At 42.8% G+C, this 62251-nt stretch overlaps 1 protein-coding gene and 2 long non-coding RNA genes across 3 annotated transcripts; 2 read left to right on the forward strand and 1 right to left on the reverse strand.

Annotated features, from left to right (window-relative positions):
- The first annotated feature begins 12823 nt into the window (after positions 1-12823).
- On the forward strand, positions 12824-13922 carry LOC146980233 (uncharacterized). The gene is made up of 3 exons (XR_015036812.1): positions 12824-12958; positions 13070-13449; positions 13533-13922. It is a non-coding gene; the product is annotated as an uncharacterized LOC146980233 (long non-coding RNA).
- Positions 13923-33876: 19954 nt separating this feature from the next.
- On the reverse strand, positions 33877-36006 carry LOC146980234 (uncharacterized). The gene is made up of 4 exons (XR_015036813.1): positions 35757-36006; positions 35026-35080; positions 34642-34693; positions 33877-34147 (listed from the first exon to the last, which is right to left on the reverse strand). It is a non-coding gene; the product is annotated as an uncharacterized LOC146980234 (long non-coding RNA).
- Positions 36007-40022: 4016 nt separating this feature from the next.
- Positions 40023-47376, forward strand: LOC146980235 (homeodomain-interacting protein kinase 2-like). The gene is made up of 3 exons (XM_085788867.1): positions 40023-41451; positions 46744-46813; positions 47006-47376. Exons 1-3 carry the CDS (start codon positions 40075-40077, stop codon positions 47374-47376), a joined length of 1818 nt encoding a protein of 605 aa, XP_085644993.1. The 5' UTR covers positions 40023-40074.
- Positions 47377-62251: the final 14875 nt, after the last annotated feature.

A 62251-nucleotide genomic window follows, 5' to 3' on the forward strand; every position in this document is an offset into this window, starting at 1 on the left:
TGTTGGTGTCTGTATGTTTAACTGAGCCCAAACTGATGACAATTGTCTGTCCTTGTGACAGACAACAAAGTTTTTTGAATTTGAATTGAATTGATGTCTTAAGAGGATTGGAGCTTTCACACACACACACACACACACACACACACACACACACACACACACACACACACACACACACACACACACACACACACACACACACACACACACACACACACACACACACACACACACACACACACAGCATTATAACTTTGTTTTCTGCCAATGCCATTTTTCCAATATAGTGTATTTTTTATATAGAAAATTGCTTCCTGCTATGTGTTAGTTGTGTTAATATCTAAACAGAACCTTTAATTAATAGAAAATAGTGGAATATCCATTTATTTACTGTGTTTATTTCCTACGACTAACAACAATCTGCCCCTGTGTAATTCTGCCTTTCAGCTCCGAGCTTGAGACCATGATAAAGGATGCATTGCAGTCAGTTACCTTGAATATAGCCGCAAATGGAGGCAACAGCAAAGACAAGAGAAGAATGAGGAGGACAGGGAGCCATGAAAAACTGCATGGGAAGTTTGTTAGAAGTCAAAGATCGATGGGAAAGAACATTTGATCCATCACACAGGGAGATGGAGTTTGGCGAGAGAGCAAGGCGAATGGTTATGAGTCGAGATAACTCCAGTAAAGAGCCGCGCTGCATTAAATTTAGAGGGGCTCAGAGCATCAGCAGCTAAAGACCACAGAGGAGAAACAGAGCGAGCTATTGGAGAAAATTAGTTATGGGTCAAGATCAGTGGTAAAGACTATGTTCCATTAACTTGACAGAGGAGAGAGCAAGCAGAGTGCATTCGGGGCAAGTCTGGCAAGAGGCCAGGTTATTTGAGATTTAGAGCGAGGGTATGGAGAGTGCCAAGAGGTGATGATTGGGTCACAAATTACTTTAATAAAACACCATGCATCATTGATTTCTATGTTCGGTGGCAACGTGATATTCACTCATGTGTTATAATGTACTTTTCAGGAGCAAGTGGCTCAGGAGTGAGTTCAATTTCAGTAATAATATTACAATTATGATGACAAATAAACCTTCACATATTAGACTGAACGTGAAATTAAAAAATTAAAGGAGGTGAAGTGTGCAGGGAAAAGGGCATCAGAGATGAGAGTGACTGAAGAAGAGGGGAGTGGAAGTGGAGGCATTCCAAAGGTCACTTAGTCAGAGAGTGTCTGACACAGAAATGAAGAATTACTGTAAAAGAAGAAGGAAAGGAGGGGGTGGAGGCAAGTGCAGAACGTTACCAAGGTCACTATCAACCACGTTGGAGAACCTCAGGGATCAATACCTTGCACTTACTCTGGTCGATATGTAAAATCTTGCAACAGACTGCCGATCATCAATCAATAAGACCAGTCAAACCAGCGCATGGCTCAGCACATGAGCTCTTTTTACTCATCACATTTATTTTCTGTGATCATCATACGGAAACCTCACAGCAGCAGGATCTCTCTCTGTCACAGCAAATGCAAGGATTTATAGGAACCATGGTCTTGTCTGAGGTTCAGTGTTTGACTTGCATCATCTCAGTGACGTCCGTTACAGGAACATTACTGTGTCACTGGAAAGATCTTACTATTATCATAATCAGTGCCTTTTTCACTATTTCTGTGGTGGTTCCATCTGATAGTGGGCAAGACTGTGGGCAGTCTACCCATCTCACTCACACAAACAGTCCACTTAATGCCGCAAACCTGCTGCCAAATTGTCCTGAAAATAGAGTCTAACAGGTATGTGCACATAGTGCTGGGGAGAAAATGAAGTCAATATAATCAGACAAACATGGTTACAATACTGAGGACTTATCTAGACTTAAATTATTAAAGGAATAGTTCACCAAAAAATGTAATTCAGTCATTAGTGACCACCCCTCATGCTCAGAGTAGTTTTTTATTCCTCAAAGTGCATCTGGAGACCCGGGAGGCCGGTTCTTAGTCCAACGAAAACTTTATATGAGAGTCAATACCGCCAGACACAAGAAGTCCATAAAATTACGCAAAAACCTTGTCATCTTTCACTTTAAGGAATAAAAAACTACTCCGGAGTATTCATCAGCATGAAGGTGAGTCAATAATGATTGAATTTCTTTTTTTTGGTGAACTACTCCCTTAAAGATTAAAAGTGATTTATTCATATATCACACAGTTAGGATCAAATAAGACTTTGTAGACATTTTTTTTTGTGAATTAAGTTTTAAAAGTTTGTCAGTTAGAGCCTACTGTGCTGCGTTCTTTCAGTCTTCATTATACCCACTCCTCTGAACAGATGAGTGTGTGATCCATAGACAGTAACTCACCAAATGCAGCACAAGAAGCCAAAAAAAAAAAAGTAAGGCCAATTAGGTCAGCTGAGTGGAAAACCACCCAAACTAGCAATCCATCACTGTACAGCTCACAGACTCTGTTTTCTGAAAATTAAGCTGCGTTTAGTACTCAGTATCAGTAAAATCTAAAATGTCAGTGAAACATCAGGTCATGAAGACTATCACTCTACAGCACTACTTCAGATTTATTTTTAGTGTGCCAGATGTCCTGTGGGTGTGGAGGAGAGTTCAGAGTTGGTGCGGAGACAGGAGGCACTTTGTGAGGTCAGAAAGACAGGTGTCTAAATTTGAGCCATTTCTCTGAGTCATAACTCAAAAAATGCTGAACCCTCTCAATGAGACTTGCACTCTCAGTTAAGATCATAACCTCCATCATCCATCTGCTTGGAAAGAAGTGGAAAACTGTCTCAAGAGCTTGTCTGAGCATCATCATCTTTGAGTTTCCTTTAATTTAACGCAACAATACATGTTATGCACATTACAAGGCCAGTTTATCATTCCAAATTCTGCTTGTAAAGTTAGTGTGTCGTGAACTCTGCCATGGTCACGGGCACGGCCAAGGACCAGTGACTTTGGATATTGTGAAGTAGCTGCACACAGACCCAACAAGTGATGTGGAAAAAAAAAAATCTAGTTCTGCCTGTTAAACTTGTAGTGTACTGTAAATTAGTTACCCATGCTGTTCACCTTCTGCACAAATAAAGTGAAAATTAATGGCTTAACATTTTGGGACTTTGAGGCTTTATTGCCTCTTTTTATATTGTTCTGGTTTTCAATCAAACAAAATAACAAACAAAACACAACACCCTATCTAACTTTCCTTTCTCTCAGGCTCTAACTGAAGCAGCTGGCTGATGTACAGATTGTTCAGACTGGTATCTATACACTGATTCGGCGACGTCACCGGAAATCGAACGGCCGCCATTACTGCGGTGACAACTCACAGTCAGTCAGCTGTTGGCTCTGTGCGCGAAGCGGGCATTTGAATGCAAGTGGACCTTTTCTCTTCCCTTTCTCTTCTGCGAACATGTCCAGGAAGGTTGGGAGGACATGTGCCGTCCTTGGCTGTTGTAATACCAGCGGAAAACTCCAACTTTGGAAAACAACTAAATGCGAAATACACAGTCCCTTACTACACGACGACTGTCCATGTTTAAGACCGTATGGGTTACACAGGTTTCCTGGGCGTGCCGAGGACCAAGGTGTTCGCCACAGGTGGATAAAGAACATAAACAGAAAAGACTTCGTTCCTAACAAAAACAGTACGGTAAGTGTTCTCGTCATGCCACAATTACTAGCATTCAGGATAGCATAGCCTAACAGCTAACTTAAACTAGGGCACAGGTTTAACGTTAACTTACAGCAGTGTTAAAGGTTAACAGTTGTTAACGTTAACACTGCTGTAATCCTGTGCAACTCCTAAATCAGCCGGTTAACGATAGCTAACGTTAGCAACTGTTAACCGTTAACACTGCTGTAACGTTAATCCTGTGCAATTCATAAATCAGTTAGTTTACTAGCCGGTGTTTACAACTTTCAACGCAAGTTGGTCCCAGTGCATGGAAAATACTGCTGCCTGTTACAGGCAGGTGTCTTAATAACAGTCTATGAACCACATAGATTCAGTGTTAAAACTGATAAAAATAACAGCTGTTAGTCAGGGCGTTTAGCTAAACATTAACGTTAGCCATGGGGAGTCGGTGTTCACGTTACATGAACAAATACTGCTTTATTATTATTATTATTAAGTAAAAGTAAAATATTGTTACACATGTCAACATGCTGTCTAATTACTGCAAGTCCACCGATTATCAGCCGACTATCTGATATCTGATCTGACATTTTTTAATTATTATTATTAATAATGAAGTGATTGGGACAGTCCCAGCCTGGTCAGATGCAGCCTCTTGGATGAGAGGTGAAATGTCTTCCTAGACAAATAACCAAGTCCAGTTGTGTTTGATTAAATTTCTTTGGGATAATATTTTACATAATAATTGCTTCTCTCATCATTTTCCCCGACTCTCAAGGTGTGTGGAATACACTTCCCTGATGGCAGACCAACAAAGGAACACCCATACCCTGTACTGAATATGGGATATGAACATCATGTAAGTTTGTTTTTCTATGAATAACTATCAGTTTTATTAATTCGTCCCCTTGGAATTATAAGGTTCTATCTGACATTTTTGTCAAAATTGAGTTATTGACATATTCCAGTTCTGGTACTACTTATTAACATACTATGAGGTGTTTTTTCAAGTTTCATGCATTTTTGGTCATTTAATCTGGAAAACAAAAAGGTTCTATCTGCAAACTCAAACTCTATCTTGGTCTTATAAGGTTCTATCTGCGTGAACCAATCAACACTCGGAATACAAACACAAGGACCAATCATGTTCTGATTCTTTATTATGCCAATGCTGCCCAGTAAAGGCAGGGAAGCATAGAGTACTGTACATAACTGTACTGCCTACTGTACAATGAATAAAAACTAAAAAATAAGTTTATGTTTTTCTTTACCCTCTCTGTCTTTGTAGATTTTGCCAAAGAGAAGCCTACTGGTAATCAATGGGTACGTTTACATGGACAGTTTCAAACGGTTTCAGAAAGGTTTGGTTTAAATCAATCTGTTTGAAGATTTCAGCTTGAGCGTATACATGGGTTACAAAGTAAACTGGTTGGGTGTTTACATGCGCCGACGAAACAAACGCTTCGAATGTGCCCGCAGCCGTGAGTGATTGCGTTACTATGGTTACAACAGTATTGATTATGGAAGTGCTACAGCTGTGCCGAAATACATTGTTTGTTGAGCGCAGTCTTTGCTGTTATAATATTTCTCTGTATTAAACAGCAGCGTGGCATGTTCCTCATTTTAGCAGGAAGAGAAGAGAGAGTCTCTCCACTTGTTGTCCGAAAATTCATGCAGAGAGAGGAGGAGGAGGAGGAGGAGGAAGCGGTGCGCCGCCGGTGTTGTGCCGAAAAGAGGCTACCTGCAGAAAAACGACTGCCCGGGCAGGTAGTCTCTTTTCGGCACAACACCGGCGGCGCACCGCTTCCTCCTCCTCCTCCTCCTCCTCTCTCTGCATGAATTTTCGGACACCAAGTGGAAACAGAACTTCCTCATGACCCGCCAGTCTGTTATGAAATTTCTTGCTCGACATTTTCCCATATTACACGGACATTTTCACGTGAGTGACAGCCAGGCAGGCACGGCTCGTACGTGCTCAAGCGTGCGTGCGTGCGTACGTACGTCAAGTCCCGAACGAACGCAGCCAGGGATCAACCCGTTTCAAGTGTATACATGACAGACAGATCTCTTTAGAAAAGGTTTAAACCACCCCCTTCAATCTGGTTGGAATTTCAACCGGTTTGGGGTAATTGAAACGGTTTGAGGTGTTTACATGAAGTATTTTCAATCGGTTTGGTCTCCCAAACCTTTCTGAAACCGATTGAAACTGTCCATGTAAACGTACCCATTGAATCATTGTTAGCTAATTTACCTTGCTAGCTAGCTTGCTATCATTACTTTAGTCTTTTGTAAACATTCGCAGGTAAACACTGTATGAAAGGGTTATGATTTTCAACAAGCTAGCTAGCTAGCTAGCTACAGTAGCTAGAAGGGTATAGTAGGACACAGTCATCGAGCTAGCTAGCTAGCTGATGAGACTGTCACCAGTAAACTAAAAATAATAGGCCTACAGGATGATGTTTAATGTTAGTAATTTTAAAAATAGCCTGTGCATAATGTGTCTACACCAGTGATATTGTTTGATTTACTACTGTCTCTTTAATGCTGTGTTGTTGTTGTTTTTTTCCTGAAATGCTAGAGAGGCAAAAACTAAGCTAAAAGAGGAGAAAAACACACAGCACCAGGCAAAGCGACAGAGGCAAGTTGATAGTAGAGCTTTACAGAAAGAAGCATTATGACAGAGGACAGAAGTTAAAAACAAGAGAGAAACTAAACATTAATGTAACATTGAGCTACAGAGAGAGATTAGCCTAGCCTACTGCATTTTATGTCCACGCTATCAAATAAGGGAAATGGGGGAAAATAATAATAATAGACACAATTTCACTGCACCAGACAATTTATCTACACTACACAAGTGTTGTCTACAAGTAAATTATTAGTAATCTGTTAGTATTCTCTAGAAATCATTGTTTCCTTTCATGTTTTGTAAGATAGAACCTTATAATTCCAAGCCGATTTTGAGTTCTTTAGAGTTATAAGGTTCTATCTGCATTTAACCTGTTTGAAAAAACACCATTTCCAAATTTTCTAGGATTTTAATATTTTACATTTAGAATACACTTCAGGTGTCTATAATTCCAGTATATAAAACAAACTTGTTCCACATATCAGTTTTGCTATTTAGTATGCAAAAACTTTAAACCTCTATATCTCAAATCTGGTCAGAGTGCAGATAGAACCTTATAATTCCAAGGGGACGAATTGCCTTCACGATATGAAATTTAAGAGATTCAAATTAATGTGCTCTCCAATATGTTGGCTTTATAATTTACTGTTTTGAAAGATGTTGGTGCTTTTTTTCCTCTGTTCTCATGTACTACCTCAGGAAACGCTGTCATCTGGAAGACCACCCCCAAAGAGAAGATGTCTCCAGCCCGTAACAGACAACAAATCATGTGGTGAACCTCAAGTAATGAATCATGAAGCTGAAGTAATGGATCATGAAGCTGAAGTAGTAACCGATTTGGAAGATCATGTGCCTCCGCAGAGATGTGATGTTGGCATCCAGTGGCCAGATACTACTAGTCTAGTAGCCAGGGGGGGTTCCCATGCACCCGAAAGATATATTTTTCTAACTTACCTTTTTGTAATCCTTAGGGTGTCTAGTAAATGATTTTTGATGATCCCCGCGCCAATTATTGTCCCATGCATGTTTTTTTTGACCATCTTTTGTGGCCATCCTGGATTTCCGACTGTGAAAAATGAAAAATTTAAATCTATATAGCTCCTGAACTATACGTCCTACAGAGACAGCTGACCCCATTTTATCTTTGTCTTGGTATGAGGAATTGATAGAGATGAAGGTTGCCATGATTAAATCATGTGTGGTACATAAAAAATCAGAAAAACACAAAAAAAAGTTAAAACAACGGCGGAATTCTATCACAGGAACTCCTCCCCAATGCGTCCCATTGACATTTTTTTCCTAACTTTTATAATTTTACAATCTTCAAGTTGTCTTGTAAACAAATGTTGATGATCCCAACCTGAATTATATTCCCATGTATGTTTATTTTGGCTATTTTGGCTGCCACCACCTGGATTTCCTAACATGATTTTTGAACATTCCGAAGTGTTTAATTTGGCCTTAAGTAGCTTGTGAGGGGTCAAACTAGGGGTTTTTCACTATTCTGAGTTGATTGCATTCGTTTTTCAACCAAAACACTCCTTGGTGGTAAAACAACAGCCACGCCCACATTTCCCACTCAGCGGAACCCCCGCACAAACACCCCCCACCACCAACAGAATGTATTACAGAGAACCTATTCCTTCGCATGGCAGAGGTTATCTTTTTGGTTGTCACATAAATATGTAAGGTATATTACTACTAAATACTCAACTTCTGTACAATGTGTGTCAAGTGAGTCAAAATATCAAGGGCAACAATGTGAGAGACATGACGGGAATGTGTATTGTACCTTTATGCTCAAATAAAAAATGTAAACATTAAGCTGAATTCGGAAGGAGAACCTCAAACTGGAATCTGTTGCTAAGCCAGACCTATCTTCATAGCAACCATTTCAGAACCGGAGAAGTTGCTATGGAGATAGCAACTTCTCCAGTTCTCGACTACAAACTGTCAAATTTTACCACAGACATCGTCAAGACAAATGGGACACACGTTCTGATAATTTTTCCAGTTTTTGTTTCTGTCAGCATCCAGTTTTTGTTTCTGTCGGCATGAGGATTTGGTTGAGATGGGTTTTTTTTTTATGACACCGAAGGCCTGCAGCAGCTGATCTGTGAAACTTGTGGTTTCCTCATCTGCAAAAAAAAGAGAAGGGAGACATTGATGGTGAGTCCAAAGAATATAGGATTATTCCTGTAACAAGTCAAGAAGTTTGAAGCTTGAAGACAGAAGGTAGAAGGAAAGCCAATACTGTAATTCAGTATAATCAGTGGTCACTGCAAGTCATGCCCAAGTCAAAGAAACATGGGAAAGAAAATGATGGTGAGCCTGAAGAGTTTGCTCCTGTAACAAAGACATCAAAGAGACATGATGGTGGAAGATCAGAAAAACATTGTCCTGTAATGTGCATTTTACATACAAATGAATTTGAGCATGTAGGTTTCACTCCACTCAGTCAGGTTAAAGGGTCTGCAACTGACAAGCTAACACAGCTACACGACATTCGGAATAGACGTCTCCAAGAACCTCCTGATTCACCTTTTCGCATGGAGGATGTGTGTAATCACATTCCAGAGAGTCTTGCTGGTGCCAATTTAGAAACAACTGGTTATCATCGAGCCTGCTTCCTGAAGTTTACCAAGAATCAGGACCGCTTAAAAGGTAGGCCTACTGTGACATTGGAGGAAACTTCAACATTACGCTCACCTCGTAAATCACCAACATCTACCACACAGCAGTTCCCTCCAGAGTGTATCTTTTGTGGAAAGCTTGAAGTGAAAGTGTTGGGAAAGACTGAACGATGTGTCAAGTTCCCTGTATTTAAGGACAAGGATGGAACATTGAAGGAGCCTACATGGAAACAGGTTGAGCCTCAAGCCTTGGAACTTGGGCTTTACCGTCTACATCGCATGGTGCAAGGTGAAGACCTTTTTGCGAGGAGAGCTAATTACCATCTGTCATGCCGTAAATCATTCAACCTGAAATATGCAAATCATCTGCGAGTCACTTCTCCAGGTAAAGTCCTTGTTACCAACCCTGTCAATGATACAGAGCAGGATCCCAAGGCTGCTGCACATCAGATGGCCTTCACTGCCGTGCTTGATGTCATTCAAGATCTAGTGATACAGCAGAAAAAGATTGTGCAACTTTCATCATTGCGTCTTGTCTACATTCAAGAGCTGGAGAGAAATGGCTTCCCTAATCCCAAGTACAGAAGTGAAAGCCTCAAGACCAAGCTTGAGAAGCATGAGGGGATTGCCTTTGCTAAGCTCCCAGCAGATGACAAGGGTTGTATCACCTATAACTTGGTATACAGTGCTAGCTTGTCTGTCTCAGATGCCGTGGTATATGCATATAAACTGGGTAGAAAGGACAAGTATGAAGATGTGGCACTACTTCTTCGGAGTACAATTCAGAAGACATTCAGTGAGTCAAAGTCACTTGCTTGGCCTCCTACAGCTGATAATCTGGAGGTCACATCCTTGGATGACCTCCTCCCACCTGATCTCATTAAGTTCCTGACCCTCGTCATTTCTGGTGATGCAGACATAGAGAAGTGTGAGAAGACCAGACGCCTTGTGCTGTCTATAAGCCAGGTACGCCATAACTCCACTTTGATGTGTACCCTGTTTGTTAGCCTTATAATATTGTGTACTTTTTGTTTTGTGTACAGTATAGTTTCTTGAACACTCCAATGTTAATTGCTTTCTTTATATTCCAGGACATCTGCCGTGCAACTACAAAGGGAGAATGGAAGTTGCCTAAGCATATCCTCCTCTGCACCACCATACGTCATCTTTATCGCAGTAGACAACTGACTACTCTTCTCAATAGGTTAGGTCACTGTGAAAACTATGACTTCGGGTTGGAACTAGAGACCGCTCTAACCAAGGCTCTCGATGAGGTTTCCGTCTCTCTCAGTCCTCAAATTATAACTGGTGAGGGCAACAGTGTCTTTCATCTAGAGTGGGACAATCTCAACAAAATAACAACAAACATCCATGGTTCCAATGTGGTGAACTGGACCGGTGGGATCATGATCCAGGAGGTGAGACCTGGAATTGATGCTACCAACTGTTCAGATAAACGAGTGCTTGCTCTCTACAATCGCAACAAGACACGCTCTCTGAAGGTAGACATACCCGAGACCCTGGACCCCATCCATATCTACAGTCGAATCGGACCCAAATTTCCTGAGGGAGCAGTTTTCAGTCCACCCCCAACAAACAACAAAGTCTATTCCAACTGCATCAGAGAGTATCGTGTCTGGTTACTTGTCCGGATGGTGGGGAGCAGTGGATCAAAGCAACTTGTTGCCGGGTTTGGTGGCTTTGTATCAGCTACTGGTGACAAGCCCCCCCAAAAATCTACCATTGACTACCTCACCCCTATCAACCAGCCTTTCACTGAGTACTCAGTCATTAAGGAGCTGCTGAAACAGTCTGAGAATGCCACCATGGAGGTAGGTCAGGAGTATGTCCTCAACACATTTGACCTTGGTGGTTGTATGAAAGCCTTACCTGTCATTTGGAAATTCCCAGACGAGTACAAAAAGCATGTTGTCACCCCAGGGCCCTTCCATACCGGGATGAACTACATGGGCATGGTGACGGGGCACAAATGCAAGGGTTCAGGCTACGCCGAAATCCTCATTGAGGCAGAACTTGTCACTAGTGGCTGTCTGGATAGTGTTCTGAAGGGGAAAGCATATGCAAAAGCCCTGTTCTGTCTCAAAACAGTCAGTGAGGCCATGGAACGATTGTTACTTGAGAGATTCATTGAGGAGGAGAACATTGAGATAACAAATCCCAAAGCCCTCTTTGATCTAGTCCAGACCTGTAGTCGTGAGAACCTAGACCTTGCATTGAAGGATCCCTCCACTCTCAACATCCTCAAGAAGCATGAGGCATATGAAAACAAGGTGCGTGCCGGCCACCTTGGGAAGACCGCCACATTCTGGCTCAGTGTGATAGATCATACCCGTCTGATCCTAATGTTGCAGTTTTCTGTGAAGACTAACAACTTGGCCCTATTCCACAAGTGCAATGGGGATATGGCAGATCTATTCTTTGCATATGATGGACCAAACTACTCAAGGTAATTCACATTTTTAGCCAAAACTGACATGCAATATGATGAGTAATCTAGTAGACAATGTCATAGTGGTGTTGAAGTAACTATCAATAATATTTTACTCCTTTGCAGGTACTTGGTGTGGCTGGAGGTATTCCTGACAAATATTGATCTGTCTCATCCTGGTGCCAAAGAGCTGTTGAAGAAAGGTGGCATTGCAGTGGCACGATCGCTCATTCCTGGTTCACTTTGTGCAGTGGACAAGACAATGGAGGAGACATTCATGAAATTTGCCAAGTCAGCAGGTAGGCCACATAAACAAACTATTAGTACCACTGCTTCTATGATTATAACACAATTTAAGTATTGCTAAAAACTGTTGGCATCACTAAAAATATAATTACAGTATTTTATCTTTTCAGGTGGGTTCACAGGGCTCTTCTCCATGTTTGGTGCCTACCAGCGATGGTGTCGCACTACATCATTGCGGGTTCAATACTTCCAAAAGATGCTGGAGATGTGCGACCTCGTCAATGACCCTGACTGTCCAAAGGCCGGAAAACATCGAGAACTAGAGAGAGCTGAAATAAAAAAATCAGAAGAGGCAGTTCAGCGTACCATCTCTGCTGTTCAAAGCTTCAACAATCCATTCTCCTTGGTTGACAAGGAACATCTGTACAACCTAGCATCTGGTGCCCCTGCTTCTCCAGAGGTTGAGTTTGATGTCCTTCGTGCTGAGGCAGCTGGTAAAGAGTCCAAGGAAGCTTTCATCCAAGGTCGCTTTGTGAATGGTTCTTCTGAGAAGCTGTTCTTTGAGCCAATCAAGAAGTTGAAGCTGAAGACTATGGAGGCCTCCAGCAAGACAGTCAAGCTCACTGCCTCCCAGGGAAAGGTGTGAGACCACACACTCCTAATATAGATAGATATTAGATAGATATTATTGTTGCCATTTTTGACATGCAGGGCAGACTGTGGTAAATTGTATCGTTTACCTTTTCATCTTTGCAGGTAGTGCAGTACTGTCAACAAAGTGACCTTGCATTCTTGCTGCTCATCAAGTCGCAGAACGTGGATGAACCCCTTAACCTTGACGAGCTTATGCAGTACTCACTCTTCCCAGTTCCTCCCAGCCTAGGCACATCTGATGGGTTCTTCAACAAAACCAACAAGGCTGCAATGCTTCATTTCATGATGGAAGACGCTCTTGAAGATGTGCCTTATCCGAAAGATGCTTTTTACATTCAGGATGGCAATGCCCTTTTCCATGCCCTGAAGAACCTCCCACAAACATTCGAGGGAATTTGCCTCCAGGCTTTAGATCGTATGGTGGCTAAGAAGCATTTCTTCTTCTCTACTGATTCATACTATGTTGACTCTGTCAAATCTCAGGAGAGATTGCGTCGTGGCATGTCCCAGCGGTACATCATTGGTGGTCCTGCAACAAGGAAGCCAAGTGATTTCAAACTCTTTCTAGGAAATGATGAAAACAAAACACAACTCTGCAGACTGCTATTAGAAGTGTGGGGCAGCAAAGCATCTGCATCACGACTTGAGAAATGTGGGACAGCGTTGGTAATTGTGGAAGGCAAAGCCTATCAGCTGGAATCATCTGGTGGCAATGTGAGTATACTGATATGCATGATTCACTATAACCATTTAATTAGACACGTTTGGGGGTAATTGAACCGCCGTAATGTATAAAATCAAACCTTACACAATAACTTGTTTCAGGTGACCACATGTGAAATCCAAGAGCTAGAGTCAACGCAGGAAGAAACAGATACACGTGTGGTTTTGTATCTTATGTATGCTGCTAAGCTTGGACACAAGACAGCTGTGGTGCGGACACCAGACACTGATATTTTCTTCATCCTCCTGCACCACGCCCAGTCTATCCCGCTGACCATCTATATAGATATCGGCACTGGAAAGCATCGGAGAATTATAAATATCAGTGAACTGGCAAAATCCAAGGGGGCAGAATACTGCACAACAACGCTGGGCCTGTACGTCTTCACAGGGGAAGACGTTACAAGTGCCTTTAAGGGCAAAGGGAAGGTCGGGCCTTTGAAGAAGCTGCAGAGCCATCAAGAGTACCACACAGCCTTTAGGTGATTTTTAGTAGCAAGTTATTGCTGAACATAGGCATTGATACAGTAAGACTTTATGATATAATAATTACTTATCTCCCTAGAAAACTTGGTGACCAGTGGACAGTGCCGCCTGAAGTGGTGGATGACATTGAGGCATACACATGTCTGATGTATGGCCAGGCCCATGAGAGGAAGGTGAACACCGTGCGTACCATCATGCTGAAGAGGATGATCGGGGATGATTCAACACTGACACCCAAATCCAAGGTGGATCTCTCCCGGCTCCCACCTTGCAGGGACAATCTGGTTGCACACATCAACCGCGTGAACCACCGTCTGGCCATCTATAAGAGAGCTGCCACACCAATATTCTGGTGCCCCAAGCCCTACGATCCTGGCCAAGGGTGGGAGAAGTGTGAGGGTACCCTTGAACCTGTGTGGTCTTGTGGCCCTATCCTCCCCCCTTCACTCATTGACCTGCTGGAGGAAACAATTGAAAAGATGGAGGGTGAAGAAGCAGACGAGGATCAAGAGATTGAATATGAAGACCCTGATGAATAAACATAATTTCCCTCGATATTTTGACTCACTTGACACACATTGTACAGAATATAAGTTATATCATATTGAGTATTTAGTAGTAATATACCTTACATATTTATGTGACAACCAAAAAGATAACCTCTGCCATGCGAAGGAATAGGTTCTCTGTAATACATTCTGTTGGTGGTGGGGGGTGTTTGTGCGGGGGTTCCGCTGAGTGGGAAATGTGGGCGTGGCTGTTGTTTTACCACCAAGGAGTGTTTTGGTTGAAAAACGAATGCTTGCAATCAACTCAGAATAGTGAAAAACCCCTAGTTTGACCCCTCACAAGCTACTTAAGGCCAAATTAAACACTTCGGAATGTTCAAAAATCATGTTAGGAAATCCAGGTGGTGGCAGCCAAAATAGCCAAAATAAACATACATGGGAATATAATTCAGGTTGGGATCATCAACATTTGTTTACAAGACATCTTGAAGATTGTAAAATTATAAAAGTTAGGAAAAAAATGTCAATGGGACGCATTGGGGAGGAGTTCCTGTGATAGAATTCCGCCGTTGTTTTAACTTTTTTTTGTGTTTTTCTGATTTTTTATGTACCACACATGATTTAATCATGGCAACCTTCATCTCTACCAATTTCTCATACCAAGACAAAGATAAAATGGGGTCAGCTGTCTCTGTAGGACGTATAGTTCAGGAGCTATATAGATTTAAATTTTTCATTTTTCACAGTCGGAAATCCAGGATGGCCACAAAAGATGGTCAAAAAAAACATGCATGGGACAATAATTGGCGCGGGGATCATCAAAAATCATTTACTAGACACCCTAAGGATTACAAAAAGGTAAGTTAGAAAAATATATCTTTCGGGTGCATGGGAACCCCCCCTGGCTACTAGACTATACAGACCATAAGTACTGTTCTAAAAATTCAACAAAAGACAGTGCTACACAAACTGATCCTGCACCGTCACTGTCAGCTTGTGATTTGGATGACAGAGATTCAAAGTTTTTCACTGGCCTAGGTATTAACATTTTTTGGCAACTTTTATACACAATCATGGCTTTTCTCCCACAAACCAAAGTTTCCAAGTTGGCGGCCCATGAACAGCTACTATTAGTTTTAATGAGGCTTCGTCTTGGTTTGATGTTTGCAGACTTAGGTCAACGGTTTGGGATCAGCAGGACCATAGCATGTGAGATCTTCACAATGTGGAGACCAGTACTTGCAAAGTTCATGAGAGAAAAAGTTATTGCTTGGCTGCCTAGAGATACTCTGAAAAGAATAAGACCACAGAGTTTTAGTGAAAACTACCCTAAAGCAACATGCATCATAGACTGCACAGAAATATTTGTACAAAGGCCTAAGAACTTAAGGAAACAATCACAGACATACAGCAACTACAAACACCATAACACCTACAAAGTTCTATATTGCATAGCCCCCAATGGTTATGTGATGTTTGTATCAAAACTGTTCGGTGGCAGAGCCAGTGATACTTTTATCACTAAGAACAGTGGTCTTGTCGACCATTTGATTCCCGGTGATCAGATTTTGGCAGACCGTGGATTTACAATTACAGATGTACTGCCTCCAGGAGTGACTTTGGCTCTTCCAGCATTTACACGTGGCTGTAAAGAACTTTCAGAGCATGACGTTACAGGAACACGCCGTCTGGCCAATGTCAGAATCCATGTTGAGCGTGCAATTAGAAGGTTCAAATGTTTCAAAATTTTGAGTAATGTAATCCCTGGTAGCGTAAAACATGTTGATGATATTGTAAGTATATGTGCAGGCCTGTGTAACATGCAACCTGAGTTGATTCGGGGAGAAAACTGAGGAAGACAAGGAATTTGAAATAGATAAAGGTAAAGACATTGATAAGCAAGAGGCAGATTAATATTTATGGGACATTGCAGAAGACATTGGGGAAAACTAAGCTTGATATGGCGCTAGTAATTGTATTGTCCACAAGTCATTGGTGTTTAACATCTGCTTTTTTATCATTCTGGAAAAAGTAAAATGAAGCACCAACATGTAACATTTTTGAACACATTTGTTAACATTGTTTTCCAGTAGAAACCATAAAGAACTTAAATTAATGAGTTCCAGAAACAATAGGAATAAGTGAACTAAGATGAACCAACAACTCTGTTCCATAGACACACATTTATATTACATTAAATTACAACAAATGTTGTCTACTGTGGCGGCCCCAGTGATGGGGTCGTGCTACTGGCTTGTCACGCCCCTGCTGATCACGGCCTGCTGATGACAACTGGGCCCGGTGCTCACTAGGTTATATTAGCCAGGCTGGTAATTGCTTGCTCTCTCTCTCCCTCTCCTGCAGGCACCCTGACGGCGATGCATTGTCCGTAGACTCTTCTGTTGTACATCTTCATGCAGCCTACAACACCCCTACACTTCACTCCACACACACACAACATGCTCCACGTGCCTGACATCCACACTCCATGATTCATGATCTGTTGCTTTACCATATGATTTCCTGTTAAATAAATACTTCTTTAATTGTGACCACAGCGTCTCTCACTCCTTTGTCATGGCTATAAGAGCCAGGCTGTGACAACAGTTGGGGCCGCTTAGCCCCCACTGTTGTCATAGCCTGGCTCTTATAGCCATGACAAAAGAGGGGGAGACATGCTCTGGTCACAATTAACCCTCCTGTTGTCCTTCTGGGTCAATCTGTTCACTTCCTCCATCCTTCCTTCCTTCCTTCCTTCCATCCTTCCTTCTTTCCACAATCCTTTTTCCCTTGCTTCTTTCCTTCCTTCCCTTCGTCCTTACTTCTTCTTCCTTCCTCTTTTGATCCAGTTGACCTGCTCTGTTCCTTCCCCCCATCTATCTTTCCTTCCTTTTCCCCTTCCTTCCTTCCTCCCATCGTTCCCTTTGTTCTTCCTTCCTTCTTTCCCTTCGTCCTTCCTGCCTTCTTTCTTTCTCTTCGTTCGTCCTTCCTTCCTTCTATCCCTTTATCCTTCCTAACTTCCTTCCTTCCGTCCTTCCCTCCTTGACCCAGGAGGTTAAAGAAGTATTTATTTAACAGGAAATCATATGGTAAAGCAACAGATCATGAATCATGGAGTGTGGATGTCAGGCACGTGGAGCATGTTGTGTGTGTGTGGAGTGAAGTGTAGGGGTGTTGTAGGCTGCATGAAGATGTACAACAGAAGAGTCTACGGACAATGCATCGCCGTCAGGGTGCCTGCAGGAGAGGGAGAGAAGAGAGAGAGAGCAAGCAATTACCAGCCTGGCTAATATAACCTAGTGAGCACCGGGCTCAGTTGTCATCAGCAGGCCGTGATTAGCCAGTAGCCCGACCCCACATCCCCACATCTATGACCACACAGAAACAATATGAAAATCAAAAGTAATGATATTCTCACAGTGTGTCTGATATTCAAAATCTATGTTCACACACAGTTTAAATGTTTAAATGTAAAAAAAAAAAAAGTTTAAATGTAATGTAAGTTTAGAGATGCTACAATCTTTTTTTTTTCTTTTACAAATGTAAGTTTAGAGATGCTACAATCTTTTTTTTTTCTTCTTTTACAAATGTAAGTTTAGAGATGCTACAATCTTTTTTTTTTTTTTTTTACAAATGTAAGCACAAAGATGCTTTTCTTCTCTTTTTTTTTTACAGATCTTTTTTCTCAGTTATTATTATTATTATATTATTCTTATTCTACAGTAAATGTAATTTAACTATGTATATTTGTTCCTGTGATATTTTCTTACTGTTTACTTAACATTGTAAGTACAGCTCGGCTTAGTCACTGTATGACACTGTAGTCCTCATTAAAGTCTGAGCAAAACTACTTGAGTCCACGAACTTTCATTACACCATGTGTTATTCTTGTAGCTATTGCTGGTAGGACATGTTCAAAGTAAACCTTCCTCAGGTGGGAGATTTTTTTCTCTGTCCAGTCCTTGTTATAAGGAACATCCAAAATGATGTGTTCAGTGGGGCTCCACACCAAGAATTTGCATTTTGTTTTCTTTGCACACCGCATTGCAAGTTGTACTTGACAGTAGTAACCCAGTCCTGCTTCTCTCAGAACATATGATCCATTGATGTGTCTTACATCGTATTTATTTGATTGGATCATTTGTACCAGGCTGCTATTGTGTGCCTCCATTTTTTTCTGTGTAGGACACTTAATCTCCAGTATTGTCTCTGAATCAATGAGTCCATCAAGGCTGGCACCAAGCCAGTTCTCTTCTTCATCCACAATGAGACCTGTTGTCTCCACTGTTTGCCCTGTGTTGTCCTCAAACCATTTTCTGGCCAAAGGTTCAGATGTTTGACCATACTTCGTTGCTTCGTTTCCAATAAACTTGCCGTTTAATTTTCTCTCAATCCAATTGGCCGGGTCTTTTTTTTTGGGCACTTTAGCTGCTTCACTACTCGTGATTCTAATTTTTCTTTGGTCAATCCATAACTGACTACTCTGGCCCTTTGTTTTTTCTTTGATTTGTTCCCTCATATATTTGTCACTTTTTACATATGTTTCGAACACTGAATTGCAGAGGTCACATTTTTGCTCAGCACAATTTGTGTGATGTTTGGGGAGTTCATTCTCTGTTCCCTCCTGTGGCTTGGCAGTCAGCAAGTGATTTAAAATTGTTCCCGGGATTCTGGCCAAGCCAGCCATCTCAGGAGAGGTAAGATGCTGTATGACTTCTGTGTCATTTGTGAATGTTTTTGATGCAATTTTTGCACTTTTACTGGGTCCTTCAGAAGGACCCCGTATGTTTTGTACTGTGTCAGGTACCACATTTTGCCATGTGGATTTGTTCCATGCACACAGCTGGTCCGTGCAGGACATGCCAGTCAGACCCTGCCTGACAGCCTCCTTCACCTTGTACAGTAGAGCTGCAGCGTGGCTGCAGCAGCAGCCTCTGCCAGCCATGCAGTCACAGCTGGCTCGTACAACCTGGCCATCCTCCCTTCTCACGGTCACTTCCACGTCGTGGTGACAGTGGATGGTCTGCGAATGTCTCACTGATCCTTTCAATACGATGTGATGGTCGTCTAAAAGGCAGTGTAAAATTTGCCCGACCCATCCGGAGCTCAGGTAATTTTGACCCTCAATCAGAGACCTGTAATTGCCGTTTTTCTGGTCATCGGAGGCCAGGCGATCAATGAAATATTCTTGAATACCTAAAACAAAACACAAACACGTGTTGTTGGTTTTTTTTAGGTCACGTAGCCTGTCCATAATGATTAAATGTCACGCTGCTAGCTTGCTAACGCCAGCACACGTAACGTAACGGTTATGCATAACCGTCCGTTACACAGTGTTTAATGATAGTCTCTCCCTATTACTCTAATCTTATATCGCTCAAACAAATGATTATTTCTAAATTAATATTGGTATTCATTTAAAATACCTTCATCAGCTACCGGAGGCCACTGTCTAACATCATCAATCCAGGTATTCATGATGCTGTCAGTGTCAGAGTCAGTTGAGTGACAGCTGACAAACAGCTGACGAACAGCTGACGAATGTCACCGCAGCAATGGCGCCGCCGCAAGATGGCGGCATACACAAAACGTTCTCCGAATTCGTGTATACTGACAAGGGCTTTATAGGCCTAAGACATTGGACGTCAGTGACTTGCTAGATACAGCCATTATTGTTTTAAATAAATCAGTAATCATCATCATAAATCATTAATTAAAAATGTATTGATTTTACACCAAAACTGCCACTCACAGGCAGATAGATGGGCAGCTATTGACCCTTCGCACGTGATGTCATGCTCCACTCACGTGAGATACGGACGGCAAAAGAACACTGGACTCAATAGAAAGACAAGGAGGCTTGTTATTGTTCCTGACATTTTGTGGTTTTCTATCGGTTTTAACTTAATTTTATGCAGTGTACCAACAGACAAGGCTGCAAACCTGCCTTGAGAAGGACAGAAGACGGCTATGTATAGCTGCAATTAATTGCAAGGACTGGCAGCCCTCAAAATACTCGAGGATCTGCAGCAAGCATTTTGTACAAGGTAAGTTTCATATTAAAACGTTATCAAAGTTCTGTTACAGTCAGTCAAAACAAATTCAATGTAGTTAGCTGACGTAGCTACCGTTAGCTAATTAACTCAAGCTAGCTAGTCCTTCTTAGGTCTCGTTCGTATTAGCTGGTGGTCGTAGATCAGATGTCCTACTACTGGGGCTGCCAGCTAGTACAAACAGAGTCCTGAGAAGCTACTAGCTATCCACTGTTACAGTAGGCTACTTAGCCTCTTTCTCCAGCCCCAGGGCTTCAGCTGTCCAGCTGGTGTAACAGAGTTAAAATGCACCTTTATGATTTGTTATATTTATGTCGTATTTGGTTTGTGAATTTTATCTTAGTCAAATTGTTATTATTATTATTATTATCATTATTATTATTATTATTATTATTATTTTACCTATGAAAGGGCATTTTGCTGCACTTTGCTTTCTTTTCGTTCCAGGCTTCTGTAGCCCATCTCTTCCCCTCACTGTCACGTCCTCTGTGTGTTCCCCTGTTTAGTTAAAGGTGCCATATGTAAGAATGTGGCCAAAAACGGTTACTGCAGTCAAATTCAAAACACAGCGATCTCATTTTTTCTCCCAGTCGTACATAAACCCGCCCCCTGCTCTGCTCTAAGTATAAATACATTCAGCCAACTGACTTCTGTGGTTTTCCGTCCCACTTGCTCTTGAGTCTTAGCTGGCTCTCGCCAGACCCTTGTAGTTCCGCAAAGCTCCACCAGAGGCGCTACGCTCAGCTTCACACAAGGGTCTGGACTCGAGGCCAATGCAAACTTCTTCCCCGGAGCAAAAAATAATGAACCAATCAGGATCGCCGGGCGGGACTTTCTGAGGTGTGACGTAGCGCTGAAGCGACTGTTTGAGTCAAACAACAATGGCGGCTCGCAGTGAGTGGCTGAAGTAGCACGTCATTCAAGATAACGGACAAGTGGTTTATCCAATCACATACAAGATTTTTTTACAAGGCCCCGCCTTCTGAAATGAATCGCCTATGGAGCAGTCCCAGACCCTTGTGTGGAGCTCAGCGTAGCTTTGCGGAACTACAAGGGTCTGGCGAGAGCCAGGCTACTTGAGTCTAGCTGAAACACGTGAAACAGCCAGCTAACTAAACGTAGTTCATGTTCACACACAGAGGAGACCACTATACTGTCTTTTTCCTTCATATAACGAGTTTACAGTGCTGACGTTAACGTAGTCACACCGTGATAAACAGCTGTCACCGTGGGGAGAGAGGCTGACTCCCCCGGTCACACACCCCTCACAACGTTAGGCTACACCAGTGGTTCTCAAACTTTTTTCGTCATTCCCCACTTTTAACAAGTGGGGATTTTCAAGCCCCACCCCGTCGCCCCAACAAAAATTACTTCAAATTTATTGAACTTACTAGCACTAAGTATATCAGTCATATTTCATGAGTCAAAATCAAAAACATGAAATAACACAAAGTTCAAAAAGAGAAAATAAAAGTGCAGATTAAAAACTAAAAGTAAAAGTAGGCTACAGTAGTCAAATAATGAAACAGTGTTTCATTTGCAATCTGTGCAAAAAACTAAAACATGAACAAGTGCACTGTCCCTGCATTAGTGGCTGCAATGTGGTTGCAGGCTTGCAGGCTTGAAACTGCCTCAAGTCATGCTCAATGTTGAGCTGAGAAGTGTGTGTGTGTGTGTGTGTGTGTGTGTGTGTGTGTGTGTGTGTGTGTGTGTGTGTGTGTGCGTGCGTGCGTGCGTGCGTTTTCATCTCTCTCGAGTCTGACATAAGCTATAAAACGCACACAAATATGATCGCATTTGTCAATCGCTGTGTTTTATTTTGAAAAGTGCTTTATTTTGACAATTGACCGGATTTTCTCGTCGTTTCATGTGTGACTTCCTGCCAAGATTGACGCGGTCGCTCGCGGCTCGCGCACAAAACTGACCAGGCGCCGAACCGCGACTTCCACCACTGGTCTGAACTACACGACCGGTACTTGAGCACCGAAGGGAAGCGGTCTCTGCTCCGCGCTATTCGCGGTGCTTCGGCGTCCGGTGTGAACCCAGCAGCCTGCTACCAGAGCCGGTCTCTGTTAGAAATTCTCTGCTGCTGCCTTGTTGTCCCGCTGCAAATGTTGGCTCGCTGCAATTAACATCCCAACGTCAATCATTGTTTTTGCACTTTAGTTCCAGGTTACATTTTTTCTCCCGGTCTCCTAATGCTTTTTAATAATTTTAGCTATTCATTATTACTTTGTTTGTGTGTGGCTGTTTTGTTTAGAGTGAATTATCTTTATTGTCAATAGCATTTATAGTAAGATAGGCATGAAATTGAAAATTCCCTCCCGTTTGTCGCGCCCCACCTGTCATGTCTCCGTTCCCCACCAGTGGGGCGCGCCCCACACTTTGAGAAGCACTGGGCTACACACACACACACACACACAGCAGCAGCAGCAACACCGTCTTTTGACTAGAGTCTAAGCTAACGTTAGCTAAAAACTTTATTTTTTTCCACAGAGGCTAGAGTCCTCGCCGCAGGCGTCCCCGGTTCGAATCCCGCGTCAGGCAGACCTTTCCTGCGTGTCATTCCCCCTCTCTCTGCCTCCCCATTTCCTGTCTATCTCTACTGTCATCACTATCAAATAAAGGCAAAAAGCCGAAAAATATACTTTAAAAAAAAACATGCTGACAGGTAATGAGATGTAAACGAGAACAGCATGGTGGATTATAACCTGTTGCAGCTGGATGACTGCTGCTGCGACTGTTTTAGACACCAAGAGTTAAGGTAAGAATATTTCCTTAAGTTTTATCAGCTGTGTTAGTGCTGAGGACTGGGGTGTGTGGTGGAGTGTGTTTGAGGTCACTTTCCCGTCTTTATTTCATGACGACGTGTACATGTTTAGGTTGTGTATCAGGGATGTTCAGCAAGTGAAGTCCAGCTCTCCTGCCATGGGGCGTGGTCTCTTTGCCTGCAGCACGACCATATCGCGACACGCCCCCACCGTCCGGAAGCAGAGAAAACTGCTAATTTATTGACAAATTTGATGCAGAAATTTATATATTTAACAACTTTTTTAGTCCTCCAAATTTGACAGAGTGGTTAATAATGTTTTCCTGTGGTATTATAAACCTAAAACACATATTTATTCTTGGTTTACCCGGTCTTTAAGTTCTGTGTTTTCCTATGTGTCATGGTCTGTGTCTTTGTCCTAGTGTAGTTCCTGTTTTAGTTTGAAGTCCTTGTCCTGTCTTCCTGTGTGCCCCCTGCTCGTGATTACCTAACGTGTCTCACCTGTGTTAATTGCACCACCTGTGTCTCGTTCCCTCATGTATGTAAACTCAGTGTCTCCCTTTGTCTTTGTCCGATCATCTGTATGTATTACCTGCATTTATCCCCTGTCATGGTCCTGTTCCTCAACCCTGACACTCACAGTGATGTTTACAATGGCTGAGGGTGAGTTCGGCCGGTAAATCCCGCCACTGGAACACTGGAACCCCCACTGCCTCTCTGGTCTCTGTCGAGGAATTTGCGCCGGCTCAGTGCAGGCGGATTAGGTCCAAGAAGGCAGACACACCTCGTTCGAAGAGGAGAGCATCTTCATCGAGGCGTCCTCCATCAGCCAGCCGGTCAGATCCTGCCGTTATCGCTGGACCTCCACTGCCGCCGCTGCTCCGGCTGTCGGCTCTTCCGCTGGTCCATCTTCGCTGCCTAATGATAGATCAGTCCAGGCTATCGATTCCCGCCTCCAGTCTCTAAAAAATGCTTCAGACCCACTCTCGCTCCGCCTCACTCAAGTGCTGTTCTTCCGCCTGCCGCAATCAGCGCAGCGGCGTCTCATTCGTCATGTCAGCTGTCCCTGCTCCTCTGCTAGGTAGGCCATACATTCCCTCTGCTGCAAATATTTCTACCGCACAAGACAAAAGATCCTGCAAGGCAAAGACGTTAACCTTTTCAGCCTTATCCTCCCGTCACCAGAGTGCGACAAAAAAGTCTCTTCCTCTGAGAATATCACTGCCATCATCAAATCTGCTGACCCCCGTCTCACCAGAGTTTTTCCTGGTCGCAATTTGGGATTTTCAGGGGTGTCATTCGCTCCATTTTTCTCGACAGGAGGGTCGCAGTAGACGCCTATTTGCTCTGTGATGGCCGCAGCTACATGGGTTAACGTCTGTGTTTTTATTATGTAATGTTTTTTGGAATATTGTGCACTTAATGTGAGCATAAGAGTATATTAGAGGCTCACTGCTTTCACCTGTTTTAGTCTGAGGAAGGGTCTTTGAGCCCGTAACGTTACACTCCCCCTTGGGTGATAATAAATTATTGCTCTGGAGCTTTTGCTGGTGTGCGGATTAGTTTTTATATTAGTTTAGTGTGTTGCCCATTTTGTTTATCCCTTGTGTTTCATTTGGTTTGCCCGAGCCAGTATTTAAGTTCCCTTTGAATGACACAGCAGGAAGGTTTGTTGTTTCAGTTGCGCCTTATTGTTTGCCAGTTAAGTTGACCTCTTTTAGGGGCCCAAACCTTGAGTTGAGTTGTGAGTTTGATTTTGCTGCTTTTTTCTGTTCCTTACTGCTTGGTCCCTGACAGGCTCTGTGTACTGCTACCGTTTCTACCACCGGCTCCTATTCCCTTCATAATGGTCCCGCACCACGCTCCATGACTGACAAGTGTGGTAGAAAGGTGGAATTCTTCAACAATCAGCCTATTTGCAATAACTTCAACGAAAATGTTCGCACAAACCCGAGTTGTGCATTTATCCACGTTTGCAGTGCATGCAAGGATGCGCACCCCTGATCCATGTGTCCCCGCCGCCTGGCGTGCTCGTACCTAACGAATCGGCGCAGCTCTCAATCATATAAAAAAAAAATCATCCGTCTACTCCAGTTAATGTGAAAGCTCTGGCTGCTGAATTCTCCACTCATCCTGACTCTGTTATCGGGCTTTCACACCAACCTCGTTTGGTCCGGACTTTTGGACTTTCCAGATAGTTCGGATCAAATTGACAGGTGTGAAAGCTCCCCCGGACCACGGTCCGGACTAAAGACCGAGTCTTTGGTCCAGCCTCAGGACGTGGTCTTGGTCCGGACTATCCTGGAGCAAGGTCCGCTGCTGCGTAGTGTGAAAGCATTTTTTTGGAAGGTTCGAACTATCAGACCAAATACAGGAAATAACGTCAGATGCGCTCGTGCCGAAAAAAGTAAATAAACAGAAAAAAAGGAAAGAGGAGCCACGGCAACCGGCGGCAACACTTGGGGAGAGGAGGAAATCATATTATATCCAGATTTGGTCAGAGGGATGGGTGTGTCAGTGTAGGCTACACTTGTAAACGTTTACACGGAATTAAACAGTCGAGTGTTTAATATAAATCCCCAAACGATACATGCAAGCCTATTTTTTTATATAATGACCCGAATATATATTTTTTCCGCCGAAAAAAGTCTGAAAAAGACGGATCAGGGGGTGACACCAAACAACGTCTGCCCCAGCAAGTCAGAGCTTTTATTTCTCTCACACTCACACACAAGTGACCTGGAGAGATGTAGCCGCATCTGACAGGCGGATCGTGCGTGTGCGCATAGCGTGTGTGTGTTCCCCTCCACTACACAAAACAGCTGATCGCTGATCGCTGCCACTCTGATCAATGAGAGCATTTCGCCGCGGCACAATCCTCTTTTTTTCTCTCCTTTCATCAGCTCTAAACTCACTCTTCTGCACCGCGATTACAAACCACAGCGTGCTTTCCAGCAGTAGGCTATATTTTTTCTTAATTTTTTTTTTTTTTTTACACATTTTTATTTTATTTTTTTCAGAGCACTTTCTATGCGCTAACGTCAGACGCACGCTCATCCGTCATGACGTCGGTAGATCTTTTAGTCCGCTGTCATAATAGCAGTGTGAAAGCGAACTTTACTGGACTATATGGAAACAATGTAACAAAAAAAAAAAATTAAGTCCGGACCTTGGTCCGGACTATTAGGTGTGAAAGCGCCATTAATCACCTGTTCACTGGACTATCACAGGGTTTTCGAGTTGGAGTTGTTTCATCTCTGGACTCTAGTAATGTCACAAAAAATTTTCAGTCTGCTCTCAAAGACCCTGAGTGTATCTCAGCTGCTAGGGAAAGAACTTAATAAAAGTTACTTAATTGGCCCCTTCGACTCCCCCCCTCTGTTTTGCACTAGTCCAATAGGTATTGCCACAAGGAAATATTCAGGAAAAAAAAAAAAATTGATAATAATATCATTGGTAATATATAGAATGGTGCCATTCCGAACGTTTACTTTAATGTGTCGGAATGCCAGCCCTTAATTATTTATGGAAAAGGGTGCCTTTCTGAACCTGAAAAAAGTCCGCTATTAAAAGGTTTAAGGCACTGGGTACACACACTCCAGCGAATGCTTTGGTAGTACAGAGAGCAGCCTTTCTCAAAGTGGGTGCCGCGGCACACTGGGGTGCCGTCTGACTGCGTCAGGGGTGCCGTCCCAATCCCAAGAGTAGTCTGTCACAGGTGTACCTGATAGTCTGATTGACTTGATCCAGCTATGAATTAGAAAAAGAAGCAAAAAAAGCAAACACAAACCAGGCACCAACACATCATAAGGAATAAATATACTGTAAATATAAAGTAAGGGCACATCAAACTCATAAACAAATAATGGATCAAGCTTTAAAAAACGACTTATTCCCACCTGTGACATACATTCTTTTTCCATTTGCAAAGGGGCCGTGTCCACCAGACGCCCTTTTAGCGCTCTGGGCGTCTACTTTCCATTCAGATCCTATGGAGCTCAGCGCTCACGCCACTCAGCATCAGCGGGAAAAAAAAGCTCTCAGCGCTTCCTTTTTTTGTCGCGGCGCTCAGAGTTGAAATATGTTTTGGAACAGTGCCGCACTTGTCAAGCGGCTGGGAAGTGAGACGGCTCGTTTTGTAACCTGGTAACGGCAGCGTTCTGAGTGAGTGATGGTGAGTCACACCCCCTCCTCTCTCCAGTGGATCTGTGTCCGCTCTGTTCCGACTCAGGCGCGTTTGATGTATTGACCCCTTGCAGCTACATCACAATTATCACGTGACGCGAGAGGCGACGCCATGACGGACGGCAGAAAGTGCTCAGTGATAATGTACTGTCTATAGACTGTATGGGTGCCGTCCAACAATGTGGCTCGATCACTTCACATTACAACCTCACAGCATTATCACTTATTTAAAATAGAATATCTACTCATCCGTTGCAATATTCTGTTTGTTTTTTTTGTTATTCGCCGTAGAATATCTCAGTTTTCTGTGCTTTTTCCACTGCTAAGGAGCTAACGTCAGTCAGTGCCACACTCCCCATACAGCAGCTGCTCCTGTCTTTGCTGCTGCTAACTACAGTTCTGTCAGGACCACTATGTCAAAATAATATTTATTTACTTGCACAAGTTTAATTTGGCGGTATGGTACTGTTCTGGGACCCCCTGCTCTTCCACGCGCTTGCGTGGAAAGCCTGAGGCAGGAAGAGCACCTCCCTGCCCTTCACGAGCCATCATGAATGGCATAAGCAGGGAGCGCAGCAGCAAAGAAAACCCAGACAGAGCAGAGCAACCAACAAGATACAATGACAGGAGGAGCTGGGGCGGAGGTGGGTTGCAAAAAGCCGGCAGAGGAAGCAGCAGCAGCAGCAAGGGAGGTGACGTCGGGCTAGAGCAGTTTAAATAGCGCATTCTGAATGCAATTCCCCAATAGGAAGCAGCTACGGCAGTCAGCTGAGCCATCAGCTGATCTGCACAGGTGATGACAGTTACGCTGTGCTGATTAAGAGCTTGACGTCATGGCCTGCCAGAACTAACGTTACGCTTAATTTCTGTCAGGACCACTATGTCAAAATAATATTTATTTACTTGCACAAGTTTAATTTGGCGGTATGGTACTGTTCTGGGACCCCCTGCTCTTCCACGCGCTTGCGTGGAAAGCCTGAGGCAGGAAGAGCACCTCCCTGCCCTTCACGAGCCATCATGAATGGCATAAGCAGGGAGCGCAGCAGCAAAGAAAACCCAGACAGAGCAGAGCAACCAACAAGATACAATGACAGGAGGAGCTGGGGCGGAGGTGGGTTGCAAAAAGCCGGCAGAGGAAGCAGCAGCAGCAGCAAGGGAGGTGACGTCGGGCTAGAGCAGTTTAAATAGCGCATTCTGAATGCAATTCCCCAATAGGAAGCAGCTACGGCAGTCAGCTGAGCCATCAGCTGATCTGCACAGGTGATGACAGTTACGCTGTGCTGATTAAGAGCTTGACGTCATGGCCTGCCAGAACTAACGTTACGCTTAATTTCTGTCAGGACCACTATGTCAAAATAATATTTATTTACTTGCACAAGTTTAATTTGGCGGTATGGTACTGTTCTGGGACCCCCTGCTCTTCCACGCGCTTGCGTGGAAAGCCTGAGGCAGGAAGAGCACCTCCCTGCCCTTCACGAGCCATCATGAACGGCATAAGCAGGGAGCGCAGCAGCAAAGAAAACCCCCCAAAACAACCACACCGGCAAATCCTGGAACCTCTGCTAAGAGATGCCAGGAGGCTATCTAGGATGGAATTAAATTTTTCCTATAAAATGTAATAGGGAATAAGCCACACGCTACCTCTTAACAATAATAATAATTATTAATAATAATTATAACAACAACAACAACAACAATAATAATATTAAATCAATTATTTACAATGAGAGGCTCAATGGCTTTTGTGCATCTAGAAAGGCTCTATTGACGGGCGCAGTAAGGCAGGCAAGGCAATTTTATTTGTATAGCCCGTTTTTACAAACAGTTTGTCTCAAAGGGCTCTACATGACATTGTAACAACATCCTCTGTCCTTAGACCCTCACATCGACTGAGGAAAAACTCCATGGAAAACCCTTTTAACAGGGAAAAATCGGATAAACCTCAGGGTGAGCAACAGAGGAGGGATCCCTCACCCAGGACGGACAGACGTGCAATAGATGTTGTTACAGACAAGAAAACAGGGAGCAAAGAAAACCCCCCAAAACGACCATGCCGGCAAATCCCTGACCCTCTAGCAACAAGAGATGTCAGGAGGCTATTTAAGTTGGAAATAAATGTAGCCCATTTAAAAGGAAATAGACAAAGAACCCCCCAAACCCGCAAAAGGAGCTGCGTCAGTGAATAATTCAATGCCAAATATGATTCTATATGATCGCTATGGAGGTTGAAACCCAGCGCAAATTAAGAATAAAGCAAACTGTTCCTTGTGTGACGCTCCGACTGCGTGGCAGCATCGCTGGCAAACAGAAACTCCACAGCCCCGGAATCAGCCGTCGTCGATCAAAGGAACACCTGTGTGTGGCGCCGCCCCCGCCTGCCAGGAAAGAGCCCCGACGGAGAGAAGGAGCCCCCCTCCCCCGTCGTCGCAGATGGCGTCCTCCGTTCCAGAGCTTCGCTGAAACCCAAGGGGGCAGTTGTCGGTCTGAGAAGTGAAGCTCACTTCCGTGTTCAAAAAACTGCAATCCCCTCAAATTCCTCTGGGGGCTGGTGTCAGAAGGGAGCATTCTCCATAGACCCCCACGTTAAAATCGCCGACTTTACATCCTCAGTAAACATGTTAAAAGCCTGGTGTCAGAACGTTTTTTTGTCTCAATCGATAGTTTCTACCCCCGCACACACTCTGAGGGGGGTGAATTTTTTTTTAACTCCGTTTTACTGTTATTAGGTTAAAATTCTGGCCAATTAGGGCGCGGAAACGTTGAGTGACAGGTCCGAGCAGCTCCATGGACAGCTGCTTCGAGGCCAGTGGGCGGGATCTCGGCAGGCCAATCCAACATGGCGCTGTTCAGGCCGCCATATTTGAGTCACAAAAACGTCTCCCCAAAACCAATGGGTGACGTCACGGACGCTACGTCCATTCTTTTTACAGTCTGGGGGTTTCCACGACACGTCACCGCGCCAGCCGCCGCAGGTCCGCATCGTGGACGGGGGCGACGACATCGGGAGCAGCAGGGCGAGCACGAACACGAGTGGCGATCCTTCCCTCATGTGGGAGCCCGTCTTGCAAAAAAAGCCGGCAGAGGAAGCAGCAGCAGCAGCAAGGGAGGTGACGTCGGGCTAGAGCAGTTTAAATAGCGCATTCTGAATGCAATAGGAAGCAGCCACGGCAGTCAGCTGAGCCATCAGCTGATCTGCACAGGTGAAGACAGTTATACTGTGCTGATTAAGAGCTTGACGTCATGGCCTGCCAGAACTAACGCTACGCTTAATTTAACGGACCACTTTTAAAAAAAAAAAAAAAAAAACATATTTTCACTGCTCTTGGTTCTAAATACATTCTGATAATTTCCATTGCTAGGAAACATCCTGAATTAATGGGAAATGTGTAAATTTTACTGTTAAATCATTTTAGCTCGCTTAGAGGGGAGCAAATGTAAAAAATGTCTCACTTTACCCCACTCTCCCCTAGGCGTCTGCAGCATGGCTGTGGCGGCATTCATGCAGCAGTGAGGCGCAACGGGCCAGTTTGGTACTTTTACATACCCTCAGCAGAGTCAGCCTGTCTTCTGGCTGGAGGTTGAGTGAGGGGAGCGTTGTCCCCGCATTGGGTGTGTGTGTGCTCAGCGTCCATTATTGCCCATGGACTTTAATAACCCTTTAGCTTAGGTTGTGCAGATCAGTGGTTCTCAAATGGGCGTACGCGTATCCCTTTCGGTACTTGTTAGCGCTCCAGAGGGTACTTTTTGTATGGTTACATGCTGCTATTTCGACATTGACTTCTAATTGTCGGAATAGCGGCATTAAGATTATTTTTCAAGCGTCCCACTATTCCGACATTTTTTTTTTCATTGTCGGAGTAGTGTGGTGGCATTTTTCTATGAGAAGTGACATAAAAGGTTGAAAACAACAAGACCAGTGAAAAGAGTTATGCCACCTTTAAAGATCAAGTATGAACTGTGTTATTATTTCAATAATGACTACATTACATTTTATGTCATTTTGTGTGGGTTTGAACAGTTAAAGTATAGTTATTTTGTGTTCTTATATTGCTTCATTTCAACACTGCATTATCACTACTGGCAGCCATTTCCAAAATTACAACATGCTCCTTAGCACCACCTAATGGATGAGAGTGCGCACTTCAACAGGATCTGAAGGAGGGCAAGGCTTTAATGGTGAACAGGGATGGATGTGAACTATGTATGACCCTTATAACACCAGGTAAGGATCGAGAAGGTACGCTTAGTGTATGGAAGTCTATGGTATCAGTTCAAATAAGGCTAGTAAGGTGGTACACATCCGGAGAAGAGTATGAGGGTGAAACCAAGGTCACAGAATAAAGTGCACAGTCAGCAGAGATCAGAATTCAAACAGGTGGGATGGGAAAAGTGCTGAGATCAACACCTGCCCACCAGTATATCGTCGCTGCCCGACGTAGAACACGTATGTCCAAAACGGTACTTTTACAGGAAATGGAAAAAACACCGTAATTTCACAGTGTTTGAATGTGGTATCATCAAATTTGCTACAATAACATTAAATGTGGTCATACACATGTGAGTGTCATGATATAATCCCCATTTTACTAAAATCGTGTTTAAATGGATTTACGTGTTTATTTTTACCGCGACGGCGGAGATACGTTTTTTTCTCATCATTAATTAGAATGGCCAGATCGCGTTTCATTGACAGCTTAATGCACTCTGATGTTTTTTTAAAATGCTACGTTACATATCATCCGTAGTTTCTTCACATAAAACATGTAAGCTGAATGAAATAAACAGTTGCCTACCTACACAACTACACACTGTTATGGCTATGATGGCAAAAGTTACACAGACGTTGCCTGACTGCACTTCCGTCCTACCGTAGCCTACTTTTTTTTTCTCCTCACTCCTCTCAGTCTCCACGTCTCCGGATGAGGGGAGAGGGGGGGGGGTAAACATCGTCCTTCTTATTGTAGTAGGCTACTTAGTATATTAACTGCTGCAAGCCATTATCAAACCACTAGTTTACTAACAATACATAACAAATGACTGACATCTTTAGCTTCAGTAAACTCCAGCAGCAGACTTCTGGTGCATTTCTCTTCTGCAGTTGAAGCTAGTAATTACGACCAGTTTAGCTCAATATTGCTACTGTACCACTGGACTAGAAGATCATAAAGCAACAAGCCTTAAAGCGACAAAATACTTAGTAAATAATTTATGTACTCTGCCAAAAAATATGATAGAAATTCCATGTGTTCAACAGACAAGGATCAGGCATGGCCCAAGTCATTTAAAGGTGCACCAGACAACAACATACCAACAATACATGCATCAAAGAATTGTATTTAATAAATAAATAAATACACAGTGGTAGGGAAACCCATCACAATTAGGTATGTAGTGTGTTAATTGCAACATTGTATCTATGAAGTTGAACATACAAAACAGATTTTTTAAAAAGTTTCATTTTTAATGTTGTGCTTGTGTACTGCAGTTGTATGAATGTGTTTCTTGTTTGTGTGATGGTGCACAGCTACCACAGTTTAATTTGTGCTGTGACTGCCCTGTGTACGGCTCAGGTTATTTGGTGTTGTGGTGAAGCTGGAGGTTTGGGAGGTCCAAAGCCAGGTGTCATGACAGCTCTCTCTTTTCCTTACAGGTGTGAGGGGTGTGGTGGTTCACTGTGAGACCAGAGGTGTGTCCAGTGTCAGAGCTACAGGAAGGACCAACAGGTTTAGATGACCCCCTGTGTGAGGGATACCAGAGGTGGGTGAAACCCCAGCATGTGGACTTCCATGGGGGAAAAGAGGTATGGTTGTAGTGAGATGTGCACCAAGTCCATGGACATGCTCCCTGAACGGGAGAAGACTGTGACACAGCTTGTACAATGGTTGAGGATGTGTTTTAATGCCAGTACCAGCTAGACTGGTGCTCTGGCCTGGCTGTCAAGCTGTTACATTAGTTCACTGCAGACTCAGGTTTTAAACCAGTAACCATTCTCTTCCTTTACCAGTCTGACTGTATGACTCGTGGTCAAGCTGCACTTTAGAGGCTGGGACCCTTGCAGCTTGACCAACAGTCATACAGTCACACACATGACTGTATGGATGTGTGACTGCACGTATGTGTGTGCCATGTATGCATGTTCACATGTGTGTTTATGCCTCTGTGTGTACATGTGTGTGAGTGCCTGTGCAGCTGTGCGTGTGTGCCTACGAAGGGAGAGAACAGTCTCCTCTCACCTGAGTGAAATCTGTGTCTGGATGTGTGACTGTATGACTCTTGGTCAAGCTGCAAGTTCAGGGCCCAGCCTCTAAAGTGCAGCCTGACCAAGAGTCATACAGTCACACACATCCAGACACAGATTTCACTCAGGTGAAGGGAGACTGTTCTCTCCCTTCACCTGTGTAAACAAGTCAGACTGGTAAAGGAAGAGAATGGTTACTGGTTTAAAACCTGAGTCTGCAGTGAACAAATGTAACAGCTTGACAGCCAGGCCAAAGCACCAGTCTAGCTGGTACTGGCATTAAAACACACCCTCAACCATTGTAGAAGCTGTGTCACAGTTCAGGGAGCATGTCCATGGACTTGATGCACATGGGTGTTCCTCACACATCACACTACAACCATACCTCTTTTCCCCCATGGAAGTCCACATGCTGGGGCTTCACCCACCTCTGGCATCCCTCACACAGGGGGTCATCTAAACCTGTTGGTCCTCCCTGTAGCTCTGACACTGGACACACCTCTCTTGGTCTCACAGTGAACCACCACACTCCTCGCACCTGTAAGGAAAAGAGAGAGCTATCATGACACCTGGCTTTGGACCTCCCAAACCTCCAGCTTCACCACAAGAACCTGACCCGTACACAAGGCAACCTCAGCACAAATTAAACTGTGGTAGCTGTGAGTGTATGCATGCTGTGTGTGCATGTGTAACTTGAATTGATCTTGACTCGTGATCAAGTGCATCATAAAAGGCATGAAAGTCTTAAGGTAAAACTTCAGTTCAGTTTTCAGTTCTTGCAGCTGCTTGAATTTCACAGCTGTAATCTTTTGGCTGGATGAGTAGAGTGGGGCAACACTGGCACACTTCTTCCTGAGAGACAGGGATGGATAGGGTTCCCAGTTGTCATTCCCAGTTGAGTGGAGTACTTTATACTCCATAGTGCCATCCACATTGTACCTAGTAGAAAAGAAAAAACAGAAGGGGGGGGGATTTCATGAAAACAGTCATAATTTGATGAATTGAACATTAAAAAAATGTATGTAATGCTAATGTTTTATATTTTACAGCACTACACTTAAAATGAAGTCAATATTTGTGGGGAAAAAAAGTACAGTATGATAAAAACTACCTGACTGCTCAGAGGTGCATGACTTCTCAGCGTGTGTGTGGATTTTTGTTTGTGAGAAATGTGTGCGTGTTTTTGTTTTTCATCAGCAGATTTGTTTTCAAGTGAATTAACAAAGAGGAACACATTTGGTAAACTGAATGCAATGTTCACAATATTCAAAAATGAGCTTGCATTATCCTTTGCTTTGACTGACAACTGAATACAGCAATGGTTTACTTTTCTCAAAACTAGATCTGTGACAGGCTTTGGTCTTTAAGTTCTACACAAACCCAATATGGAGATGTGGAAGTGTAATGTAATCTAATAATAATAGGCTACCAACCCTCATTGGCTATAGTACTCCAGGTCATCACCAGAATCATTTTCAAGCAAATCTAAGAACAATAAGGACAAAAACACATTTAATACACTGAATGCAATGTTCCCAATATTCAGAATTGAGCTTGTATCAGTTGATTCGACCGGCAAATTTTGAAAACCTCAGTTGCTCTGTACTTCATCATCTCTTATCATCTCTTAAAAATTCTTGATTCAGAATTTTGAAATTTACCCACATACTAGATGATGGTCTATAACTCTGAAATACAGCAGAAGTTTGCTTTATCAGAACTAGCTCTGAGACTGACTTTGAGCTTAACTACACAAAATCAAACATGGGGTGTTGGAAGCAAAGTGTGTAATGTGATAATCATGATAAGCCACCAACCCTCATTGGGCAGGTGTATCCTCTTCATCATGGTCAGAGTCACTACCAGATGAATCTAAGAACAATAAAGAGAAACAGGTTTAGTCCACTGAATACAATGTTGACTTTGTTGGAAACTAGGATTGAGATAGCCAGAGCATCAAACCTTCCTCACTACTGACCCTCACATTTGCCACAAGTGCCTCATAACTAATGTTGACAAACTCACACATGCCCTTTAATGACACAGACATCCTAAGAGGAGGGAGAAAAACACATAAAAAACAATTGTGTGCGCTACACAAAGTACACAACGTTTAAAATACTCGACCACGGAAACATCGGGGTCAGTATTTTTTTTATTTTTTTTATCTGGTCAGTTGTAAGTTAGTAGATTGGCGTGAGCTAGCGCGCTACTGCTAATGAGTTACACCAGGGTTTTCACTCAAAGATAAAGCCATTTTACGGTCACGTTCATGACCGCAGTATTATAAGGTCTTGCTCCTTTGAGTTTGATGGCAAAAATACGTGTTTGAGTGAATCTCATAATAAAACCAAGCTGTCCAACCGAGTTTATTTGCCTGCTAGCAAGCTAGGTATGCTATGCTAAATACGTCAGCTAAGCTCTCAATAAAGAGTGTTAACCCTGTTAACGTTACTTCTCTGAACGAAATAAAAGCAATTATTAATAAATGTCAGCTAATGTTAAGTTGAAAATAGTCGACAAACAATAACAATCGTTTTCACGTTACCTTGACATTGTTATGACCAGCTGCTGTTGCTCCCAGCGAGGTTTGTGGGAGGGGGAAAAAATCGCCGACAGGACTGTTCCACAGAAGCTGGAGATACGCGCTTTGATTGACAGCTTTGACATCAAAGGGAGTTACGTGAAAAATAGATGAGGTGATTTCACATCTTTTCACTGGTCATTTTGATTTCCAAAGCTTACTGTTCACGGAGGGACACCTGATCACTCTAATTGTTGAAAAAACTCAAAATCGAAAAAAATGGACATACGTGGTTTTCATTGGACAGCGACGATATAAACAACACCTTGTTGATATGAAGTCAGTCACTTCGTTTTGTTTGTTCCTGTCGAAACTCTTTTTCGTGTACTTTGTATTTTGTAAGTGACTCGGGGTGTATATACTTTTACTTTACTTCTGTTCAAGAGTAAATAAAAGACAACTCTATGTCGGATCCATCTTTTGCCAGCGTTTTATTGGAGTCTTTGAAGTAAATGTCAAATAAGTTCACGGCCCAAAGAGACAAGCTTATTTACTCGACAGTAGCGGCACTTTACTATTCCTCCGCCCGTTGTCTTCGTTGTCACTTTGTAGCTGCTCCACAGAGCGCACATGGCTAATTAATATGCACGTGCTGACCATATGGTTGTGTAGGCATTCTGGGGGCGGAATATGGTGCGCACCTTTCTTGGATCCAGTTTGATTTATCAAAGAGAAATTGCGGAGAGTTGTGCACGCACAGTTTAATAGATCTGAAAAAGGTGTAAATATTTTGGGTGTCTTTTCGCCGTAGGCCTAAGCAAAACATTTAGTAGCAGCAGTTTTACACTGCTTACTTACAGTTTTGATAAATGAGGCCCCAGGCCCTAAGCCCAGACGCTCACAGTTGCAGCTTCTCCACGGCTCATCCGCGGCGCTGTCCGTGGTGCTGAAGGTGACAGGTTAACTTGACAAACAAACTGCAGCATAGTTCTGTTTGTTTATCATGTGTGTCACTTTTGTTTGCGACTTGATAGTTGAGTTGTTGAGATTAAGAACATCACTCCCTCATCAAACCGGTGATAGGCATGCTGAAAAGAAAAAAAAGAGAGACGCGCCTGGGTATCGCAGCTGTAAAAAAAAAAAAGAAAGAAAAAAAAAGATGACGTGTCTGACTAGCGATACCAAAAAGTGTCGGAATAGCGGCATGTCTAGATAGAGGGATGTCGTAATAGCGGGATGTCTAAATAGAGACATGTCTGAATAGCGGGATGTCTGAATAGCGGGCGGACCCCATTTTGTATATATATTTAAAAAATAGCATCAACTCAACAGTCATTATAAATATTATACAATAAATAAATGTTTAAGTTTTATATATGCTCAAAATCTGAATTTCATATTCATACTCAGTTTCATTATTTTAAAAAATAAAGTCTTCCCAGGACCCCATACAAGGATGGTTTCACCCAAACTGGCACCGTGGCGAGAAGGGTCCGGCTGCTGGTCGCAGTCCCTCACGGAACGCCCCCCACAGTCATTGCTCACTGCTAATTTTGTGTCCTTATTATATTTAACTTTACATTGTGACAAAGAAAAACAGAAAGGAGGGGAGAATAAGAATTCTGACAAGTCTCGATCACCTTACGTCAAGTTTGGTATGAATAAGAATATGGTTTTAAAGTAATTTGAATTTTGAATTTTTCAAATTTGAACTTTTTTGTTTTTCTTTTACTGAGTGACAATAACAATATGTAGATCATACAGGATACTTATGAGGTATAAGTTACACCGTGGACATTAGATTTTATTGTCCTTTACAAGGATAATTGTTTCCACCTCCATGCATTCACCATTTTGTACACATAACATCACACCCACAGACATCTTGGAGGTGTCATCGCAGCAGATCATGCACTGTGATAAATCTCAAATGTGGGAACATAGGGCTTTGGGAACTGTCATTGCGACATCTCACCATTTCGACATTCCGCTATTCTGACATGCGAACGTCCCACCATTCCGACAAGACTTTCAATATAAGGAAATGTGCGTTACTCAACAGGTGACTCCCTTCTATAAGACATGCTGATAGAGGAATACCCACATGGTTATGCGTAATTACGCAGCAGAGTGCAGACAGTGAGTCTGCCTGTCCAGCCTCTACCTGGCCTTTTTACTAAACTTAACCAATTCCATTGCCAGAAGGCGCCCAACCAGTGCAAAATCTTTTGGGGAAAAAAATACGCTATTAAAGAAATTGTCGGAAAAGCAGGATGTTTAAATAAAGAAAAAAATACCGTCATTCCGACCATAGGAGGCAAAAATTGTTGGAATTAGTGATGTGTCGGTCGCGAACGATCCGGCTCTTTGAAGTTAACGACGGGAGCCGGCTCCTCATTGGGAGCGTTTTAGTTTTTTTTTTTCCTCTGCTTGTTGTAGTGAAAGCCACAGGTCGACGGGGGAAGGGGCTAAAAACGAAACCAATCAACCAGCGCATCCAGCACGGGCCTGTGGCACCACGCCTCTCTCTCTCTCGCTGGTGCGGGCACTCACGCAGGCACATGGACAGGTAGGTACTAGTGACAGTAATAAACAAATGCGCTAAATCGCGCTAATGCGTTCAAATTGCTATCCTCCCCCCATCTGACAGTCTGACCGTCCGACGGGGGGGGGGGGGTTGTGATGCTGCTGCTGCTGCTGCTGCTGCTGGTGCCCAAGAAGACCATGACTACTGTGCTGTACCTCAGCCAGCAGCAGTAGACCAGATTCTTGACCTGACCCGCGCTGAAATTGAGGAGCTCAAGAAGACGATTGACGGGCTCACTGCTGAACTGAAAGACATGACTTTTCGCAGCCGGTTCGGACTGCAACTTTGGACTTCATGATGCAAAATTATGCGTTAAATTGTACAAATATATATTGTGAAAACAAAACATTTGTTGAGTTCTTAAGAGTCCTCTTTTGTTTTATTCTCTAAATAGATTTTACAGTTATGACCATTTCATTGCCTTTTGGAGGATGATTGAGCCTATGATCTCGAGGATTGTTGTATGTATGTGTGTGTGTGTCTCTCTCTCTTTCTCACCTGGACCCTCCCCCTGTCCTCCGATTGGTGCGGCATCCTTCCTCCAGTCTTCCCAGCCTCACGCTCCCCTGCTCCTGCTTGGCTCCTCCCCTCTTTGCCGATTGGTGCTGCACCTGACCAGCTGGCAGCTCCCCAACCGCCCACCTGATTACCGCAGGTACATAGTCGCTTCCCTTCATTCAGCCCAGACGGCCGTCTGGTTGCCCCTGCTCTGTGCATTGTGCTTTGTGTGTTGGTAAAACTTGGTAGCTCCCTGTGGTAGGGCTTTTGTTGGTTAACTGGGGTTTTTTCATTGTCCTTACTGCCCTCTGAGAAGTGTGGCCAGGTTTAGTTTAGGTATAGTATTACTGATTCTGTTTATTTTCACAATCACATAGATAACTTGCTGTATAGCGTCACTAGGTGCAGGGGTGCTGGTTTCTGTAGTTTGTTTTTCAGGTAGATAATTAGCCCTCGTTTTCTTTTCTTTTGTTATTGAACACAAGAGATCTTAGCTCACAGTGAGATTCCTCTTTATGTTTTATTCTGTTTTTGATTTGACCAGCATCCACCGGCCCTCTCCCTCAGTTGGTTTTGTGTTATGTCACCCCCTTTCCATATTTTCAAGGCATTAAACTTACCCTGCCTATTATACCAAGGCGTATTGTGTTGCGTCCCTTTTTCCCTTTAGAGCCAGGGTTGTAACACTGGACAAGTAATAGTAGTAGAGGAGAGAAACACAGGAGCGGAGGGAGGAGAGAAGAGGCTGCGGCCTGGGGCCGTAACAGAGTAATAAAAACTATTTGAGAACTATCTGTGAACTTGATTTTCCATCATCCTCTGGACACACACGCGGTAACAAGTACATTGCCGTGTGACCACAACAGGGTTCCATGACCCCTGCTGACGGGAGATATTCAATAGAAAACATGATTTCAATGGTAAAAAACAATGTTAATGTATTAATAATTTATTTAATATTCATTTATTTTCTAAGTGACCATGGTATAAGCAAGATAATGCCTTTCCAGGTGTCTGGTTATCAGTAATTGACATTAATTTCTGATAATGGACACCTCGTCGGGCATTATCCGTTCATTCATTCAAAACTATGGTTTTTGACTTTGAAGTTTGTTATGACATCATTGATGACATCACTTTAGTCACAGAACATTGCAATACAGTGCAGTGACTTTTGATGTCAGTTGCATTGTGATTTTTCATATTTACACAAGTGTACTACTACTTAACACTATTTGCAAACATCATTCTGAAAAAATGTCCACACCGTTTCCATTTAAAAAAAGAGATATACTCTGCAGTGATACCACCCACTACCAGATAGTGGGTTTTAATGGAGAGGGATGCTTTGGCAAGGTCGCACACTGTTTGGACTTAGTCGAGGGCAACATAGTAGCAATCAAAATCCACAAGAAGATCAAAGATCCTGCTATCCAAAAGGAAGTGAAAATGCTCCAGGCAGTCAGGGCTCTTGACCCAGACAAGAAGAATATTGTAAAATTCATGGAGCATTTCATATTCAATGACTTCTCCTGTCTGGCCTTCGAAATGCTCGACAAAAGCCTTTGGGACCTGATGAAGGTGAGGAAGAAGCAGCGTCTCGATTTCAACGAAATTCGTGCTGTGACCCACCAGCTACTGGTTTCCTTTGATGCCCTTAAAAACATTGGAATAATACACACAGACGTGAAACCGGACAATATAATGCTAGTCAACCACAAGAATCAGCCATTCAAGATCAAGCTCATTGATTTTGGTCTAGCCATTCCAGTGAAACGAGCAAAAGTTGGAATGATCATACAAGCCAAAGCCTACAGGGCCCCAGAAGTAGTCTTGGGATATCCCTTGTCTGAATCTATTGATGTTTGGGGAGTGGGCTGCATCATGGCATACTTGTACTTTGGTACCAACCTCTTCCCTGGAAACTGCATATACAATTGGGTGAAAACATTCATACGCCTGCTGATGGTAGATGACCACCTGCTGCTCAATGGAATATACAGCTGGCAATATTTCACCGTGAATCTGGATGACGAATGGAGACTAAGAACACCAGAGGAGTATGAGATGATAACTCGTGACAAGCCACAAGTTGAACAGCGATATTTTGACAGCTTCAAAAATTTAGAACATGCAGTACAGACATATCCAGAGAAAAAGGATGACTGTGATTACAAAGACACGGCGGCATTTTTAGATCTCATGAAATGCTGCCTACATCCAGATAGAAACCACAGGATTACACCCAGCGAAGGCTTAAAACACACTTTTGTAACAATGGCTCACCTGAACGCTGTAGAGAGAGACTCTGCACTTAAAATCATGAAGGTTTCGACACTATATCTGGATGACACAAGTTATGACGAATCAGACCCTTTGGATGATTGTACATATTCAAACACTGCTCTAACTATTAACTTGCAGAAAAAGCCCTCAGCTGGAAAGGTTCCATTAACTGGCTGTTGCAGTTCAGACACTGAGAGCTCCAGTGGTGAACCTGAACAGTCTGAGAGTTACACCGTAGAGTCGGAGAGCTCCAGTGAAATTGATGATGATATGGATACCAAGACCACCAGCACACATGAGACAAAGAAGCCACTTGGCCACCTATCAACAACTGACCTTAAGCGTTGGGTAAGATACAGAACTACTCGAACCAAAAAAGAGCCAGGCGCCATTGCTCTTGACATTTTCGCCACTGGTGGAGTTACAGTCTCCATCTCTACAAGTGATGAATCTGACAATGTTGAGACTGGCTTTCCTGGAGTTCGCCGCAAGACTGTGTTTCGGAGGATTGGCAAATTCTTTCGCAGAATGAGTTGCTTATTTTAATGTGAAATGTGCTCAATAAAAACTGCAAAATAAAAGTGAGTGTGTAAAAAACTGATTTATTGTTTTAGTAACTGTATTTTATTATCTTTCTTTGGAATTTTGAATGTGGCAAACTTTATAATTAAAGGACAATTCAGGGCAAATTCAACTCAGGGCTGTATTTTCCTAACATTTTAGGTCTAAAAAAAGGAACCTAAAGCTTTTCAGTTTTATTGTTCCTGTTTTGCAGTAGTCGTGTCTGTCCCCGCATCGCCACGGCAGCGATGAATGGAGCAGATTGAAGTTCCACTGCTTAGGCTGTTTACATCCCTCAAAGCCACAATTTTTTTCCACAAACAGCGTCAGATGGCTACTCAAACATGCACCGAGAAGTTTGTTTACTTCAAGCATGCCGACATGTTTGTAAAACTAGATCATGCGGATTCTCATGCAAAACTCAAGTTGACACGCTCGGGGAGCATACATCAGTCCGACGGCTCATAAGTCCGACGGCTCATTTCTCCGACTACCCATTCTACAGTGTTAAGGTTAGGTTTAGGGTAAGGTTAAGGGTTAGGGCTACTTAACTCGGAGAAATGGGAGTTCGGACTAATGGACGCAAAAATAAATAAATGTATGGTCGGAGAAATGGGTAGTCGGATGGACGTCATGCGCCCGACACGCTCGGTGTGTTGGGAACTGCCCATTGGTCCGACCTCCCATTGGTTCGACCTCCCGTTACTACGACAAAATACCCACTGGTCCGACCTCCCATTGGTTCGTAAATGTAAATTTCGCTTTGGTTAGGTTCAGGCAATGAAGAAAGGAGTTGGTTAAATTTAGTAAAAACACCAGGTAGAGGCTAGACAGGCTGGAAGCATAATGAGCCTTATATGTTATTGATATGAAGTGCTTGTTTTGCAGTTAATTATGTACATGATCCGTTTGATCCCAGAAAGGAAAAAAGGATCAATGCGCAGCCTCTGTTTCCTTTCTGATTGCGTCCGTCTGTCTGTTCGGAGTGGGAGAAAGAGACAGAGAATCCAATCCACCTGTCTGTAATGTAAGTTTGATTTGATATGAGTGTCAAGGTTTAATTACGGACACTAATGAGCGCGCAGCAGTGCGTAAAAGTCGTGCGTAATGACAGCTCCTCGTTGGTGAAACACAATAAACTGCACCTCTTCTTCCACGTGTGTCTTATTGACAGGTGGAGCCTATATGAATAATGATATAAATGCATAGTGAACGGTAAGAATGGAGAGTTTGACTAATAACTAGTCCAGTTCGAACTAATGAGGACCTCCCATTAGTTCGAACTCTCATTACTCCGATTGTCGGACCAATGGGAGTTCGAACCAATGGGAGGTCGAACTAATGGGAGGTCGGACCAGTGCCATGGACCCGGTGTGTTTACATGCAGTCGGAAGCTCCTGTTTGTATCATAAACACAGGAATATCAACTACTGACTTGCTTGAAGTGAACAATTTTCTTCCACAGACCACGTCAGATGGCTACTCAAACATGCACCAAGAAGTTTGTTTCAATTTGTTAGGGAAGAGCTAAGTCTAAGTTATAGACTCCTCTGTTGTATTCTGGTAAATAATATCACTGTTATTGGTACAGGTATTCTGTGCGCGCACGCACACACACTCTCTCAGTCAGGTATCATCACTTATTTCCCTGCTGTATTTCATTTTATTTATCCCACTACTCTTATTAAACATTGACTTTACAGAGTTTGGATCAATGTGATGACTCGTAAGTTTAGCCCTCTCTTCTCCATCATTCTTCTGTCTCTTCCTGACACTATTCATTTTGAATATCCTGTATCTATTTTATTTTCACAGGTGTAGGATAAACATTCGTGACAAATGTATTGCAGTTACTTTAGCGTGTTGCCTTTCTTTTTCCCTGTCCTCAGTTTCTTCCTGGCAGCGCAGGTGAGGTATACTGTGCCAAAGCCCACAGCCTTAGTGCCGCCATCGCTGTGATATATGGCCTCCCCACCATTGGTAATTAAGTCTAACAGTTATGATTCAGTGAAGCTGGCAATTCAAATTAAAAGCAGTGCATTAGCAGTCGGCGCTAACATAATTAGCTACACTTTCAAGGCAGCTATAATCACAGAGCAGGAACCCCTGGGCCATGCTGCCAACACACAGGGTTAGCAACACTGAACTGATTAAAAATCTGTCATGTATGGACAAGGAAGGAGATTTCCATTGGACGACAGACTCAATGGCAAACTGCCTTGTCATTTGGCAGGTGATCCAGGCAAGGGGATTAAGCGCTCTGCACTGTAAAAACTCATCTGTTAAAGCCAAACTGATAATGTAATGTGTAATGTGAAAGGTGTAATACTTTCTGCCAGACCCACGGAGAATTATCACTTGACTTGGCAGTTGCCCTCGGCTCTGTGGAGCTGCTTAGCCTCATTGTTTGGATTTCTGTGACCTGCAGATTCCACTTTCATCAACCTTGTTTTCAGCCATGACAGGCAGCTTTTTGAGGAACTGCTCAGATAAACTCGTTGTACCAGACTTGCATCAAATAGCAGACAAGATTAGCAACTAGCTGGCGAACATAAGCTTTTAGCAAGCCAGAGCAAAGTTTTATCAGTTTTAAGACATCAAAACTTATTGTTACATACAAATCTACATAGAAAGTAATACAAATAAAGAAAAAAACAATTGAATGAGAAGGTGTGTCCAAGTATTAATATATCATATGAATGCAGCGAAGCATTGTGGGAAAAACATTGACATGCAGAGTCTCTGGGAAGTGCAATGGGGAAATGCATTTTTCAGGACAACAGTGTCGAGGAACCACTTCAAAGAAATCATGCGCTACCAGTGCTTTGATCAGAAGGAGATTGCGCAGATTGACCAGCAACAAATTTGTACACCCAAGGGAAGTGTGGGATAGGTCCGTTCAGAAGTCAGTTGCAAGCTACAGGCCAGGTCAGACATAATGGTGGATGAGCAACTGCCTTGCCCACAAAAGCAAGATTCCCCTTCACCTAGTATATGCCCAATAAACCCAACAAATTTGTGATGAAGTTTTTGATAGCAGCAGATGTTGACAGTACGTGCTGAATGGTTTTCCTGACCTGGGAGAAGGTGACAACAGGCCAGCCATGCAACGCTTTGGGGAGAAAGTGGTCCTAGGGCAGGTGAAGGCTTTTTTTGGTAAGGGAAGGTATGTCACTACTATCAAATTTTGTCCACCTCCCTCCCACTAGCCAAAGCACAGTTCTAAATAATTGTGCTGGCTCAGACATGAGTTTGTACCCATGCAACGACTCAGAGCGTAACTACTTAACAGTAAGAGAGTAGGCTAAACATCAGCATGAGTGGTTTTATAGTTTCTTCTAACTTGTTTGGTAAATTTGATCATTTTGATGACTGGCATTGAGAAAAAGAGAAAATGAAAACAAAAAGGAGAAATGTCACAAGGAGGAACATCAGAGGAATTCAACAATTTGGAAAATGATGAGGATGAGATCAACACCAAGAAAACTATGAAATGGGCAGTTGATTTCCTCGCACAAAAACAAATTAACTTTTGAGAGCTACACTACCACTGCTCTGAATGACATCTTGTATGAGTTTTAAAATGCTGTCCAATCAACCAGGGAAGGGGATGCATACAGTGCGGACAAGCTGCTATTTATTAATTTGGTAAGTGACCATAGTATAAGCAGGATGATGCCCTTCAAGGTGTCCAATTTATCAGGAATTAATTAACTTTGAGGCAACCCTCTGACGTCCAACACCTTCACATCATCCATTTATTCCTGATAATTGGACAACTCGTCGGACATTGTCCCTCACGTGTTTTCTCATGGTTGTGAGAATTGTTTAGAGTTATAACTTGGAAATAGAAATTCTCATCTTGTACCTTGGTTGTTGTGACTGTCACCCTCCACCAGTCATATGTAGAATCTACAAAGATCATTCTAAATTGTTCTGAGTGACTCTATTATGTGGAGTCCAATGTGATGGAGGAAATATGCAGCTTTTTGTTTCTGCTAATCCCTCATTTGTGCCAAGAACAGTTTTCAAAGAATAGTTTGTAGCTCCAAAGTCTGACAGTTGTTCTTGTAAGACGTTTCTTTCCTCAGGATAATTGCAGCAGTAGATCAAGACATGTTTCACAGTCTCTGCCTCTATACAGCTGTACTGGGGTGTGTTTTAACCAGTGCCAGCTTGTGTCTGCAATGACTCTGTCACAGAAAAGTTATCACAACTTCGCTTCCGCTTTCGTTTGGAATATTCTTCATCACTGGCTGTATTGTGTCGTTTTGCCTTCTGCCATTATTGGGGGGCGACCGACGGTCCGCTATTCCGAAAATTTCCGAAGGTCCATCATTCCGAATTTCCGAGGGGCCGCCATTCCGAAGGTGTCAATCACGGTGGTTTTTTTTTTGGAAGGGTCAGGGACCGGATTCTCTTATGTTTCTTTGTTTGACTTCCTGCATGGGTTGACGCCCGGTGTGTCCCCGGTCGGCTAATAATGTACAGTGGGCTAATATACAGGACAAAAAACTATCAATGTGCACCCCTTCTTTCTGGTATGTCACTTTCTCCACTAACATATGTAACACTTCGGCATTTTTGGCCATGAGACAGAGTTTAACATGGGAGTCTATGGGGATGCGACATCCCGCGATATCTCACGAACGGTACATGGCACATGGATGGTTGGGTGTCTATCGATTTGTCTCGCCACGCCCGTCACGTTGACAATTAACTCATTGAGTGCCATTGACGTATATATACGTCAATCAAAATCCAACGCTTGAGTGCCATTGACGTATATATACGTCAAATGCAGTTTTCTGCGGCTGGTAAATGGGGACGCTGTTGCGCACACTGTGAGTAATTTTGGGGCTTCTGGGATGTGTAGAACGAAGGAGACAGTAGATCAGAGCAAGAAGTGAAGAGGAAGGAGAAGACGAGTGCGATCGGTACAGAGATAAAAAAGCTGGGAAAAGTTTCTATTTCTAGAGGAAAACGACGGGCAGAGCCTGGAACAAGTGTAACGTGGAGCTGGAGGAAAGCAAGTTTCTCCACAACGGGGATCTGTGTTTCCCCCTCTTCCCTTGCAAGGTGGACTGGGACGAAGGACTGATTGATGGTGTGTCTGGATTTGGCGGAGTTACAGGCGTTGAAGGCACGGGTGAATTTCATCCACCTCCCCCCCTTCAACAGCTTCAATCTCCGGACATGAATTTGAGAGGGACAACAGAGAGGCAGAGGGCTGCATTTAAGAACTGTCTCGGGGTGGTGCTGGGACATCCGGACGGGGTGTACTTTTTAAATGTAACCCTCACACAGAGACAACACTGACCGCCTTTACCTTTTTGACAAGGTGACCGGAAATTTATCGGGGCTCTTCATGGGCTCAGCCCAGCAGACATGTCACGCCCCTCCGTCCAGAAGAACCACCTGGGCAACCCGTCCTCGTTCAATGTGCTGAAACAAGACCAGCGATTTATACTGGGGATGCTGGACGGGTTGCTCAGGGAGACATTGAGTCAGACGGAGGGGCTTGACCTGCTGCTCACTGTGACCCAGTTTGGGCAGAAGAGCCCCGATAATTTCCAGGTCGGGGCGGTCGCCGACCCTCAAGGTGTGAAAGCGGTCAGTATACACGCCGCTGCCTCCGTCAAGGTCCGTTCCCCCCACCTCCACGTTATGTGGTCCAAGTCGGGCCTGGAATATAACGTTCAGGTGGGTTAGGTTCCAACTTTTCGAAATGGCACACCTTTTTTCAGATTCGGAATGGTGGCCCTTAACATAATTAAGGGCCGGCATTCCGAAACATGAAAGTAAATGTTTGGAATGGCACACAGAATATTTTCACCTAATGGCTAGAAATAATTTATTATGTCAATATCAGGTTAAAGAGAGCCTAGAACTGGAGAAAGGAATTACTGTTCCATTAGCATTATGAAGCTCTACAAGGCTGCTGGACGGAACAGTAGTCTCAGCACACGGATAAAAGAGGTGTTTGAGGACAGCCGATGGATGAAAGCCTGGATAGTTCTCAGTCACCTAACCTTTGTGCAGTACAAAGTTAAGGACATCTACTGGAAGAAGTAATGCCACGTTTATGTTGCCGTCTTAAGGTTATTTTGTTTTAAATGTATTATTATTTATTAAATCCTTTTTACTTTACCTGTTTTCTTTGTCTCTGTGATTACTGCTCTGGTGGTTGGCAAACACAGATTTGGAGCCAATTCCACTTTGGATTATGTTTCCTCTTCTTGTCCATTCTCTTTCATCAGTGTTTGTTTTCCTCTCCCTCTTAAACACCTTAGGTTTGGATCCCCACTGTGCTGCTTTAATCATACATCCCCTCAAGACAATTTTAAAACTCTGTTCTCCCAGCCTTTAGCTCCATTAGGCTTTTGCTTTTTCTGCAGCAGAAGGTTACTGGCTCCTACTAACATGATTAGTGGAGATTCATTTCAAAGGTGGCCATAATCTCAGACTGGAAGCCCTGGGCTAATCTTGCAGTGGCTGTGGATGAAAACACAGTGGTGATTGAATACACCATATATGGAAGGACGGATAAGGGCAATAATCTAATCAGTTACTGGGTGGCCGCTTTAATCAGACAGTGGCTCAGAACAGGCCAGTGTAATACTGGGTGGAAAATAAAGAATTTGGAGGATGTGTTTTAATATTTTATCCCTTCATAATGTACAAATATTAATGCTAATGGAGATTCATAAATCCTTTAAATTATGAATTTATCTACTTACTCCTGATACCAATTTATTATTAGATTCTTTTTTACGTAGCTGTTTCCCAGTACACCAGATATGCTGCCACTTTTTCTGAGAAAGGACAGTTGCTGAATATATTGACCCCAGCCTATGTTCAATTATAAATAACTTTCTTGTTAGTGGCTGTACCCCTGACTCTTTATGCAGGCTACATGACTGGCTTCACTGAAAAAGGATGCAACTCTTAACATCTTAACATGTGTAGCATCTATTTGTGGAAAACAGTAGCATTTTTGATCATTTCTAATCTGGCTTTTGGGAACTACAGAGAGAAGCCTTATAGTCTACTTGCCAACAATGAGTACCCGGAAATGTTGAGTACCCCAAAGTTTTATGTTAGAAATATATAGTATGGGTCCCCAGTATTCAGAAACTGCCGGATGCTAACTTATATATATTGGGCAATTAGCACAATTGACATAATTAGCATAAATTAGCATAGTTGCCTATATGGGCAATATTTCAGCAAAATTGACTTGGCTGATCTGGGCAATATTGGAGTGGTTTTAGGGGTTATTGATGATGCTGAATCCATTTCTGACATTTTCAAAATTCAAAACGGCTGTCTAAACCGGAAGGGACCAGATTGAATCTATCAAAATCGGCCCACTGGCGGTTTAAATCTGGTCACTATTATTTGTCACCCACAACAACATTATGAAGGATTCTGATAAAGATTGTGTAGTGATTTTAAAATAGCCACACAGTGAGCAAGGGTTGCCGGAGCGCTGACCGTTTCCATAGTAACGCAGCAACGTCAGACGAGATTTGGTAAGATTCTACATCACTTCCTGCAGCTCATGTACGCCATCTAGCCACAACCACCAAAAACACGGCGCGGCTTGCAACAAGTTTCAAAATCCTGGAGGTGCGTGAACCTCGCAAATTTGCGACTGCGTCGAGTAGACTTTAGTGTACATCCCTTCCAGCCAAACATACAGCTACTGGCATATTCAACATTATGAGTCAGCAGGAGGTCCTGACCACAGACTGTAGGTCAAGGCTAGAGGAGAGAGGGGTGATGAGCTTGTTTATTTGTCCAACGGCAGAAGAACACATTGGTCATGATAGAGTCAGTGCAGACAAAAGTACTCGTTCAAGTGGTGCCTTATATCTGCCTTTTGGTCTTACAGTTACTAGGTAAATCAATGACTGCGTTTACATGCACTTCAGTACCCCGGTTTTAATTTGGTTTTTTGAGTACCCCGTTTTTTGATCAAATTCGGGGTATGATGTTTACATGAACTTAGAGAAACCCGGTTATTCAGTATCCCTGTATACATGATAAATACAGTATCTCGGTTTCTGATTACTGCATACATGCGTGTTGTTTACAACAGGAAGCGCAACTACCAGGAAATATGTAAGTCAGAAAATTTACAAATTAAAAATGCTGCCATGTTATATAACTTAATAAAAGAAAAGAAAACGTAATGCAGACTGATCAGTTCATTGTAAAACATGCATTTATTGATGTAAAAGTGGTGATTTCTGTACGGCGACAGAGCCTCCAGGCAGCGCTGCTCATCTGTCTAATGCACACATGAAGCTTCACTTTTAATTCAAACATACTAGTGCAACTGCCACAATTGTTAGATTTCATCAATGAGACCAGCATTTATCTAAAAAATCTAATCTAATCTATCTAAAAATAATTTAACCAGCCGGCAGTAAACCTCTAAAAACCCACGGGTAAGTTAATTAACGATCGTTTTCTCCCCCGAGGTGACGGAGTAGGCTGGCCGGCCAAGCACGTCAGGAGACGGGGTTGCTGTCTCTGTGATGTCTCGGTCACAGCTCACACACGGGGAGCTTCACTCCTCCGAAAAACGTTGTAACAAACTTGTACACAGCCATCATTTAGATAAACCGACCGCACATTGGGGATTTAAACACCCACATAGCAAAACTGGTCTGGCCCAGTTATGGGCCACACAACCCACTTGCACTTGGCCCACATACAGCAATGAATTACGGTCCTCTAGTGGCCCACATCTGGCGTCCAAAACGTGGGCCACATATGGCCCTGGTCTGGCCCAGTTATGGGCCACACAACCCACTTGCACTTGGCCCACATACAGCAATGAATTACGGTTCTCTAGTGGCCCACATCTGGTGTCCAAAACGTGGGCCACATATGGCCCATAACTCAACCAAACTGTACAACCAGAGCTGGCCCTATGTTGGGCCACACAATTTTCAGAAGTGGTTCCTGATATCAGCCTTAACTAACCCTCAACTCAGCCACTTAATTTGTGTCATATTTCATCTAGATTAAAAAACAAAACAAGGACACTATTATGAGCAAATGTTTATTTATTTTCAAGTCAACATAAACAGTTCACATGCACACCTGCACCCTCAGGTTACCCTTCAGCCTTTTTTCAATTTTTAACATTTTATTCCAAAGCATATGGCGAAATATGATTTTTTTTTTAGGGCTGGTGACAGTATTTTCTCATTAGCAGAGTGATAAAAACAGATATCCAAAATTCCCTCTGTGAAAACTTTACACACTAATATGTCAACAAAATGAAAAAAAAGAATTTGGAAAATAGCTTTATCCATTTCAGTTCTGGAAATGTAAGCAAAATGTAAACAAATCAGTGCATATTTCATTAGAACATACAATTTCACATTGCACATTTAAAAAAACAACACTGCTTGAACCAGGACTCTGCACATTTAAAATCCAACAGTGCATGAACCAGGACTCTGCACATTTAAAAACCAACACTGCATGAACCAGGACTCTGCACATTTAAAAACCAACACTGCATGAACCAGGACTCTGCACATTTAAAATCCAACAGTGCATGGACCAGGACTCTGCACATTTTACCGTCAGTCCACACTCAATTTGTTGTGGCATCCATTCCCTCCTTCCTTTTCAGCCGTCTCATCCTACCACCATCCCTGTCAGGGGCCAGGTGGAACCATCTTTTGATGGTTGAATCAATTTCCTGGTCCGTCGCCCCAGACGTTAGGCGGTTGCGCCTTACAGCAGCTGAAATATACATGGGTAGTTGACATGACGCCTGATTTTTCCGTAATTAAGTAATAATATTCATTAAAATGTATTCTTTCTCCACATAACTCATGTTAATAATGCAAAATAGTTTGACTAATGTAACTGTTTTACTTTTTTGATTAAAAATATGTTTTATCTTGTTTTTATTGTATGGTAAACATGGAAAAGTCCTGCGGTGTGACCGTAATAAATTAAGTATGAAATACAAACATGTATAAAATAAATTAATTTCTCTAAATAAATGCTCATAAAGGCTTTTGGCATTAATTTATATGTATTTACTTTACTATTAGAAAGGTTTAAAATGCACAAGATTTGCATAATAATAACTACAGTAAGTTAATTTTTGTAATGAAAATGCTGTCCTGCGGCGTGACATGAAAGATGAGGTTTTTTAGACAGGAAATTTCATAGACAGCTATAGGGGTCCTTTTGTCAAGAGGAACCAGGAAGTCCCTCAAATATTGCATTGTCATTTGATGATTGAAAGGTGAGTGTTAATCTCTTATTAATTTACAAATTTCATACTTTGTGTCAAATAATTAACATGTCCACTTTTGTTAGTCCTGCGGTGTGACGGCTCTACTTTCAGAATATTGAAACATTTATTTTTTTAAATCACCTAATAAGGTTAAAAACAGTAAATTCATTCAGCTAGCAAGATGCTAACACACAGAAATGAATAGTCAGGATTCAAAATGGCCTCAATAGTGAAAATGTCCTGTTGTGTGACGGTATTGTCCTGCGGTGTGACACACACTCGAGTCAGTTGTGTTACTCATTACAAGCCTGTTGTTTTAAAAATATAGGCTGTTTTAATATTTTTGGTAACACTTTACAATAAGGGTCCTTTAATTAAAATTAGTTAGTAAATTATTAAGCATTAATATATAAACTGATGTGTTAATTAATGCTGAGTAATGCATACATAATGATAACTAATCACATTATTCAACTTTTAAATTTATTAACTAACTTTGAGTAGTAAACATTAATTAACTGGTTACTAATAGACTATTAATGTGTTTCCTAATCCTAAGTAATGCATAATAATGATTGTAATATATCTATTAACAGTTAATTAATGCTTAATAATGTACTAACTAACGTTAAAGGACCCTTATTGTAAAGTGTTACCACATTTTTAATATATTTATATATATATTAATTATTATATATTTTATTTTGTAAAGGGACTATGTACAATCTTAAGCATAAATTTTGCTATTTAATGCATTCTACCAGAGTTACCTCGGCGCTAACTGGCATCTGCAGTCCCTTCCATTTGCTCCCCCTGTGTTATCATTGTTTGTTGTGTATGGACATTTATTGGTCCCTGATAATTGTTTTGAAACTGTTTTTTATGTCTTAGGAATGAGCAAAGAAAGAACAAGGAGATACCGCGAAAGGTTAAAGCAGGATGAAGCCAGGCGTGAGGAGATCCTTAGGGATAGACGCAGAAAGTAAATAACCTATTTCAGGGATAGGCAGTTAGTGAGGCCTTTTTTAATTCCAAAAATATTAATACATTTTGATAATGAAATATAATTACTTTCTTATTTGATTTATCAACAGATATCATGAAAAGAAGGCAAAAGGGGAAATAACTCCAAGAAATATAAATTCTCTACCAAAACAAAAGAAAGAGAAGCTTCGGGAGGAATGGAGGAGGTCAAAAGCAAGAAACAGGAAGAGGGAGAAGGATCTTGCAGCCATTTTGAATGACACTCCTTCATCACCTGAAGGCATAGATATGCCTTGCGCGTATGCTGATGCCTTAAGTCCTGCACGTGAACCTTTTGCTCACAGTTCCCCACCTACCCGTTCTTCATGCCATCAAAATAGTCCTCCAGCTCTGAGTTTGCCAGCTACCCACCCAGGCATTATTCAACAAAGTAATAATGATCATTGGAGAACTCACAAAGCCAAGTTAAGAGCTAAACTGAAGCGACTAGAAAAAGAAAACAAGAAGCTCAAAGCAAGCCTGGGTGCTGAAAGAAAAGCACTAAGTAAAATTAGAGTTCAAAAGCATAGGTTGAATAAGGCAAGGAAAACGGATCGTCAAACCAGAAGACCATTAAAGAAAAAAGCTGCTGCAGAAAAGAAACGTCAAGTCATTGCTTTTTTATCTAGGGATGAGAACAGTAGGCTCTTGGCAGGAAAAAAAGACACAGTGGGGCGGAAACACAAAATGCAGCGTCGTATTCTGACCAAAACTTTGATGGAGCTCCACTCTGAATACGATCAACAGTGTAGGTTTGAGCACCGCATGTCATACAGGCAATTTGTTAGATACAAGCCAAAATATATCACTGAGGCAAGAGCTAGTGACCGGAACACCTGTGCATGCTATCAGCACGAGAACATACACCTGCTCATTGAGTGTATGGTCCACAAAGGCTTGCTTTCAACAAAGAGCCTGTCTAATTTACTTTCTTCGATCACTTGTAATTTAGACCATCAACTGTGCATGTACAGGCAGTGTACTGACTGTTGTTTTGAGGAGGTGCACCTTAATACACACACACCAAGTGAGCTGACACATTGGGAGCAATGGCAGAAGGAAGAGGTGACTGTGGAGGGAAAGATTTACAAAAACTGGGTGAAGAAGCGGGTGGTGGGAACAGTGGGACAACTGGCTGAAACCTTTCAGCATGACTTGGAATCCATAGCTTCTCATCAGTTTAACTGGAGGCACCAAGCCGAAAAATTCAGAGAGATAAAAGAAAAACTGCAGGAGAATGATGTCGTTTTACATGTAGATTTCTCAGAGAATTACGCCTGTAAACTAAATTCTGAAATTCAAGCTTTCCACTTTGGTGGAAATAGGCAACAGGCGACCATTCACACTGTGGTTGCATACACAAAAAATGGATGTGAGAGCTATGCCACCATCTCAAAATCACTCAGGCATGATGAGCGTGCTGTGTGGGCTCACATAAAACCAGTCATAGAAGACCTGCAGAGGCAGCATGACACACAGTTTCAGTCCCTCCACATGATCAGCGATGGCCCTGTGACACAGTATAGAAACAAGGCTAACTGTTTCCTTATGAGTACCGTGCCATTTACCTGGGGATTCAAGAGTGTCACATGGAATTACAGCGAACGAGCCCATGGAAAAGGTGCTCCAGACGGTGTTGGTGCATGTGTGAAAAGGATGGCAGATCAATTTGTTCTTAATGGAAATGATCTGCAAACTCCAGAGGCCCTTTTTGACTTGCTTTCCACCAAAGATGTGACAAAAATTAAAATAAAATGGATAGAAGAAGAGGACATCAAAGAATTTGATGAACTGCTTCCTCCTGTGCTCCCAGCTGTCAAAGGAATACTGAACACTCACCAGATCTTCACAACATCACCGGGACAGATATTCCACAGATCGGTTAGTTGTTTCTGCAACTATCCGAGAGTGTGCGGCTGCTTCAAGGTCTCAAAGGTAACCACATGTCACAGTACCACTCAAGAGGCAGATCAAGAGGCAAGCTCAGTACCTCCATTGGGCGAAGATGAGCAGGATGTGCTGAAGGTGGGACAATTCATCATTGTCAAATATGATAACAAGAGATATGTGGGCCAAATCTGGAGCATTTGTGGGGATAACATAAAAGTCAACTGTATGGCACAACATGGGCAAAAGAATGCTTTTCAGTGGCCTGAAAAGGAAGACTCCATCTACTACACTCGAGGTGACATCATCGGGGCAATTTCTGAGCCAGAGCCCTGTGGCAGAGCAGCTAAGTTAACAAAAATCGACTGGCTCATGTTCAACTTCTAGCTGCAAAATGATGGCTACAAATCAAACAAACATTTGTCCAAGCTGTTCAAATAATTCTTAAAATGGTCTTAAAATGTTGATGTGTTGATATTCCTGGATTTTCTGAGGTAAAAACGTTATATTTGCCTACATTTTCGTATGTTGTCACGTGATTTACAAGAAGCAGCGCAGAGATGTGTTGTATGTCTGAAGTCTTTCAGTCCCGGCAATTGTTTTGTTTTTGTTTTCTTTTTGCTCTGTGTGCGTATGTATGAATGGATGTGGGCATGCATGCATGCATGCGTGCGAGCATGCATGCATGCATGCGTGTGTGTGTGTGTATGTGTGCGCATGTGTGGACATGTATCAAAAAACATGTGAATGTGTGGGCATGCATGCATGCATGCGTGCGAGCATGCATGCATGCATGCGTGTGTGTATGTGTGCGCATGTGTGGGTTTGTACTGTACTGATGAAAAATATGTATTACACGAGCATGTATTCCTTGTTCTCTTGTGTGTGCCGGTGTTCTGTATTCTGTATTTTGTTTTGTTTCCAGTGTGTCTTATAAGCCCATGAGGGCTGGGCACCTATGGTGCATGACACCACGTTTAAATTAAAAAAAAAAAAAAAAAAAAACTACATGAAGTTAAAAAAATTCATGAATTAAGTGTCTTTAGTTATGAATTTGATGTGATAGTTGTGTTAAAATACTACATTTTATATGTTGTCACATGATTTACATTAAGGAATTTCTGATTGTTCTAGTTGTACCTTAATAAATTCCTACGAATTGTACAGCGTCTCATCTTGTCATGTGGGGTGACATCATGTCATGTGGTGTGACATAAATTCAAATACAATTAAAAGGTTTTTATGAAGGTTTAGTAAATCCAGTGCAGAGGTGTATTTTTAAAACAATGTATAATTTAAGCATAAGAACAAAAATAGGGCATTTTCATCACAATAATATCATTTTATAAGAAAGTTCCATTAGTGTGAGCAATAAAAGAGGCTACAATTAAAGAATCAAGTTGAAAAACAGTTATAAATAAATTACATGTGCAGATTATTAATGATAATTTGCAGAAAGGGATCCTTAAACTTTAAATTCAAGTAATCTGTATTTAAAAAATATTATTATTATTCTTTTAAATTTTAGTGTATTATGACGTCACACCGCAGGACAATTTATGTCCGGGCCTGTGAAAAAAGCTTATGAAAAAGGCTAAAAAAGAAAAAAATCTGCTGAACACCAGCAGTTAAAGAAAATTCAGACTTTGAACGTTGGAATTTCATAAAATATTATTTAAAAAATTGCACTTTGTGAAAAAAATACTGTTTCACCTTGATTTGTCAAGTACCCACATGCACAAATGATTTGAAATTAACATTTTGTATCTTTAGGTAATATGGCTACTGTTATTTTATTTAAACTGATCCTGATGACAATATTCTGGTGTTAGATCTCAAGTGTTTAGTTAAAAGAAAATGTTTGCACATTCCTTACTTTCTTGCATGAAAATATTAAAACTTAATAGTCTCCTCGTTGCTCCAGAAATGCGCTCTTGTTGTCGCCGCCATTTTGTTACGTAACGTATCTATGGTAACGGTTACATCAGCTGGCAAAGAGAAACTGAGGAGAGTTGTTGTGCGTACGCACAGTTTGATAGGTCTGAAAAAGGTGTAAATATTTTGGGTGTACGCCATTTTCATCTTTTCGCCGTAAGCAAGAATTTAGGAGCAGTTTTACACTGCTTACTTACAGTTTTGATAAATGAGGCCCCAGACTCTAAGCCCAAAGCCCAGACGCTCACAGCTGCAGCTCCGCGGCTCATCCGCCGCGCTGTCTGTGGTGCTGAAGGTGGCAGGTTAACTTGACAAACAAACTGCAGCATAGTTCTGTTTGTTTATTGTGTCAGTTTTATGTGTGACTTGATAGTTTAGTTGTTGAGATTAAGAACATCACTCCCTCATCAAACCGGTGATAGGCATGCTGAAAAGAAAAAAAGAGAGAGAGACGCGCCTGGGTATCGCAGCTGCAAAAAAAAAAAGGAAGATGACGTGTCGGAATGGCGGTACCCAAAAGTGTCGGAATACCGGCATGTCTAGATAGAGGGATGTCGTAATAGCAGGATGTCTAAATAGAGACATGTCAGAATAGCGGGCGGACCCGATCCCGATTTCTGGAATCGGGAAATGGTGTTTACATGCGCAAACACAAAAATGGGGTACTTAAAAAACCCGATTAAAATCGGGGTACTGAAGTGCATGTAAACGCAGTCAATTAGTGTCCCTAATGGATGTTAGAATGAATGAATGGTGCTGCAGCTGCAGCCTGACACCCTGGACGCACTGCCCGCGGAAGCTGAGTGCGCACCTTCTCGGGCGCTTGGGTGGTCGCACTGGGAGCGTACTTCTCCTCCTCTCTCCACGCCGGTCAGACATTGGGCGCGTGACGTCAGTCCGACTACCCATTTCTCCGACCATACATTTCTATATTTTTTGCTCCCATTAGTCCGACTTCCCATTTCTCTGACAACCCCAAAGTCCGACTTCCCATTTCTCCAACCACACATTTCTATATTTTTGCGTCCATTAATCCGACCTCCCATTTCCTCGATTCAAGTATGTCCGGTGCTCCGACTCCCAGTAATTACGACAGTGTATTAGCCCGACTAATCTGGCCCAGAAGCACCCCTGAACCAGGCTCTACAAACACTGGTGCGCATATGCCACGTAGCAATGGCACTCATCGGTCATTATTAATAATAGCCTACTGAAAATATTGTAGCGACCCCGCATGTTCTTGTTATGATGTTTAAGTTATGTGATTTCATCGCTGTAGCCTACTGTAAGTCCTCTGTGTGTGTGTGTGTGTGTGTGTGTGTGTGTGTGTGTGTGTGTGTGTGTAGGTGAGTGAGTGAGGGAGGGAGGGAGGAGGAGCAGAGGAAGAAGTGTCTTTTTTTCTTTCCACCTATCACCGGTTTGATGAGGGAGTGATTTGTGCTTAATCTCAACAACTAAACTATCAAGTCACACACAAAACTGACACACATGATAAACAAACAGAACTATGTTGCAGTTTGTTTGTCAAGTTAACCTGTGACCTTCAGCACCACGGACAGTGCGGCGGATGAGCCGCGGAGAAGTGCAGCTGTGAGCGTCTGGGCTCTGGGCCTGGGGCCTCATTTATCAAAACTGTAAGTAAGCAGTATAAAACTGCTACTAAATTTTAGCTTAGGCCTATGGTGAAAAGACGAAAATGGCGTACACCCAAAATATTAACACCTTTTTCAGATCTATCATACTGTGTGTACGCACAACTCTCCGCAATTTCTCTTTGATAAATCACACTGGACCCAAGAATGGTGCGCACGTGAACACACCTCATATTCCACCCCCGGAACGTCTAGACACAACCATATTTGGTCAGCATGTGCATATTAATTAGCCGTGTGCGCTCTGTGGAGCTGCAATAAAGTGACAACAAAGACAATGGGCGGAGGGTGGGGGAAAGAAAGAGATACATGGTGACATCGGGCAATAAATTAGTCAGTAAAATGATCTTGCATTTTAATAAGCTACAATAAAAACAAAAACCTCCCAAATCTCAACAAAGGGAGCAGAAAGAAGAATCATATGTAGAATCTGCCCCTTTATCCCAGAAAAGAGAGAGAGAGAGGGGTTATGTCAGATGAATTAGTCCTCTAACAAACTACAGTTTGACTTGTCAGTAGTTTTTCCAGTAGGATGTAGTTAACGGGCAGGGGTCTGGGTTGTTCACTGCTCCACAAAATGACACAAACAGGAAAGCCGGTGGCAAACACATAAGCCGCGAGTCTCCTTCGTCTCGAGCCTCTCCAAACTGGCCCAGAGCCGGTCCCGTCCAAAATTCTGGATGGTCGGATTTAGCCCTGGTCGCAATACAGAGATTATTTTGGTCGGAGCAGTGGGCAGTCGGCCCAATGGGTCTAGAAAAGTCGGATTAAAGCAGAAGTAAGTGATATATTTGTGTTAATATAAGTCTTAAATAGTTATATCTTCCGACAGCAATCACTTACATAGAGTGTTTGGACCGAAACACGGGTCTGTCAGTCACTCTGCTCTGCTCTGAGCCGAGGAGAAAACATTTATCGTATCCTACAGTTTTTATCCAATGAGGAGAGAGAACGGCATGCAGGGCTGTGTGTGCAGCCAAGGGACGCCGTGAATGTGGTGACGTAGGGACGAGGACTGTTATGGTGCGTTCAAGGAAGCCCGTAACTCGTGTTTTTCCGACCTGTGAAGTTGTACCAGTTCGATCTGGTACGAGTTCACGGGTCGGAAGTTACGAGTGGCCGTTATAGTGCACTTTCACAGGTAAAACAGGTCGGAAAACCACGAGTGGGTTGCCTGGAACGCTACAAAGTCGTAAGTTGTGACTTGAAGCTGTAATTTACGGTTTCAAAAGCCTGCCTGGAACGCAGCATTAGCCAAAACGACCGGATCACTTACTTCTGCTTTAATGGGTAGTCGGAGAGATGGGCCGTCAGACTTTTGGGTGGTCGGACTGACGTATGCTTCCCTCAGACATCGACTGCAGTCGTCCATACTCGTATTCACTCAGTTTTCCACACACACCTGTCATTTTACACGCGCACGAGGCAGGTGCATGCCAGCACAGTGCGCGGTAAAAGCGAAGCTTATACAGTTCCCCTCCATTAGGCGATCTGGTGAACCCCCCCTCCCGCCACAGTCTCCTTGCAAACATGTCCCCCCCCAGACGATAGCGCTTCTCAACCAGATGGTGGAAGCACTGAGTTGAAACTCTACAATGTTGCTTTAATAAAACATTATTTATTTATTGGTTTGATTTTGAGCGTCGTCCTCTTGTCGTAGTGATGCAGCTGATTTGTGATATGACTTTTTGTTAATATTCAGGGCTTGAAGACCTCCGGCACTGTGCCGGAAATCCGGCGTAGCAATATTATTTTTTTTTTTCTTTTAATCATGAAGCTGGGACAGCGTAGCCAGAGCGATTGATTAATATTAGCCCAGAGGCAGCCCTGCAGCCTGCACACTTTTCATTCAGACAAACTAATGTGACTGCCAAAGTTATTAGCTTTCATCAATGAGAGCAACATTAATCTCCTAAAAAGAATTTAACCAGCCAGCGGTAAAAGCGTGTGGAAGTTACTTTGGCTCGTTTTCTCCCCCGGACAAGGACGGACGGCTCCAGCTGATCAGGTCTGTACTGCAAAGGAGGTTCAACATGGCCAGGCTTTGTGTTCATCTTCCAGTTCAACAAAACCTCAAGTCCCGGCGTGGGTTAACACGGTACTACGAAGCTGGTTATCAACTTGGTTTGTTAAGTCCAGTTCTCAGCTTTATGATCTGTGCGCGTTCACATCAAAGGGGGCGTTTGGCGTCATATGATTCAACTTCTGCACGAAATTGATCCACAACGGGCTGATTTCAGCCCAGAGGAGTGCAATTGTTTTAATGGAGAGAGTATGAGCGTTATAAGAAAAAAAAAGCACGATCGCAGCCTGAAGCAACAGTGTTGCTGCAAATATGACAAGAGAGGAGGCTGCTTTTAATTTTTCTGACAGCTCTTGCGCTACTTTTAAATATGAAGCTTTATCCATTTAAACCAGGGGTCTCAAACTCAAATGAGCTGGGGGCCACTGCTGGCACTGCCATCTCAGTGGGGGGCCACTTGTTCGAGACAAGTATAAAAAAAATCACAAATATTTCAGAAAACGGGGTTTATTTTCAAATATTATATGATAATATTACAAAACTATTAAATTCACAGTAAAGGGCCTTTCACACCGAACGCGGTATGCGCTGCGCCCACCGCGAGGTACAGCGCAGACAGGCGCAGAGCAGGGCGGCAGCGCGTACACATATGGCGCGAGTTGCTGAGCAACCGAACAAACAAGACAGGATTTGGGGGGGTATATGCAAAGATATGTTCGCCAGGAGCTACAAAACGACCACCTCCAGGTGTACTTTAGCGTCAGGCTGAGCAGGGAGCAGTTTAACAGCCTGTTAGAGAGAGTTGGTCTGATCCTCAGGAGGATGACAACTCATTTCATGCATCCCGTCACTTTAACTGAACGTCTGGTCGTTTGTTTTCTCTCTGCAAGCGGCTGACTTTTTTTCAGGCTCCACTACATCCTCTCCTATTGGACGAGATAGACAGAGTCCAGATAGGTAGAGAGAGTCCAGAGAGAACATAGGGCTGAGGGAACATAGGGCTGAGGGAACATAGGCACGCTCCCGTCACAGTGAGCCTTGAAATCAGCAAATCGCTCATCAAACTCTTGCTGCAGGTTTTAAATAGCAGAGACATATTGATCACCACTGAATACTGTTCCCTCTTCTGCCAAAGATCTGCATGCAGCAAAATGGCACAGGTTTTTTGCAGACAGTTGAGTTTTCCACAGTCTCAGTTTTGTGCAGAAGGCCTTCACGCTCTCATAGGCTGTTGTGATGAGCTGACCAGGACCCTGCAGCTTTAAGTTCAGGATGTTCAGTTGTTGTGTTACATCCACAAGGAATGCCAAATCCATTATCCATTTTGGATCATCTAGTTCAGGAACATCCAGTCTGCCATCTTCCATGAATCTTTTTACCTCAGCTCTTAGCTCAAAAAATCTCTTCAGCACGTTCCCCCTGCTGAGCCACCGCACCTCAGTAAAATACAGTACATCACCATACGGGTTACACCCCGCCTTTCCGAAGCCCCGCCTTTCCGACAATAGACTTCCATTCATCGTAATAGCGGGGTTTTCTATTTTTTCTAAAGACCCCGCTATTCCGAAAAGGCTATTGGGGGAAACCCCCCCACTCCGAACGGACAGACGGACCTAATCAGAAAGGAAACGGAGGCTGTGCAGTGCGCAGTGCGCATTGATCCTTTTTTCCTTTTTGGGGTCAAACGGATCATGTGCATAATTAACTGCAAAACAAGCAAATACTTCATATTAATGACATAATGTTCATTATGCTTCTAGCCTGTCTAGCCTCTACCTGGTGTTTTTACTA

The sequence above is a fragment of the Trachurus japonicus genome, chromosome 10 (genome assembly GCF_045865225.1).
Source record: "Trachurus japonicus isolate A0001 chromosome 10, Traja_1.0".
Lineage (NCBI taxonomy): Eukaryota > Metazoa > Chordata > Actinopteri > Carangiformes > Carangidae > Trachurus > Trachurus japonicus.

Excerpts from the sequence above, each read along its gene's own strand:
- LOC146980235 (XM_085788867.1), top strand. The coding sequence starts at position 40,075 with ATGTCCACACCGTTTCCATTTAAAAAAAGAGATATACTCTGCAGTGAT. Across the intron at positions 41,452-46,743 it reads CAACTGACCTTAAGCGTTGG|GTGGACTGGGACGAAGGACT; the intron begins GTAAGATACAGA and ends TTCCCTTGCAAG. Across the intron at positions 46,814-47,005 it reads TACAGGCGTTGAAGGCACGG|GTGACCGGAAATTTATCGGG; the intron begins GTGAATTTCATC and ends CTTTTTGACAAG.